At 42.2% G+C, this 72,089-nt stretch overlaps 2 protein-coding genes and 1 pseudogene across 4 annotated transcripts in view; 1 reads left to right on the top strand and 2 right to left on the bottom strand.

Moving 5' to 3' along the window:
• Window positions 1-391: 391 nt before the first annotated feature.
• Window positions 392-13,712, bottom strand: Zscan18 (zinc finger and SCAN domain containing 18). Its single transcript, NM_001427176.1, is given in 9 exon segments — window positions 392-2,033; window positions 3,128-3,217; window positions 4,040-4,118; window positions 4,382-4,488; window positions 6,401-6,550; window positions 7,091-7,838; window positions 7,893-8,054; window positions 8,109-8,760; window positions 13,612-13,712. Coding segments are annotated over 8 exon segments (2,442 nt in total). The 5' UTR covers window positions 8,661-8,760; window positions 13,612-13,712; the 3' UTR covers window positions 392-1,479.
• A 4,552-nt stretch (window positions 13,713-18,264) lies between these two features.
• Window positions 18,265-18,759, top strand: LOC148007238 (cytochrome c pseudogene; annotated as a pseudogene).
• Window positions 18,760-60,526: 41,767 nt separating this feature from the next.
• Zfp329 (zinc finger protein 329) overlaps window positions 60,527-72,089 on the bottom strand; it is an 18,962-nt gene continuing 7,399 nt past the window's right edge. For 2 of the 3 annotated variants that reach the window (XM_087554398.1, XM_087554391.1), the window contains exon 2: window positions 63,119-69,204. In XM_087554398.1, the coding sequence (XP_087410524.1) occupies window positions 67,565-69,196 (1,632 nt within the window). In that variant the 5' untranslated portion in view covers window positions 69,197-69,204 and the 3' untranslated portion in view covers window positions 63,119-67,564. 3 annotated transcript variants of the gene reach the window in all.

Below are 72,089 nucleotides of genomic sequence, written 5' to 3' on the forward strand. Positions count from 1 at the left end.
TTTCTAAGGCAGTGGTTCTCAACCTTCCTAATGCTGTGACGCTTTAATACGCTTCATGTTGTGGTGACCCCTCCCCATCATAAAATTATGCCATTGTTACTTCATAACCGTAATCTTGCTACTGTTATGAATCAAAATGTAGATATCTGATATGCAGGATACCTTATTTGTGGCCCCCCACTGCTCTGAGGCTTTATGATTGGAAGTGATTTGTATCTTCTCCCAGGTAAAGGGGAAGAGGCTTCTCCATGTGTTCCAAAAATCCCATAGAAAGAAAGCTACAGCAGGGATGGTGTCCGGATCCCAGACTCACTCACTGTAATGAGGAAAATGCCCCATCACCAGCACTCAAGGAAGCTGCTACACAATCACAAAACAATGAGCTATAATATGAATGAAGAAATAAATACTTTATTATGGTAAGCCTCTGATTTGGGGGTTACACAAATTGCCTGCTCAAACACTGACAGAAAAAGACACCCTTTCTGTATCTGCGGAGCAATTACATTTATGGTCAGGCAATAGAAACAATGTTGTAATCTGAAGTTAAAAGCAAAACCACAAGATCACCTATGTAGGCCACATTTGGTTCTCTCAGCTCAGATACAGATCATTTCTTCAACCTGTATGCTTGTACCCCTTAACAAATATATTTAATGTGGTTGCCAGCTCTCAGATACTCAGCTGAGAAGTTTCACAAAACAATACTTGCTTTTACTACATGATGCATTCTGACCTTTCATTCTACTTCATTGTTTTGTAGTATCAGTGGCCATCCACTGACCGGACTTCACAACTCACAAATGGGCTCAAACCCAGTCTGAAATCAGCATATTTTGTGATCTTTGCAAGCCACTCCACATATGTGACTTGAACTAAGAAACAGCATTTGCTCTTAAGGATTCAGAAGTAAACCTGACATCACATACTTACAAAAAGGCCAAAATAGATGGCAAGAATTATATGTGAACAAACAAGGAGCTCGAGAAGCAACTGAGGCAAGAAGGGCTCAAGAAAGCGCCAACAGATCACATACTTTAAGGCAACTCAACACTTTGTACAATGTCAAATGACCAGAGTATGAATGGTATTAAAGTACTGCAGAAATGGAGTCTTCCAACACATCTGATAGTTTACAGGATATAACATCAGACCAAAGTGTGTTTCTAAGATGATGAGCACGTTAGCATCCAGAGAATAAGCACAGATATGCCTGTAGAAATACAAGAATCCACTACTACACGAATCTTAGGATCACTCAGGTTACAACTGTCATGTTATGGGACAGTCATAGCAGAGTTGCTTTGCCTTACACCTCAAGTTGTATAAGGAAAACCACCCACACACTAGAAGCTGCCAATCTTCCCATCAGTGAGTTTTGCTTGTGGCAGAGAAGGGCTCTAGGTGTGGCTTTCTTTTGTTGTTTTGTATGTGATTCTTGGGGTGCTTGACCACAACTAAGCTGAACTGTAAGGGTTCCTAGTAGCCCTGGCTCACATAGCATGTCTCACTGCCATGACTCTTGTGATGCTCCATAAGGTTCGAGATCCATGCAAAGGCCTCTCCACATTCACTGCATGTATAGGGCTTCCCTTGAGATGCATTAAATTCATCAGTTGCAGAGCATCCCCCAGCAGAAATTCCTGGGTCCTTCCCAGATGGTTCATCACCATCCACATGAAGCACCTTCCCTGCATCAAATGGTAGCTGATAGCTGCTGGTGCTGGAAAGACACTCAGGGTCCTCTTCATCCTCATCATCTGGATGGGGCCTCTTTGTCCCAGTGCCTTGATGTGGCCTATCCTTGTCCTGGGCTGACTGCTGGATGACTGATTGCCTCTGGGGACTGGTAGGGCTTGAATCCTCAACCTCATCCTCAGCATCCAAAGCCTTCTGAGGTTGCTGTTTCTCCTCCAGGGTAGTATCTATCAAAGGGCTAACAGGAACATCCCCTGAAAGACTCTCCATCAGTGTCTCCCCCAAAGAGACTTCTTCACACACATTTCCTTTGCTTTCCTGCTGCCCGGTGCTGTCTGAAACAAAGTGAAAATGTAAGCAGTCCTATTTCCCAGGCTCTAAGACATAAACTGACTTGAGCAGAAATCAAGAAAAATATAGTAAATTGTGAGGACCAAAGGGCTGAGCTCAGGGGAAGGGGGATCAGCTAAGAGCTCTTGGTATGCACAGCCTAACCCTCTTTACAACTCAGACATCATACAGTAGCCGACTGCAGTATCATGAACCTCACAAGACCCATGACCTGTTCTTCCCTCTCCTAATCTGCATGACCTCCTTTCTTTGACACTCAGAATGTCTGCTGAGCTCAATGCTGACCGTCACAGAGTGTTTTGTAGGTTAAAGTGACCATGTATATTCTGGTCAGAAATTCAGATGGCAAGGAGGAGCCTCCTTCCTGCTGTGGTAGATTAAGATCTGAAACCATCTTCCTGATCGAAGTGACTTGGCAATGGAGGATGCAAAGAACTGTGAGATGGTCCAGGGGACATGTCTTTCACTGGTAAGAACCAAATGAGTCTTGGCAAGCTACCCAGTTTTACCCATGGTGCTCAATGAACCACTATAGTCTCTGGCTTGGCCTTGCAGCAATAGCATGCACACAAAACATGCAGGGGTGTAGTATGTGCTTTTACCCTCCAGGATTCTCCCCATAAAACCCAGAGGCATCTGTGAGAAAGCCAAAACCAGCCCTTTAGAGAGGCAATCAGAAAAAATGAGGTCCACAGCCTCAACTCCACTGAGAGCCAGTGTCATTGGGCAGTGTGTGGGGAGACCACTGAGACATCTGTGCCCTAGATAGGCCTCTGAATGAATATGGCTTTTTGTATGGCCCTCGGATCCACCAAAAAGGAGTAGAAAGGCTACAGAGTTGAGCTTAGTCAACTGACAGATGAATTAAGTGTGTGTAGTCTTTTGGGTGACATGCTTTATGCTGTAAGAAATAATGAAATGGCATTTTCCCCCACACAGTAGATAGGAAAGTGATTAAAGTCAAAGCTAGAATCTTTGCTGAGCTTAATGTAAGTGTGAGGGGCCCCGCCCACCTTAAAAGAGAAGTGTACCCTTTATGCACCCACCAGGCCCATATGACCATGTAACTCAACCTCACCTGGGAGGCTGCTCCCTGGCAGTTCTTCCACCACACAAGATTTCTCTGTCTCCAGCATGGAAGATGGACCAGCCTGGGAAAACTGACACCCTGAGATTTAGAAAGAGGAAAAAAAGTAAAGGAGGGACAGACAAAACAAAAGCTAAGAGGCTCTGTGTCCTATTGGGTCTCTGGGACACAGATTGCAACTACCTTCCCTGCATCAGGACAATTCCTGTCTGAACACAACCATCAAAGCTGTCCTGTAGTCTGAGCCCCTGAAAAGCTGAGGCTTCTAAAGAAGGCAGCAGAGGCAAAGAGGAAGATCTTATGTGAGGCTGGAGGCTACCTATGGAACAGCTAGAAAATAGGGAATGTCCAGAGTGGAGCAAAGTTGAATACTGAGCCCTAAATGGACTCAGCAGCAGGGCAATCTCCAGTTGCAATAAAACTAAAATATAGAATTAGAACATGCATAAATAAATAAATAAATAAATAAATAAATAAATAAATAAATAACCAACTAACCAACCAACCTCAGAAGTCTAGATATAAGCATCCCTACAAATAAAGATTCCAGAATAAGAACTTCAGTGAAAGACCATTCCCAAGACCCAGCATTGCACAAACAAGGTGAGAGTGCTAAAGGCTTGCGGTCAGGGAGCCTTTCCAAGTCCAGATTTTGCAGTTCTCATAGGCCAGGGCTGCAAACAGAAAGCCCCAGATGGAACTCAAAAGTGTAGACCAGGATAGATGGAGAACTTGGCAAACAAATCCTAATTCAAAGACATTTAAAACATATTCAGCTTCAAACACTTAAATCACCCTTGGTGTCCCAACTACAGTTCCTGGGACAGGGTCAGAATCCTCCATGCCAACAGTTCTGGAAGAGGATGCAGGGTGGAACGTGAGCCAGTGGGAGGTGGGTCTCACCCCACAGGAGCAGTTTGCTGTAACTGGTCAGGTTATCCTCTGTGGGATCCAGGTGGTCCCATTCCGACTGTAGAGGCTCCTGTGGAAATGATAATGAACTCTAAAACAGCAGCTCTGAGCCACCCCAAACTGCACTAAGGCAATGCCCTTCCTTGCATTCTACCCTTGAATTTCCTCAAAAGCAGCTTTCTCAGCCACAGCACTATAGACATTGGGCCCATTATCCTTTGCTGTCCCAGAGTATTAATTTTGAGAGGAAAAAAAATAAAGTCAACAGCCAATAGGGAAAGACCATGTGAGCTGTGACAAGATCAGCCTCCCAGGTCCAAGAGCTACACCCACCTTCAGCTCAACAGTGGCAGAGTTGGCCTTTTCACTCTTTTCTCCCTCTGTATGCTCTTGATCCAAATGCACAGATTCCAGCGTAGGCCAGGCTGGAAGGAGGGGAGCTGAGGAAACAAGTTATCAGTGGCCTACATAACTCCAAATTAAGTATACCCCACACCTTCCCACACAGGCCCCAGGACAAATGTAGAAAGAACTCTTCCTGCACAAACGGGTTCCAAAGCTCAATGAACACTGCATTTGTCTGCAACTGACAGAGCAGGGTGGACACAAAAATAAAAAACCATAAAGACATTCAAGCTCCTCAGTAGCCTAGAAATGCCAATTCAGATCAGGAAGGAAGGAACTTCCCAACTTCCTTTTTTATCCCAACTAGACTGGTAGAAATGTTAAACAGCAAACAGAGCAAGTGGGCACCCTCCTGTGCTGGCTTGTAGTATAGTCAGGGAATGTTAAAGTGTATGTGCCCTCAGGCCAGTGGCTGTCAGGAAACCATGCCATACAAGCTAGAGTGCCATAGTAAGGCTAGGATACTGTAGCCTGTTTTAAAAAGCAAAATAGAAAGACTGAGTACACAGAATGCTAAGTAGCTGAGGAGCCAAAACTTTGACCACAGCTGCCCTATTTGAATAACAAATGAGAGGGCACAAGTGCACCATGGTCCCACAGACCTTCTGTACACAATGTGATGTACAGAAAGACATGAAAGGACATGATCCATGTAATGGTTTGAATATGCTTGACCCAGGGAGTGGTACTATTAGGAGGTATGGCCTTGTTGGAAAAAGTGTGTCACTGTGGGTGTGAGCTTTAAGACCCTCATTCTAGCTCCCTAGAAGCCAGTCTTCTAGCAGCCTTCAGATAAAGATATAGAACTCTCAGCCCCTCCTACACCATGTCTATCTGGACACTGCCATGCTCCTGCCTTCATTTTTTTTTCTTTTTTTTTTTTTTCCGGAGCTGGGGACCGAACCCAGAGCCTTGCACTTGCTAGGCAAGCGCTCTACCACTGAGCTAAATCCCCAACCCCTCCCGCCTTCATGATAATGGACTGAACCTCTGAACCTGTAACCCAGCCCCAACTAAATATTGTTCTCATAAGAGTTGCCTTGGCAAATACATAGGCGAATGCCAGCAGCAAACCACTGAACTGAGAACGGACCCCCGTTGAAGGAATCAGAGAAAGGACTGAAAGAGCTTGAAGGGGCTTGAGACCCCATATGAACAACAAGGCCAACAACCAGAGCTTCCAGGGACTAAGCCACTACCCAAAGACTATACATGGACTGACCCTGGGCTCCAACCTCATAGGTAGCAATAAATAGCCCAGTAAGAGCACCAGTGGAAGGGGAAGCCCTTGGTCCTGCCAAGACTGAACCCCCAGTGAACGTGATTGTTGGGGGGAGGGCAGTAATGGGGGGAAGGATGGGGAGGGGAAGCCCGTATAGAAGAGGAGGGGGAGGGGTTATGGGATGTTGGCCCAGAAACCGGGAAGGGGAATAATAATCGAAATGTAAATAAGAAATACTCAAGTTAATAAAGATTAAAAAAAAAAAGAAATACCCAATTTAATAAAGATGGAGAAAAAAAAAAGAGTTGTCTTGGTCATAGTGTCTGTTCACAGCAATAAAACCCTAACTAAGGCACTCTAGGATAGAGGTAGGGAGAAAAAAAAAATTGGCAGTACAGAGTGAGGTTTTGAGTGACAGCCCCATGCTGCTAATGGGCAGCTTCCTATGCTGGCACTGAATTATATCCACAATGAAATTATTTCTTAGATGATAACCATGTAGGACTGACAAATTTTGTTAAGGCAAATTGAGAAAAAAATGCATATCTAACATACACAAGAATCTACAGAAATAAGTCCCAACTGCAGTTCAGACATACATGCCTTGCTATCTGACTTCCCCCTGGCTTTTACACTGCCTCCACCACATCGTCCCTTTCCCACCACAGACCCCATGCACCGCCTCAGCGAAGGCCAGTCAAGGCAAGAGGACCATTGCTACTTACAAGTATCTCGGCATACCAGGATCTCCCTGGGTCTTAAGTTTCTGCTGGGACTTAGCAACCCACATGGTAGCAGCAGGGGCTCAGGACACCTCTCATAGTCTCCCTCGCTGAATGACGATGATGACCCACCCGGGGAACACAACATCATTCCTGTGTACAATCAAGGCAATAGTGATTCCAATAGGTTGAGACACAGCAAATCCACAATGAGCCAGATATGGACCGACCCAAGGTATGACCCGAGCCCCTAGGCTCCAACAGACCACCACCACCCATCTCTCAGGCCCCACCCTTAGACATGGAGATAACCTCCAGCTTCTAATCCACCCAGAATATTTACCTAGTTTTTAAGACCCTGGTACCTGCCTCTGATTGCCCTTCATTTCTCCTCCTTTCTAACATCTGGAAAGCAAATGTGAGGGCAGAAACCCAAGGCAGTGTCCTAGTCCATGAGGCAGGCCTAATAGAGATGCCACTGGGCACAGAGGTGGGGGCTCAGATCCCCGGTGACTGAGGAGCTCCCTTACCAGCTCAGGGATGGTTGTTTCTGTGTCCCTTAACACATGGGGTGACTACACTCTCAGGAAAGCCACGGCTGGGGTCTGAACGCTATGTTGCAGATGCCAATCCTCCCAGGACCTCCTGCCCGTCTCCTCTAAGGTATGCTTTCCTCTGGGGCGGCATCCTCACCTGACTCCTCCAGGATGTCAGAGATACCCTCCACCAGGGAGGCAGCTTTCTTGCAATTCTCAGGATACTGGGCTACCACCCAGGGACGGACCCTGTCTGGCAAGATGCCCAGGAACTGCTCCAGAACCAGCAGCTCCAGGATCTGCTCTTTGGAGCAGGCCTCCGGCCTCAGCCACTGACGGCATAGCTCATGAAGCCTGGCCAAAGTCTGGTGAGGCCCAGCTGCCTCCTGGTAGACAAACTCCCGGAAGCGCAGGCGGGAGAACTCAAGGTCAGCAGCAGATCTCTCAGTGATGGTTTCTGTTTCCTTCCGCTGATGAGGCTTTTCCTGTTGGCTGAGCTCCTCCTGTTCACTGAACCCTACCTGCTGAATGAAGTCCTCCTGTAGAATCAGTTCCTTTTGGATGGGCTCATCCTGATGAATGGGCCCCACTTGATGAATGAGTTCATGTTGGATAGAAGCATCCTGCTGAATGGGCTCGCCCTGCTGAATGAATTCTTCCTTTTGGATGAACTTATTCTGCTGAATGAACTCCTCCTGCTGAACCAGTTCTTGTTCGATGGGCTCATCCTGATAGATGAGTTCCTTCTGGATGAAAGCATTCTGCTCAATGCTCTCCTCCTGCTCAATGGGCTCCTCCTGTTGGATGGGCTTTTCCTGCTCAATGGGTTCCTCCTGCTGGATGAGTTCTTCCTGTTGGATGGGTTTATGCTGCTCAATGGGTCCCTCCTGCTGGATGAGTTCTTCCTGTTGGATGGATTTATGCTCCTCAATGGATCCCTCCTGCTGGATGAGTTCTTCCTGTTGGATGGGCTTTTCCTGCTCAATGGGTCCCTCCTGCTGGATGAGTTCTTCCTGTTGGATGGATTTATTCTGCTCAATGGGTCCCTCCTGCTGGATGAGTTCTTCCTGTTGGATGGGCTTTTCCTGCTCAATGGGTCCCTCCTGCTGGATGAGTTCTTCCTGTTGGATGGATTTATTCTGCTCAATGGGTCCCTCCTGCTGGATGAGTTCTTCCTGTTGGATGGGTTTATGCTGCTCAATGGGCTCTGTCTGCTGCATGGGTTCATCCTGCTGCATGGGTTCTTCCCACTGGCTGGGCTCATCCTGCTGCATGGGTTCTTCCTGCTGCATAGGTACATCCTTCTCGTCAGGTTCTTCCCTCTGGCTGGGTTCCTGCAGTTGGACAGACTCTTCCTCTTGATTGGGCTCATCCCGCCGACTAGGTTCTTGCTGCTCACTGAGTTCTTCCCCCTGGTTGGGAGGATCATCCTGCTCACTGAATTCTTCCCCCTGGTTGGGAGGATCATCCTGCTCACTGAATTCTTCCCCCTGGTTGGGAGGATCATCCTGCTCACTGAATTCTTCCCCCTGGTTGGGCTCATCCCTCTGACTAGGTTCCAGCAGCTTGATGGGTTCCTCTTTCTGGATGAGTTCATCCTGCCTCCTGCATTCCTCCTGCTGGCTAGGTTCTTCCTGCTGGGCTGTATCTTCTGACCGCAGAGTAGATGGTTCTGGTTGGGGTGGGGAGCTTCTAGGGGAGGCTAATACCCTCTCCAAAGGCAGCATCTTCCCAGGCTGCCACAGAAATATAACTGTGTCTAGCCAAGAACTCAGCAAAGATGGCAAGTATAACAGGGTAACCAAGAGAAGTCAGCAGTACCAGAACCTGAGGAAAAACAAAGGACATCAACAAAAGGATGCCCACATAGTGAGACCCCAGCCATGGCATACTCTGGGAAAAGAGAATGAATGGGGGTGTCTGAGTATAACCATGAACCCAAAATACCCAGGACTTATGCAGAATTATTGCTAAGCAATCTTCTTGCCATCATCAGTAGAATTCCACCTTTTTACATGTATAGATAAAAATTAAAAATCAGCAGGAGCAACTTTATGTAAGATATTATTAATAGGATTTCTTTTAAGCCATGGATGAGATAAATATGAAAATTACCAGGAGAGTTTCCATTATAAACCTAGATGAATATACCATACAATATCAGTAAATTCATTCTTACTATATATACTGTATATATGATATAGGTCATATCACACCAAATCTGATTTATCCCCAAAATACAACATCATTTTAACATCTAAATATGTATTATTGGGACTTTAGTTCCTCAAAACAAGAATGATCTCAGTGCAGCATTGTTCTTCTCATTAAAAGTACTATATCTCAGGGCTAGAGAGACGGCTCAGCAGTTAGGAGCACTGACTACTCTTCCAGAAGTCCTGAGTTCAATTCCCAGAAACCACATGGTAACTCACAACCATCTGTAATGGGATCCGATGTCCTCTTCTGGGGTGTCTGAATTCAGCAACAGTGTACTCACTTACATGAAATAAATAAATCTTTAAAAAAAGAAAACCTACTATATCTTAGAGCTGGAGTTAAGAACACTTGTTGCTCTGGCAGAGTACCCAGATTCAACTTCCAGCACCTACATGGTGGCTCACAACCCTCTATAACTATAGTTCCAGAGCATCTGATGATCTCTCTGACCTCTGAAGGCATCAGGCATGTATGTATCACATACATGAAGGCAAAACACTACCATACATAAAATAAACCCCCAAAAACCACCCAAACCGAATATAACATTGTCCTTGCAGAACCATTCAAAGGAACTGTTTTGTTTTTTTTTCCTTCTAAAAATAATTGAGGAATTCAAAATAAAATCTGTCCATGACAACAGCTAACACCATCAAAAATATCATCCACTGTCTCCCTACCTAACCCCAGCTTACCCTATAGGCACCTTTCTAGTTTTTAACAGGGCTGGACTCTGAAGTGGTCCCTCAGGGTCCATATTCTCTGCATGCTCTCTCTCACACACATCTCTCATGCTACTTTATTTCTGTACATTGCTTGTCTCCCACACTGAAACCTTAGCCCTAGGAGAGCAGGGTTATTTACAGACAGGTCACTAGGCCCAGCAGTTCTGGCTTCTGTATTTGTTCACTGTACCTTTTATGAAATGTACTTATTTATTAAAGGGCATGCTATGTATGTCTAGTAGTCAATATAGCATCTCATACCCATCTATCTGGGGTCATTTAGGACCTATTTGAAGAATAAATAAAAGAACAGAATAGCCCAGCTACAGGGACAGACTCACCCCTATGACCTACAATGGGAGTACCCATTCCTTTTTTGCATCTGCACTGAGGATCCTTAGACCACCCACTGGTGCTTGGCTTTTTTTTTTTTTAATGATTTCTTTATCTCTGATGGGGGTAAACTGCCTGTTTTCCTTACAGCTGTCAGGTAAGAGCCCTACCTGCCTCTATCTTGTCATCATTTGTCCCTATCTTCATCATCCTGACATTACTGTTTTAAACCTGTGTTTCAACCACTTAATGTTCTAATGATTCTTCCTATCAAATTCAACTGTTTTAAAAACAAATTTCCAGTTTCCAAAATCTACTTTACTTTGGGCTTTCTTCACTACCTCAAGTTTAAAAATGCATTCTCTCATTCATGCTACTAGGACAAAGATAGCAATATAAGGCCTTCAATAACAGTTTAAGCCCTTGAGGTTTTCTTGACTACTCTCCTTTGGCCTATAGCAAGGCAGCCAGAGTCCTGACATGTTTCTATACTACTTCCTTTCAGCTAGCCTCCATTCTAGGCTCTTTTCTTTACCCACATTCTACCGCTGATTCTCCTGGAGTATCTTTTGATATGGAGTGGAATGTCAGTCCCAGTGAGACTGACACAGCCACCAGGCTCTGGATATAGAACTCTATGTAACAAATGAATTTTCGTTCTTCACACATCAGGCACATTCATCCTACACAGAACTTGTGTCCACAAAGTTAACTGTGAACTTGCTCAGATGTCCACACACACAGGTTTATCAAACCAGGCCCTCTTGGGAGCTTGTGTCATCTTCGGAGTCTCACGAGCCTCTAAGGGTAGAGAAAGAACAAACCCAAGGCAGTAGGTGGGGAGAACATTCACAGACTGGGTGAGTGCTGGGCTTAGGATTCTGCCTACAAACTGACATAGCTGCCCCATCTTTCTTGTTCCAGATTCCTCATGAGGTTCCTCTAAGTGGTCCTCCCCACACCCACTTCACCACTAAGGGTCATCACATAACCATCACCTCTGCTTCTTTTCAGGTGGCACAGCAGCCCTCAGTCAACTGTTTGGGATCCATCTCCTCCTCTACTTGCCCTGCTCTGAACACAGAAGAGGTATGGGGCCCAGCAACACAAAGGACTGAGTAGAACCACAGAGAAGCCAACAGCCTAATCAGTGGAGAACCCTGTCACCCCCACGTATAGGGAGGAACCATATGTCCGCATTTCCTTTGTCTGAAAAGAAAACTCCTATAGCAACAGGAGGCAACAGGCTGACCTGAACAGCCAGAGCCCCCTTCATAATGAACCTCTGGGAGTCAGGACCAGGGGACTGAGACCACCTTGAGAATCTCAAAGACCTCTACCCTTGAGCATGCTTTACTTGCTCTACCTGGCCCAAGACCTGGTTACACTGCTACGAGGACTTATTGGGCAGAAGACCTAGTAAGACCAAACAGCCTGAATGAAGTCACATTCCCAGTACAAATAAGACAGAGATTGTGGCATACCATGATGGAGAATGACCCCACCACTTCCTGGCTTCCCAAAGGTTCCCTTGGATGGGTTTTCCTGGACTCCAGTCCACAGACTTCAAGAGACAAAGAAGTATGGGTCAAGCAGGTGTTGAGGGCTGTATTCAAGGCCTGAAATGCTGAAGCTGAGAAAACGGTGTGTGGGTAGACAGCTGAGCTAGGGGAATCCCAAAGAATCCTCATTGCAGCTCTTGCCTTAGCAGGAAACAAATCCACCTTCTCAGGCCTTGTAAACCTTTTCTAACCACTAGGATCTGATGATAATGAACACTAATCTCACTGGGACATCAGAAATTCATCACATGGTCTCCCCTGTACTCACAGAGAATAATATAAATTACAAAAAAATCTAAATGTACATTTAAAAGAATGCAAAAGCACACACAACGGAACATTATTAAAATAGTTGCTTTCTGTGGTCTCCGTCAAGAATATACTCTATATTTTCATATGGGGTGACACAGAGTCAAACAGATATCCTAAAGAAACTGACCTGAGTTGCCCAAAAGGAAGAAAAAGAAAAAAAAAACCTCAAAATCACAGATCCAAACATCAAGTGACACAAAGGTTCACTGCGATATTGGGCCCTGATCTGGCTCCAGAGCAGGAAAAAGAACCTCCACAGGACATTGCCAGAATGTGAAAGGAAGATCTTGTAACATCCACTGTGGCCTCTGGGAGGCTGGCTGAGATACAAACCAACATCAGGGAGCGAAGGATTGAGCATGGAAGCAGTGGAGGAATAAAAAAGAAAAGACAAGGAAATGGGACAACACTAACAGGTAGACTCTGGACACAAGGTAGGAAGGATTTCTACAACCTTGGAATTGTTCTGTATAAAAGCCAATCCACAGTGGTCCACAACACCCCTCATCTGCCCCTTCATGGGTAGCGCTGAGAAAACTAATGTTCTCTCCCAGCACTCCAGGTCAGGACAGCACCTAAAACACCATTTTCACCCCTCTTCCGTGAAAAGGGTCCCCTACACAGAGGCTCAAAAGTGTTCTCTACCCCAATAACAGAGTAGACCCCTGTACTCTAAAGCCCTTGTTACCCCTCAGTCCAGTGGAATCTCTCCTAGAACCCTCCCCCACTCTCCTATTCTCCCAACCCCATGGACCTACGTATAACCTCAACCCTGCCTCTCCGGGGCACAAAGACAGGGCTCCCCAAACCCTCCCTGACCTTTATACACTCATCTTTCCCCCTCTATGGTCTTCCCATCTCTCCCAAAACCTGCACCCACCTTTGCCTAATGCCCTCCTCTCTTCCACTGCTGCAGCCTCCCAACCGGTGGACCCTATCCCAATCTGCATCTAAGATGCAGTAGCACTGGGCCTTCACCCATTCAGGATCTCTTAACCTCTCTCCCGGTCCGCTGCACAGATTGAAACCACACCCCAAGACCATTAGCACATCCCAGATATCCCTTTCCGACACAATACTAGCTAGCGTACTGCGTTACCGAGCCACAATCCCACACGTGGTACTCCCCCACGCCACATGTTAGAGCCACACCCCCGATCCTGCCCCATCCCACGCCACACTCACACGATGCCCGCCCCACGCGCTGCACCTAGCGTCGCCACAGTCGCCTACAACGCTCCAGGGCCACAGCCCCAGCCAAAAGCCTTAAGGCCTCCCTCACTGCTGGACACGTGAGAGCCATCAGTCCTGCAAATTCAAGCGCTGCCCAAGGCCACATCTCCACGCAAGAGCCTTTAACTCCCCTCCTGGGCACAGCACCTGAGGCCACACTACCACGGTGGGACCCCCGGGGTCTCTGCTCCTGGCCCAGCCCTCACAAGGCAGGCCCATCCCTCTGCCCGACCCTGTGCACCAGCCGAATACCTACGGCCCCGCGTAGAAGGCTGCTGGTCGGCCCGACCCACCTGCTGCGCAGCGTTGCCCCACGGGCTCCCGCAGCCTCGAACACCGAGCGGCGATGGCGGCCCACTGCACTACGCGTGCGCGGCCAGAAGCACCGTAAACTGCGAACCCCAAGCGAGCTGCGGGGCTGTTCGCCAGACCTGGGCGGGGCGAAGCTGCTATGACCGCACCGCCAGTCAATCAGAGAAGACTGGCTCCGCTTCGCCTCCACGTGCACTCGCGTCACTTCCGATGCCATGGCAACGGAGTAAACAAGCGATCGTGCGGCCTCTCCCTCTCCCCCTCTCCCTCTCTCCCTCTCTCCCTCTCCTCCCTCTCTCCCTCTCCTCCCTCTCTCCCTCTCCTCCCTCTCCTCCCTCTCCTCCCTCTCCTCCCTCTCTCCCTCTCCTCCCTCTCTCCCTCTCTCTCTTCCAAAAAAGAGCCTAGGACCACCAGAACCTGAGAGGCGGAGACAAAGACTGGATTATATACAGACTTTAGAAACAAGAACTCACAGGCACCTTGAGACCCGAAGACAGTGAAGACCTAGTCTAGAAGTCCAGAGATGAGACAGAGAAACTGAGGAGATGGAAACCTACAGACACAAAAAATGGGGACCCAGCATAAATGGAGACTCAAGACCATGAACAAGTGCGCAGATCCACCGTGGGCAAACAGGGCTAAAAACCCACTGTAGAGAAACACCCTGAGGCAAGGCTCCAGAGATAGACAGGGACGAAGGCACTGACTGAACAGTCTGGCTGAAAACAGTTAAAAGTTTCAGAGAGTAAACTGGTCAAACACCTTACCAAATCTTTGGTAGATTTGATTGAGCAACAAGACAAAAAGGGGAAAGAGGAGGACGACCCTGCAGAGATGGGAAGGCGGCTGCTTTCCACAGCAGAGCCTTTGAAAGTCATTTTGGTTGTCTAGCTTTGTTTTTAAAATGTGTAGCTGACTTACTTACCATCAAAAACGTTTTTATTCCTTATTTATACAAACAAAAAAACACTTTATTCTGTTCCGATAATTTTAACTGATACCACAATCATAACAGTTTCACTACTCCTTTTTTAACAATCACACCCTACCACCACCTCTGACCCCTGATGTGTGGTCCCTCAGTGCAGATTTGTCCCTGTGGATTTCATATAAATATAACCCTATAGTACGGTGCCTTTTGAGATACTTTTTCACTGTACGTAATTCCTTTGGAATCCATTAGTGTGCGTTTGTTCCTTGTTACTGCTTAAAATTCGATAATATACAAGTTTACACATTCACCAGTTGGACTTTAGGCCTGCTTCCAAATTTTTGATATTTAATAGATGCTATGAAAATTCATGTTCAAGTTTTTGTGTGAACATTACTCATGACACAGTTATGTCATAAAGTAAGTATATGCTTAATGTTAAAAACTAAACCAATGAAAAAACTCCCATACCCTTTTCTAGAGCTGTGCCATTTTACAGGCCCGCCAACCAGTGTATGTATGAAATCATTTTTTTCACAGTCTTGCCAGCATTTTGGTGGTTGTCAGTCTTTTAGGCATTCTAAGTATACTGATTGTATTGTGGTTTAGTTTCCATTTCCCTAATGACCAGTAATGTTGAGCCTATTTCCATGGTTATTTGGCATCTGTGTATCCTCTTAAGTATCAGTTGATTTGTTTCACCCATTTTCATTTTTTTTTGTTGTTGTTGTTGTTGTTGTTGTTTTTTGTTTGAGCCAGGGTTTCTCTAACACTGGCTGTCCTGGAACTCACTCTGTAGAGCAGGCTGGCCTCAGACTCACAGAGATCTGCCTATCTCTGCTTCCTCAGTGCTGCGACTAAAGGCATGTGACACTACCACCCAGCCCATTTTCTAGTTTTAAATGAAGGCTGAGTTTAAAGAGATCTTTATTTATTTTTACCTGTAAGCTGCCAGATACAGTTTGCAAATTCATTCTCTCAGTATACCACTCAGAAGGAGTGCAATTGAACAGGCCAAGGACTTGATCTCATTTTAGACGCCAGCTGCAGGATACCACACAGTGTTGGGCTGATGGTGCCCGCCATTCCATCACCCAATTTCCTAGAACAGCTCAAAGAACATAGGAACACACTTTGCCTCTGTTTACCAGTTTACTATGAAATATCCTGGAAACAATAAGGAACAGAGCAATAAAAGCGGTATGGTGGGTAATGTTTGAGGGGGAGAGTGGGTAAGTAAGATGGTGGTTAAGGAGAACTATGAGTATGGAAGATGAGGGACCACTCTCTCAGCGCACACACACACTTACCAAGCCAACAAGGTTTTTGGAGGATGTTTTGTTTTGTTTTGTTTTAGCTGAAGATGCTTCAGTTTTCATCTGTTAATTCCCTGGTGACAAGGCCCTTTACCGATGGAATCTAGGGATCCTATCATTTGTCAATATAAAGTGTGGTTGAAAGGGGTTCCTTATGAATAAATAACACTTACCAAAAAATTGTTAGCTCTGTGCCAGCAACCAGGGACAAAACAAAAATGTATTTTATACCACAGATGTAAACTTCTCTAGCATCATTTGTTGAGGTTAGCCTATCTCTGTTAAATAGCCTTCTGCATTTAAAAAATCTCTGTTGGGAGTATCTTTGTGGGTCTATTCCTGCCTCTGTTCTGCTCCATCACCACACTTTTCTGATCATTACGGCTGCAGAATAAGAACACTAGGGAGCGTTCATTCTCTCATTTTTTTTTCAAAGTAGTTTTAGAGAAGCCTTTTGCTTTACCACAAGAGTTTGTCTACATGCACAAAAAAAATAGTTGGTGGGGGCCAGACATTGTAACACATGCCTGCTACCCCAGACTTCGGACCTGGGGCAGCATTTTGAGTTCAGAGCCAGCGAGGGTTACAAACAGAGACTGCTTCAAACACCCTCACAACCAACCAGCCATGCAAAAAAACAAAACTACCTTTCTGAAAATTTAAAGAGACTTGTACTATGACTCTTCTTTCTGCCTAGTTACAGTGATTTGGAGTTTCTAGTGTGATACTCAGTAGCGAAGGGAACAAGAGACATCCTTGCCCTGTCTGCCATTAGATAGAAACAAATCTTCAACGTCAATTGTGCTAACCATCTATGTCCTTTCTAAGTAAATAAAGTTCCCCTTTACTCCTAATTTCATAAAGGGCTTTGTTAAATGCTTTCTGTGTGAAACAATAAAACCTGTGAGTGGGATAGATTGTTATTGTTGGTATTCTGTCTAAGCTCCACCTCCCACAGCTACCTGGGAACAGCCAGGTATATTCTGCCCCACAGTTGCCTAGCAACAGCTAGCTGTGCTTGACTATATAAGGGGCTGCTTGCTCCCTCCTCTCTCTTACCCCCTCTTACTCTTTGTTCTTCTCTGTTCTTACCCCCTTCCCTGTTCCCACAAGCCCATGGCTGGCCGCCTTTCCTCTCTTCTTGTACATTTCTCTCATTAAACCTCTTCACGTGGAACCATGTTGTCTGGGTGTGTTATGTCTGGCATGGGCTGAGATTTAAACCCTAACAGTGATAGCCTTTAAATCCTGAGCCAGTCGTGCACCATTAGACTGAAGTCCTCTGTTAGTCTGCATTGCTCTCCTCAGATGCAAGCTTTTGTTTGATATTTTTGAGAAGGTTGGAAGTAACTTTGTGGGTCTATTCCTGCCTCCATTCTGTTCCATTATGCTTATGCTTTACCACATAACCTTTAGAATAAGTATGTCTAAGTTCACATACACACACACACACACACACACACACACACACACACACACACACACACGCTTGATGTGTGTATAATCATTAGGCATATTAGTTTGCCGTTCTTTTGTACTATCTTTGTTATTAGTACCCAGGTAGTAATGGCTTCACAGTGAATTGAGAGGGTTTTGCTCTATGGATGGGGTTAGTACCTTTATAAAAACAGACTGTGAGAGCTTACTGGCTCCCTTCACACTGCTATGAGGACACAGCAAGAAGGCACTGTTTTTAAGGAATAGGCTGCCAAAGTATTATGGCTGAACCTACTGAACCTTATTCTTCTTCTTCTTGGACTTCCCAGCCTCCAGAATTATAATTTATATTGTTTATAAATTACCCAGACTAAAGCCTTTTGGTTAAAACAGACTGCAGATTAAGAATAGACTTTATCCTCAATGTCTGCTTGATCTCTACTGGTACCTCTTTTCATTCCTGATGTTGGCAATTTGTATTTCGGTCCCATTATAAGGCCATCAATTTTATATTTCAGTTACATACTGACAATTAAGAACATAAAATTACAAAGGAGTAAAAACCATCCAATGGAAAAAACGATAGAATTTTCAAAAAATGGTGCTGATTCAACTTGAGGTCAACATGTAGAAGAATGCAAATTGATCCATTCTTATCATCCTGTACAAAGCTTAAGTCCAAGTGGATCAAGGACTTCCACATCAAACCAGATACAATCAAACTAATAGGAGAAAAAGAGGGGGAAAGTCTCAATCACGTGGGCACTGGGGAAACTTCCTGAACAGAACACCAATGGCTTATGGTCTAAGATCAAGAATCGACAAATGGGACCTCATAAAACTACAAAGCTAGAACAAGTGTGGTTGCACTGACACTGGTACATAGGCACGGGCCAGCATGTCCTTGGGCTAGAGAGCAGGACATATGCCTAAAAGTCTGAGTGTTCGTGGTGTTGACCAGCCCAGACCGAATTTAAAATGGGTGATGTTGAAAAAGGCAAGAAGATTTTTGTTGAGAAGTGTGCCCAGTGCCACACTGTGGGGAATGGAGGCAAGGATGAAACTAGACTAAACCTCCAGGGTCTGTTTGGGCAGAAGACTGACCAGGCTGCTGGATTCTCTTACAAAGATGCTAACTAGAACAAAGGCATCACCTTGGGAGAGGATACCCTGATGGAGTATTTGGAAAATTCCAAAAAGTACATCCCTGGAACAAAAAAATGACCTTCTCTAGAATTAAGAAGAAAGGAGAAAGGGCAGACATAATAGCTTATCTTAAAATGGCTACTAGTGAGTAATTCCACTGCCTTATTTATTACACAACAAATGTCTCATGGCTTTTAATGTATACCATAATTTAATTCATACACCAAATTCAGATCATGAATGGCTAACAATGTTTTAGTTGGACAGCCCTGATTTAAGTAAAATTGACTTGTCATAAAGTGGATATGATCTTTAAAGTAACACTTCCAGTTGTATACATGCTATCACTGCTCTCCCTTTCTCAAGAAAAGATTGGACTTAATTAGTAATGCTTTACTTTCCATAAAATGGGGATGTTGGCTCAAACCTATTGAATAGTTTTTTACTTAGATTTATATAACTGGGCATATGAATATGTTTAAACACTGGGAAAATTCTATCACTGTTTCAGAAACAAGATGACTCACCTGTGTTTCAATTTGTGTTCACTGGCCTCTTACAGGCAATTATAAACACCAGGAAGGAACTATTCTTGAGAGTGGTATTTTAATTAGAATTTCCTACATCAATGATGCTGCCTTTCACTACTGAAAGGCATTTACTGTGCTGTATGTATGATAGCAAATAAAAAAGAGTATTTAACACTTAAAAAAACTGCAAAGCTTCTGTAAGGCAAAGGACACTGTCATTAGGACAAAACGGCAACCAAGAGATTGGGAAAAGATCTTTACCCATCCTACATCCGATAGAGGGCTTATATCTGTCCCGCGCTATTGTCTCGCCAGCAAGAACACGCACGGACACCAGGATCCTTCTGCAGCAAAGCATTTATTACATCTTGAAAAAGAGAGAGCGAGCCCCAGAATGGCGCTGCTAATATACACCCTAATGTGGCGTGTCCACGCCTGATTGGTTGTTTACCAATGATCTCATCAGGCACGCCCCGGAGTGGGCAAAGACCTGGCACGAAGGCACTCTTGCACATGCGCACAGTTAACTTCCTGAAAGGGAGTCGGCTGGCGTGGCGAAGGCTGGCGCCATCTTGTAATGGCGGAGGCTATCCTGGCCTTCCACATGGGCGCAGTGGAAGCCAGCGCCATCTAGCAGTGGCGAATATTATTGCGGCCCTCTACATCTCCCCCTATTTATTTATTTTATAACAAATCAATTATTTTATAACAAATCATGATCACCCTATCACGTGCAATGAGGAAACCTCAGCGATGTGCAAGGGCTGATCAAAGGATCACTGAGTCTCTCTCATCCCAGTGCAATGGATCCACAGATCCATGGGGTGTAAGAGCAGAGAACAGATACCGAGAGAGAGTCTCTCTCCTCCCAGTGCAATGGATCCACAGATCCATGGGGTGCAAGAGCAGAGAACTCAGATACCGACTAATTCCTGAGCAAGATAACCAAAATCCAGGGGAGGCCCCTTGTACAATGGCCACAAGTGCTTGAGTGATAACGGCCTTGTCACGTTTCTGTTGAGATCTGAGTTTGCAAACCAACCAAGTATGAACACTGATCCACAGCATAGGGCTGCACCAGACAGAGCCACTCTCAATAATTAGTGGGCACCTCATTTGGTCCTCCTCAGCTGTTACCATCAAGGGCCGTAGTCAAGCCGCTCCTATAATAAAATTTAGAATTCCCAATTGTTAGTAACTACTCCAGAAAGTTCACCCACTGTACTTGTCTAACAATAGATTGGGGGAGGATAACTCCAGACACTGCAGACACAATGTCTGCAGCAGTAATGGCTGCTACAATAGCAGCGAAAGTGTCAAGGTCTTTTCCAGGACAGTTCAGGATCAGTCATTTTTCTCTGGAACAACCAGCAGACAATGGAACCATTTCTGAGATCTGTATAACCAGGACAGAGTTCCCCAGTCCACTGTAGCTTTACACAGGTAGCATTCCTGTAAAGCTACAGTCTATAAAATGACCAGTTAAGGCAGCAAGAGTCACCAGGGAAAATGAAGGGGGCAGCAACGGCTAGAGTCCAGTCTTCTCCAGCAAGAAGCAGTGTACAGAGGGTCAGAGAGCAGGCCATAGTGGGACGGGACACACGCAGCGGTAACACTGACTGCAGCAACGGCAAAATCTCTGTGATGACAAAGGATGAAGGGGAATCTTCTATCTTCCTCTCAGGGCAGAGGAATGACTCCAGGGACCCGAACCAGGAGAGCTGAATCTTTATGCAACCAGGATCAGCAAGTCTCAGCAACCACTCAGGCAGCAGGCACACTCTTGTAGCATCCTGTAGAAAAAACACAAACATTCCCTCTTCCCCATATAAAATATCTGGACAGGATCATGTCAATAAGTGGATCTCTCTATTTCACCTAGGCAGAAGTATGCCTAGTTGTAGGGTGCCATAAACTTTGGCATCCAAAATTTTAAAATTGAAATAAAAGGAGCATTATTTAGCATACAGGGATAACTCCCCCTTTTTATTTATTAAGCTATAGTAAAGATATTATTTATTAAGGTAAGTCCTCGAGGATTAAATTGAGGACACTGAGCACTTGTATTTATAAATTGACTTGTATACCAAATTATTGTCTCCAGCATTTTTGTTTTGGATATATAAAGAATGAGATTTTTTGACTAATTGTTCCTATGTAAGGCCTATAATCTGTCTGGTATCTTGTCCTCCCTTGCTAAAGAGCCCAGGCAATCCAGTTTGAGTTCTTAAATGTCCTATAAAGGAACAGTACTTAGTGCTCTTAACCACTAAGCCATTTCTCTAGCACCTCACAAACTTTATTTACCTAAACATAAGCATTAATTAGAAATGTCGAATCTTGTAAATATTGTCTAGATTCAGTCTTACTAGAAATCCCTGAGCTGGCAGGGTGAGGCTGGGAAATGAAAACAAGCAAATGGAGTCTTCCTCTTTTCATGAGGGTGTGTTATCAACTCCATTACCATTTTTAAAGAGCTGGATCTATGGTTTTGTTTAGTTGTCTGAGCCAGAGCACTGAAAGGATAGTGAGTTGTCAGACAATTTACACTGAAATCACTCACTGATTTTAAGTAAAAAAAAAACCTGTCTCTAATAAAGCATTAAGTAATTGAAATCAATTGTAAACCACAAGCCACACATTGGCTATCAGTATGTGAATTGAAAGTTTGATTTAAAAACAGTGGCTAAACTACAGAATTTAATAATCTGTGTTGAAGCAATAGAAACTCAAGAGAATAAACAAGTGATCCAATCATACATGTAGCCTTTTCATTAGATGAACCACCTATAAATACAGTAAGCGCATTTCCTATGCGGTTGTATGCACAAATATACAGGAAGTACAAAAGCATGTAAAGAGTAAAATTATCAATTTCGTCTGAAAAATTTGTATATGTAATAGGCCAAATATCAGTATTTTGTAGTAACCAATTAACTGTTGTTTGGAATAAGATATGTTTTACCAGGTCTCTATTCAAAATACTTCCATGACTCCAGTCCACAACTCTGTACTAACACAGCTGAAGCTTTATCTCCAATGTGCATAACAAAGACCTAAGTCCTCTGGTAGGGTGAGGTACTTGACCAATTAACATATCCTTAGAAGCTTAAAATTAGCTTCAAATATTCTTATCTGGAGTAGTGTAACAGCTATTCCCCAAATATAAAAGCTCATTTTGAGAGCAAAGGTTTGTAGTAAAAATTTCCATATACATTGAAAGATTTAAGTTCTAACTTCTTACACTGAAGAAGCAACAAAATTACATAATATAAGGCTATTAGCCACTTTTAATGATATCACTCTATGGGCTCTCTAAAACTGTAAGCAAGCTCACGAAATGAAAACTCAAAATCAATCCTCTAAATCTATCTTGAAATGGCAGTTGGAGTTGAAAAGCTCTCAGGGAGAACTTTCCCTCGGGATGGAGACCCTCCAACTCCAAAGACCAGACCGAGACACCACAGGATGCAATCAGCAAGAGGATTTGGTTTATTGTCGGGATACACAGGCACAGGCACCTGCGGGCGCTTCAGTCACTCGGGGGACTGGCGCGCCCCACGGAACCAAGGATGGGCTTTTTATAGGATTTGGGGGAGCAGAAGCAAGCATACAGAAGCAGATGCATGGTTACAGGGATATAATTGGTGGATTCTAATATGGCAAGGGTTTAGCCCGGGGGCAAGTTTCCTAGCTACCTTCCTGAAACATAACGGCTGACTCGGCCCCCCACCAGGGTGTGGGACCTCTCCCGGGGCTTTTTTTTCATTGTCAGGTGCTCAACCGAAGTCGTCCTGTTGCCAGGCCTTCAACCAAACACATCCTGCTTGGCAGCCGCTGTGTACTCAGTGTTCTAACCTTTCCCTGAACCAGTCATCTTAAGTACAGCCTTGCAAAATGGCGTTACTGCTGCTAAGCTGGGGTCTTTCAGAGTAAGTAAACTGGCTGTAATGTTCTCACAAGTTCCAAAACCTCCTCAATCCTTCGTAAATCTTGTAACAATCTCTACCTGTTTGATTTTTCCTTAATTAAAAATAAGTTTGAGTTAGTCAATGTAATACTGGCAATCCTAAATCACAATCCTTAAGTTCTCTTTGTAACACCAGAGCGCAACCACAAGGTCACCTGAGTTCTGAGTACGTGACTAGGCAGCTGTCCTTAGGGCAGTGGAAATTAGCATCAAAATACAGATAGCTTTAGGGCAAACCACAACTTTGGAAAGCAAAACTCGCTAGGCAGCTGTTCTTGGGGCAGCAGAATTAGCATTAAAATACAGATACAAAGTTTGACTGCCAATTCTTATATATGAACGCACGATGGTGTAGTCTCCAGTACCTCAACAAGGAGACATTGTCCTAAATTCTTTTAGAAGCCTGGTTTCTAGGATAAGAATTCCATAAAAATATTATCTCAATTTAGATCTGTTTCCCTAGGTTGGCTCATGCCACATGTTGTCTAGAAATGACTCCATCCAAATTACCAGCTTTATGTCAACTTTCTGTTGCTAATATTATACCTTTTTAACCATATCCAACAACTTGAAAGCCAATAGTCCATATCCAAGGCAAGTAGAGCATATTTACACATTTAAAACCAATCAGAAACAAATTGAAGTGGCTACACATATCCTTAATATTTAGACCAAACACCATTTTTACCTTTTTAGCTATGATTTTAAGAGAAGCACCTTGTCACCTGTTGAGTCAAATAATAAGTCAGGGATTTCTCTAAGAGAAACAGCTCTCAACTCTTGTACCAAAGAAGCTGAGAAGCTGCTGGCGCCTTTAAGATCAGCTCGTGCAGACGCTTAGCCTCTGGGCAGCTTCTCCAGTTAACCTAAACTCCTGGCTGCAGGTGTAGGCCTCTAAAGGCCTGATTGAAACTGTTTTTTATTCATTTGTTCCTTTTTGAAACGAGTTAAAACCAAGTCAAGGTGTGAACGACCAGCAGATAAAGTTTTGACCATTTTTTCTTTTGAACATGAAACATAAAACATTTAAACAACAAGAAACAAGAACCACAGACATAAACTGACAGACATGGGGACATCCTGGTGCACCAGAGACAGACAATAGACAAAGAGGGAAAAAACCAGATGGTGTTCACGGTGACTATCCACTCGAGTGGAGTCGATATGGGCGATGGATTGTCTCAATTCCTGGACTAGTCCATCAACATGTTGAAACCCAATTCCTGTAACATACTGAGATATATTATCTGAGCAGCATGACTGACATTCACCAATGGTATGGAAGTGAAACACAGTCCTGAGTATTTCCACTCACAACCCAATTACATTAGCTCCATCAAGCTGTGCATGGGCATTGAGATGTCCTTTTGTTTGATTCTCCTGAATAAATTTTCAGGCGGTCTGCCTCTATCAAGTCTAATTAGTATGACTCTGCAAAGCTTATAGAGCCTGATCACACCTTTTACCAGCACAAAGACAAAATTTTTCTCCCAAAATACTGTGTTCCTTTTATCTCCTTTTCTTTTCTTTTTTTCTTTCGAGACCTTTTCTCCCTCCGACATACTTTCTTGTTGCTCTGCAAGGACCCTCTGACCTGTCCTAACGGCTGTAACAGCTTCCCACACAAAGAAAAAAATAAACAAAATTACCAGCCTTGCCCACAAAGGATCCATAACTTTTGGTTTCTTCACAGTGGCTCTCCAGCTAGGCCCATATCTTTCTTCTTCATAGCGAGCTGCCTCATCTTCTAAATCCTCTTCCTCAGAGGGGCTAAGCTCGTCTGTTTCTGAACTATCAAGCCCCAAAGCCTCTAACTCCTTTACCGGATAAAGGCTTTTCCTTTTCGGGGCTTTCTCCTCCTTTCCCTGTTTCTCTCCCGGGGCGTCCTTTCCCCTATCTCTCACTTCCTCAGATCTAAAGTCCTCGGAAGGGCCTTTTTTCTTATGTGCACCTTTCCTTCTTAAAGCTTTCACCTTGCTCTGTTTCTGACATGCTGTATCAAGACCAAACATGCCTCTCAGAGCTTACCTCTCGACCTGCAGTTCTGGACTCTCTCCGCGAGCGGAGGCTCTCCTCGGCGCCGGCGATGGTGAGGCGTTTTTTCCGGGTTTCGGCACCAAATATCCCGCGCTATTGTCTCACCAGCAAGAACACACGCGGACACCAGGATCCTTCTGCAGCAAAGCGTTTATTACATCTTGAAAAAGAGAGAGCGAGCCCCAGAATGGCGCTGCTAATATACACCCTAATGTGGCGTGTCCACACCTGATTGGTTGTTTACCCATGATCTCATGAGGCACGCCCCGGAGTGGGCAAAGACCTGGCACGAAGGCACTCTTGCACATGCGCACAGTTAACTTCCTGAAAGGGAGTCGGCTGGCGCAGTGAAGGCTGGCGCCATCTTGTAATGGCGGAGGCTATCTTGGCCTTCCACATGGGGCGCAGTGGAAGCCAGCGCCATCTAGCGGTGGCGAATGTTATTGCGGCCCTCTACATATATCCAAAGAACTCAAGAAGTTAGACTCCAGAGAGCCAAATAACACTATTAAAAAATGGGGAAAAGATCTTTACTCATCCTACATCCGATAGAGGGCTTATATCCAAAATATACAAAGAACTGAAGAAGTTAGACTCCAGAGACCCAAATAACACTATTAAAAAATGGGGTACAGAGCTAAACAAAGGATTCAGAGCTAAGGAATATTGAATGGCTGAGAAATACCTAAAGAAATGCTCAACACTCTCTCTCTCTCTCTCTCTCTCTCTCTCTCTCTCTCTCTCTTCCTCTCTTCTTCTCCTGGCTTGACACGATAAAAAAAAAAAGAAAGAAATGCTCAACACCCTGAAGTCATCAGGAAAATGCAAATCAAAACAGCACTGAGGTTCTGCCTCACACCAGTGAGAATGGTTAAGATAAAAAACTCAGGTGACAACAGATGCTGGCAAGGAAGAGGAACACTCCTCCATTATTGGTGGGACTGCAAACTGATGCAACAACTCTGGAAATCGATCTAGAGGTTCCTCAGAAAATTGGACATTGAACTACCTGAGGACCCAGCTATTCCTCTCCTGGACATGTACTCCAACATACAACAAAGACACGTGCTCCACTATGTTCATAGCAGCCTTATTTATAATAGCCAGAAGCTGAAAAGAACCCAGATGCCCTTCAACAAATGAATGAATACAGAAAATATGGTACATCTACACAATGGAATACTACTCAGCTATCAAAGACAATGACTTCATAAAATTCATAGGCAAACGGATTGAACTAGAAAATATCATCCTGAGTGAGGTAACCCAATCACAGAAAAACACATATGGTATGCACTCGTTGATAAGTAGATATTAGCCCAAAAGCTTGAATCACCCAAGATACAATATACAGACCACAGGAAGCTCAAGAAGGATGACCAAAGTGAGGGTGCTTCACTCCTTCTTAAACGGGGAAGAAAAATATTCATAGGAGGGAATATAGAGGCAGAGTTTGGAGCAACAACTGAAGGAATGGCCATTCAGAGCCTGCCCACATGTACCATATATATATGTATGTGTGTGTGTGTGTGTGTGTGTGTGTGTCTGTGTCTGTGTCTGTGTCTGTGTGTCTGTGTGTCTGTGTGTCTGTGTGTCTGTGTGTCTGTGTGTGTGTATGTATATGTATGTATACATACATACATGCATACAGTCACCAAGACTAGATAAGATTGATGAAGCTGACAGGAACTGAATACAGATGAATCCTGAGAGACACAGCCAGAACATGTCAAATACAGAGGTGAATGCTAGCAGAAAACCACTGAACTGAGAATGGGACCCCCATTGGAGGAATTAAAGGATTGAAAGAGCTGAAGGGATTGCAACCCCATAAGAACAACAATGCCAACCGACCAGAGCTCCCAGGGACTAAACCACTACCCAAAGACTATACATAGACTGACCCGTGACTCCAACTGCATATGTAGTAGAGGATGGCCTTGTTGGGCACCAACAGAAGGAGAAGCCCTTGGTCCTGACAAGTTTAGACCCCCAGTATAGGGGAATGTTGGGGGCGTGGGGTGGGAAGGAGGTGAATGGGGAAGGGAACACCCTTATTAGAGAAGAGGAAGGGGATGGGATAGGGGGCTAATGTCCAGGAAACCGGGAAAGGGAATAACATTTGAAAGATAAATTTAAAAAATCAAAAAAAAAGAAAATCAAAAATAAATAATTTTTTAAAAAGAACATAAAATTACAAATTAGAATCTAAGAACTATCTTATTTGAAAATTAATGCAAACTTCCTAATCTTTATATGTATCTACGCAAGTATTTGTAAAAAGTAATGAGAGCAGGAATTCTATAATATTTACATTAGGATTTATATAGCAGGGCCAGGCTTTGCTACCGGGATGTTCCATATATATCATTCAATTTTTACAGCATCCTTATGAAGTATGTAACTGTAAAACAGAATACATGGAAAGTCCTTAGGACTGTTTTTGCTTTAGTAAGAGCATGAGAATGACAGAAAAGAGTTTTCTTTATAGATTTTTGAATACTTAGCAACAAATTTCATGTGATGTGTTAAGGCAAAGTTTTGTAAACACTATTCTTTATTATAATTAAAGTATATGTAACAGTGAGACAGAGCAATAGAATAGTCTAGGATAAAATATTCATCAGAATGTTGTTTAGAATAAACACAGAGTTACAGTCCTAGAGAAAAGAATAATTATTCAATAAACTGGGTTTTTTTTTGAAAAGTATGTTAAAGAAAAAGGAAAAATTCAGCATCTCAAAACAAATATTGAAATATTAAAACTTCAGAATGGTCCAAGATTTGAGTGTATAAAATGAAACTTAGAGTAAAAGAGGTGGGGGCTGGAGAGATGGCTCAGTGGTTAAGAGCACTGACTGCTCTTCCAGAGGTCCTGAGTTCAATTCCCAGCAACCACATGGTAACTCACAACCATCTGTAATGGAATCTGATGGCCTTTTCTGATGTGTCTGAAGAGAGCTACAGTGCACTCATATACAGATGATAAATAAATTTGGGCTGAAGAGATGGCTCAGCCATTAAAGGCTAAACTCACAACCAAAAATATAAGAGAAAAGAGAAATTTTAAATCATTTTCTTCTTTATTAACTTCACTTATTTACATTTCAATTCTTATTCCCTTTCCCCGTTTCTGGGCCAACATCCCCCTAACCCCTCCCACTCCGCTTCTATATGGGTGTTCCCCTCCCCATCCTCCCCCACCCTTAATACAACACTCCCCCCAACAATCACGTTCACTGGGGGTTCAGTCTTGGCAGGGCCAAGGGCTTCCCCTTCCACTGGTGCTCTTCCTAGGATATTCATTGTTACCTATGGGGTCAGAGTCCAGGGTCAGTCCATGTATAGTCTTTAGGTAGTGGCTTAGTCCCTGGAGGCTCTGCTTGCTTGGCATTGTTGTACATATGGGGTCTCGAGCCCCTTCAAGCTCTTCCAGTTCTTTCTCTGATTCCTTCAACGGGGGTCCTGTTCTCAGTTCAGTGGTTTGCTGCTGGTATTCGCCTATGTATTTGCTGTATTCTGGCTGTGTCTCTCAGGACAGATCTCCATTCGGTTCTGTCGCCCTGCACTGCTTTGCTTCATCCATCTTGTCTAATTGGGTGGCTGTATATGTATGGGCCACCTGTGGGGCAGGTTCTGAATGGGTGTTCCTTCTGCCTCTGTTTTAATCTTTGCCTCTCTATTCCCTGCCAAGGATATTCTGTTCCCCTTGTAAAGAAGGAGTGAAGCATTCACATTTTGATCATCCGTCTTGAGTTTCATGTATTCTGTGCATCTAGGGTAATTCAAGCATTTGGGCTAATAGCCACTTATCAATGAGTGCATACCATGTGTGTTTTTCTGTGATTGGGTTACCTCACTCAGGATGATATTTTCTAGATCCATCCATTTGCCTATGAATTTCATAAAGTCATTGTTTTTGATAGCTGAGTAATATCCCATTGTGTAGCTGTACCACATTTTCTGTATCCATTCCTCTGTTGAAGGGCATCTGGGTTCTTTCCAGCTTCTGGCTATTATAAATAAGGCTGCTATGAACATAGTGGAGCATGTGTCTTTGTTGTATGTTGAAGCATCTTTTGGGCTTATGCCCAGGACAGGTATAGCTGGGTCTTCAGGTAGTAGAATGTCCAATTTTCTAAGGAACCTCCAGATTGATTTCCAGAGTGGTTGTACCAGTTTGCAATCCCACAAGCAATGGAGGAGTGTTGATCTTTCTCTACATCCTCGCCAGCATTTGCTGTCACCTGAGTTTTTGACCTTACCATTCTCACTGGTGTGAGGTGAAATCTCAGGGTTGTTTTGATTTGCATTTCCCTTATGACTAAAGATGTTGAACGTTTCTTTAGGTGTTTCTCAGCCATTTGGCATTCCTGAGCTGTGAATTCTTTGTTTAGCTCTGAACGGCATTTTTAATAGGGTTATTTATCTCCCTGCGGTCTAACTTCTTGAGTTCTGCGTATATTTTGGATATAAGCCCTCTATCAGTTGTAGGGTTGGTAAAGATCTTTTCCCAATCTGTTAGTTGCTGTTTTGTCCTAACCAGAGTGTACTTTGCCTTACAGAAGCTTTGCAGTTTTATGAGATACCATTTGTCGATTGTTGATCTTAGAGCATAAGTCATTGGTGTTTTGTTCAGGAAATTTTCTCCAGTGTCCATGTGTTCGAGATGCTTCCCCCACTTTTTCTTTTATTAGTTTGAGTGTATCTGGTTTGATGTGGAGGTCCTTGATCCACTTGGACTTAAGCTTTGTACAGGGTGATAAGCATGGATCAATCTGCATTCTTCTACATGTTGACCTCCAGTTGAACCAGCACCATTTGCTGAAAACGCTATCTTTTTTCCATTAAATAGTTTTGGCTCCTTTTTCAAAAATCAAGTGCCCATAGGTGTGTGGGTTCATTTCTGGGTCTTCAGTTCTATTCCATTGGTCTATCTGTTTGTCTCTGTACGAATACCATGCAATTTTTATCACTATTGCTCTGTAATACTGCTTGAGTTCAAGGATAGTGATTCCCCCAGAAGTCCTTTTATTGTTGAAGAGAGTTTTAGCTATCCTGGGTTTTTTGTTATTCCAGATGAATTTATAAATTGTTCTGTCTAACTCTTTGAAGAAATGGATTGGTATTTTGATGGGGATTGCATTGAATCTGTAGATCGCTTTTGGTAAAATGCCCATTTTTCCTATATTAATCCTGCCAATCCATGAGCATGGGAGATCTTTCCGTCTTCTGAGGTCTTCTTCAATTTCTTTCTTCAGAGTCTTGAAGTTCTTATTGTACAGATCTTTTACTTGCTTGGTTAAAGTCACACCGAGGTATTTAATATTACTTGGTACTATTATGAAGGGTGTCATTTCCCTAATTTCTTTCTCGGCTTGTTTCTCTTTTGTGTAGAGGAAGGCTACTGATTTATTTGAGTTAATTTTATACCCAGCCACTTTGCTGAAGTTGTTTATCCGCTTTAGTGGTTCTCTGGTGGAACTTTTGGGATCACTTAAATATACTATCATATCATCTGCAAATAGTGATATTTTGACTTCTTCTTTTCCAATTTGTATCCCCTTGATCTCCTTTTGTTGTCTGATTGCTCTGGCTAGAACTTCAAGAACTATATTGAATAAGTAGGGAGAGAGTGGGCAGCCTTGTCTAGTCCCTGATTTTAGTGGGATTGCTTCAAGTTTCTCTCCATTTAGTTTAATGTTAGCAACTGGTTTTTTACTGTGACTTTTACTATGTCTAGGTATGGGCCTTGAATTCCTATTCTTTCCAGGACTTTTATCATGAAGGGATGTTGAATTTTGTCAAATGCTTTCTCAGCATCTAATGAAATGATCATGTGGTTTTGTTCTTTCAGTTTGTTTATATAATGGATCACATTGATGGTTTTCCATATATTAAACCATCCCTGCATGCCTGGGATGAGGCTACTTGATCATGATGGATGATTGTCTTGATGTGCTCTTGGATTCGGTTTGCCAGAACTTCATTAAGCATTTTTGCGTCGTTATTCATAAGGGAAATTGGTCTGAAGTTCTCTTTCTTTGTTGGGTCTATGTGTGGTTTAGGTATAAGAGTAATTGTGGCTTCATAGATGGATTTGGTAGTGCCCCATCTGTTTCAATTTGGGGAATAGTTTGGATAGTATAGGTCTGAGGTCTTCTATGAAGGTCTGATAGAATTCTGCACTAAACTCGACTGGACCTAGGTTCTTTTTGGTTGGGAGACCTTTAATGACGGCTTCTATTTTGTCAGGAGTTATGGAGTTGTTTAAATGGTTTATCTGTTCCTGATTTAACTTCGATACCTGGTATCTGTCTAGGAAATTGTCCATTTCCTGCAGATTTTCAAGTTTTGTTGAATATAGGCTTTTATACTAGGATCTGATGATTTTTTGAATTTCCTCTGATTCTGTAGTTATGTCTCCCTTTTCATTTCTGATTTTGTTAATTTGGACACACTCTCTGTGTCCTCTCATTAGTCTGGCTAAGGGTTTATCTATCTTGTTGATTTTCTCAAAGAACCAACTTTTGTTCTGTTGATTCTTTCTATTGTCCTTTTTGTTTCTACTTGGTTGTTTTCAGCTCTGAGTTTGATTATTTCCTGCCTTCTACTCCTCCTGGGTCTACTTGCCTCTTTTAGTTCTAGAGCTTTTAGGTGTGCTGTCAAGCTGCTGATATATGCTCCTCTCTCCTGTTTCTTTCTGCAGGCACTCAGAGCTATGAGTTTTCCTCTTAGCACAGCTTTCATTGTGTCCCATAAGTTTGGGTATGTTGTACCTTCTTTTTCATTAAATTCTAAGAAGTCTTTAATTTCTTTCTTTATTTCTTCCTTGACGAGGTTATCGTTGAGTAGAGCATTGTTCAACTTCCATGTATATGTGGGCGTTCTTCCCTTATTATTATTAAAGACCAGCTTTAGCCCGTGGTGGTCTGATAAGACGTATGGGATTATTTCTATCTTTCTGTATCTGTAAAGGCCTGTTTTCTGACCAATTATATGGTCAATTTTGGAGAAAGTACCATGAGTTGGTGAGAAGAATGTATATCCTTTTGCCTTAGGATAGAATATTCTATAAATATCTGTTAAGTCCATTTTGTTCCTGATTTCTCTTAATCTGTCTATGTCTCTGTTTAATTTCTGTTTCCATGACCTGTCCATTGATGAGAGTGGGGTGTTGAAATCTCCTAGTATTATTGTGTGAGGTTCAATGTGTGTTTTGAGCTTTAATAAGGTTTCTTTTATGTATGTAGGTGCCCGTGTATTTGAAGCATAGATATTTAGGATTGAGAGTTCATCTTGGTGGATTTTTCCTTTAATGAATACGAAGTGTCCTTCCTTATCTTTTTTGATGACTTTTAGTTGAAAATTGATTTTATTTGATATTAGAATGGCTACTCCAGCTTGCTTCTTCCGACCATTTGCTTGGAAAGTTGTTTTCCAGCCTTTCACTCTGAGGTAGTGTCTGTCTTTGTCTCTGAGGTGTGTTTCCTGTAGGCAGCAGAATGCAGGGTCTTTCATTGCGTATCCAGTTTGTTAATCTATGTCTTTTTATTGGGGAGTTGAGACCATTGATTTTGAGAGATATTAAGGAATAGTGATTATTGCTTCCTGTTATATTCATATTTGGATGTGAGGTTATGTTTGTGTGCTTTTCTTCTCTTTGTTTTGTTGCCAAGACGATTAGTTTCTTGCTTTTTCAAGGGTGTAGCTTGCCTCCTTACATTGGGCTTTACCATTTATTATCCTTTGTAGTGCTGGATTTGTAGAAAGATATTGTGTAAATTTGGTTTTGTCATGGAATATCTTGGTTTCTCCACCTATGTTCTTTGAGAGAGTTTGGCGGATACAGTAACCTGGGCTGGCAATTGTGTTCTCTTAGGGTCTGTATGACATCTGTCCAGGATCTTCTGGCTTTCATATTCTCTTGTGAGAAGTCTGGTGTGATTCTGATAGGTCTGCATTTATATGTTACTTGATCTTTTTCCCTTACTGCTTTTAGTATTCTTTATTTTGTGTATTTGGTGTTTTGACTATTATGTGACGGGAGGAGTTTCTTTTCTGGTCCAATCTATTTGCAGTTCTGTAGGCTTCTTGTATGTTTATGGGCATCTCTTTCTTTAGGTTAGGGAAGTTTTCTTCTATGATTTTGTTGAAGATATTTACTGGTCCTTTGAGCTGGGAGTCTTCACTCTCTTCTATACCTATTATCCTTAGGTTTCATCTTCTCATTGAGTCCTGGATTTCCTGTATGTTTTGGACCAGTAGCTTTTTCCATTTTACATTATCTTTGACAAATGTGTTATTTATATCTATGCAATCTTCTGTTCCTGAGATTCTCTCTTCTATCTCTTGTATTCTGTTGGTGATGCTTGTATCTACGGCTCCTTGTCTCTTCCTCTGGTTTTCTATTTTGAGGGTTGTTTCCCTGTGTTCTTTCTTCATAGCTTCTATTTCCATTTTTAATTCCTTCAACTGTTTGATTGTGTTTTCCTCCAATTCTTTCAGGGATTTTTGTGATTCCTCTCTATAGGCTTCTACTTGTTTATGTTTTCCTGTGTTTCTCTAAGGGAGTTCTTCGTGTCTTTCTTGAAGTTCTCCAGCATCATGATCAAATATGATTTTAAATCTAGATCTTGCTTTTCTGGTGTGTTTGGATATTCAGTGTTTGCTTTGGTGGGAGAATTGGGCTCCAATGATGCCATGTAGTCTTGGTTTCTGTTGCTTGGGTTCCTGCACTTGCCTCTCGCCATTAGATTGTCTGTGGTGTTACTTTGTTCTGCTATTTCTGACAGTGGTTAGACTGTCCTATAGGCCTGTGTGTCAGGAGTGCTGTAGACCTGATTTCCTGTTTTCTTTCAGCCAGTTATGGGAACAGAGTGTTCTGCTTTCGGGCGTGTACTCTTTCATGTCTAGTGGTGTTCAGCTGTTCCTGTGGACCTGTGTCCTGAGTCCACCAGGCAGGTCACTTGGAGCAGAAATGTTGGTCTTACCTGTGGTCCCGAGGCTCAAATTTGCTCGTGGGGTGTTGCTTATGAGCTTTCCGAGAGGGCAGCAACCAGGAGGGCCTGTGCTGCCTTTTCCGGGAGCCCCCGTGCACCATGGTCTCAGATGGTGTTAGGTGTTTTCCTCTGGATTCAGAAATGTGGGCAGAGTGTAGTCTCTGCTGGCTTCCCAGGCGTGTCTGCCTCTCTGAAGGTTTAGCTCTCCCTCCCACGGGATTTGGGTGCAGAGAACTGTTGATCTGGTCCCTTCAGGTCCCAGCAGTGTCTGGAGCACTGAAATTTTAAATCTTAATATGGGCTTTGCTTAATTTTCATTTGAGAGATATCATAATCTGCCACACCAACCCCAGTAGATTCTGTGTGACAAGTTCCACAGACTGAGGAGAAGACTTCAAAAGAAGTAGGGCTCCTGGAACTGGTTGTGGAACTTTTGGCCAGAGAAAAATATTGAACCGTGGCTCTCATGGCAATGTCTGTTCTATCTTTTACTATTTCTCTTTCTTATTCATGAGATGTTTCTGATAGCCTAGACTGAGACTTTATGACATTATTTCCAGGGAAGTAGGTGTTTTACTTCACAAATCATTTACAAAGTCACATAATAGTGGTAAGACAGAAAAAAACTTTTCCAACAATAAATGATTTTGTATGGCTATGCGTTTGTAGTTGAAGTTGGACTTTGGCATATTGGTTTTTAAAAAAGCATTAAGAGAAGAATTACAAATAGTTTTAAATTATACTTTGAAGATTCATAAAAGGTGGGAACTAGATGTTAGATAATGGTTGCCCACAAAAATTTATTAACTTGTTTATGAATTAGACATTACTAATTAAGTGCCCATAAAGATCTTATGAACCTGCTCTTGAAAGTATGCCATCCACATCAAATGATTTTTTTGCTTTATTGTGTCAAGTGATAATGATGTTACCTGTTTCATCTGCGATTGCCTCATTGAACACACTTTTTAGAAGTTGTAATACTTGAATGGTTTTGTATTTTCTTGTGCCAAATGAATATGATCATTGTTCTATTGGACTGCTTCACTGAACACCTCTTTTCAGAGCTGTAATACCTGTTTCTTTAAGCATAAAAACCCTTGTTTGAGAGCTGTAGAATACACTGAGATTCAAGCTGCCTCGGTGTTTGTTTCAGTTTGTCACCACCAAATCCTTACCCACCTAGTCTTCGAGGACCCTTGCCCCAGGGACCCCCACACCCAGCTGGAATGGTCCGTGGCAATAATCCAAACACTGGCAAATGACATTTTTAAGGGATCTGTCTTAGAAAAGATACTTAAGGGTTGGCCGAGCTAAGCGTGCCAAGAATCTGGTCTAGGGCTCTCACTTTGTGTTCCAGGAACAAAGTCAGAGAGGCAAAGAAAGGAGTAGTTCCAGGTTCCGGGTTCCGGGTTCTGGGTTCTGGGTTCTGGGTTCCGGGTTCCGGGTTCCAGCTCCACACTGAATGAGGATAAGGATTTTCGTTTCCATGTTGGCAGAACCTGTCCAGAGCACTGTAAGTGCCAAGCCTGCTCAGATGACATCTGTCTTCTTTTACAGACCCAAATAAAAAAAATCAAAAAATTAAAATCAAAATGAAAATTAATCAACAGATACATTTAGAAGCAAATGTTTGCTTTTGCAGAGTGCTGGGTATGTGCATTCTAGCTACTTGTGGAACAGAGGCAGGAAGAAGGATCTGAAGGTTGAGTCCAGTCTAGCAACACCACAAGGCTTTGCCTTAAAATAAAATCCATCTGAATTTTAAAAACTAATTTTCTTAGCACAGACAAAATAAAGATAAACTGAAATAAAAATACAAATTCGTGTAAAATATTCTTTCCTGATAGACAAGGCAGAAATAAGGCAAAGTGCCACATTCCATATGTCAGATTGAGAAACTCTATAATAGCATTCACAATGGACAAGTTGAAGTTTCAGTCCCAGTGGTGCTATCGAGAGATGGCTCTTAGGACATGTACCTGTTCACCTACTTAAGAATTTGACAAAATAGTCTTGCTTTCAATGCACGGCCTGACTTCTTTATGCGTTCATATGTACACAGGTACAGTTGCTCACCAGCTATTTAGTGCCAGTGGTTTGAGACCAGTGCTGGTTTAAAGAGCTTTGTTTCCCAGCTCCCTCGTACAAGGTAACACAGCAACAAAGTTCCCTGACTGGAATTTACTCAAGTACTTCCATGGCAAGGTTAGCACAGGGCCACAGGAGACCCAGGAAAGCCAGCTGTATTGGGTACAAGAGGCCCAGAAAGTTCCACTGTTTCTGCCACCCACAGCTGTGCCTTCCTGAGACCCACAGGTCCTTACAGTTGGCTGGCTCTGGCTAAGCCAAGCTGCAACCCTAAAGAAAAAGCAGGCGCCAGCATCTTGGATGACTTGGACCTGACACTGTGCTATTTCACTGTGTGTATTTTCAGCAGTCTTGCTCCAGTGGCATTCAATGGGGGTGGCAGTGTGATACCATGCAATTCTGGTTGGGCCAAGTTGGCAGTGCTTTCTGTGAGTTCTAGGGGAAAGAAAAGGTAGTCCCTACTTTTTTGGTTTGCTTTGGTTTTGGTTTGTGGTTTGTGGTTGTTTGCTTCGTTGGTTGATTTGGTGGTGCTGTTGTTGTTGTTGTTGTTGTTGTTGTTGTTGTTGTGTTTTGTTTGTTTTTTTCTGTTTCTTGTCTTAAATATTTCCCAAAGCAGCAAACTCAGGCATTACCTTGTAAAGATAATTTCCTGTATTAAGCACATTTCTCAAGCATTGAGCTACCATGCAGCTCTCAGATCAGCCAAGTTCATCCTTTCTGTTCGGTATCTGTTTGTTATATTTTCTTCCATTTTAGATAACTTGTTTATTTTCGTTTTGTGTGCATTTGGTGTTTTTGCCTGTATGTTTGTCTGTGTGAAGATGTTGGGTGTTGATGTTAGAGAGAGTTGTGAGCTCTGGAAGAGCTGCCAGTTCTCTCTCAGCCATCCCTCCAGCCCCTTTGCACCTGTTTCTATAAGAACTTGGCTGACTGTCCCTCTGGTACAGCCCTTCTCTGCTGCACTGCAGTGTTGACACACTCAGTCATCCTTCGTCCTACTGCACTTTCTTCCTCTGTTCTGGTAAGACTCATCTCTGGTGTCTCCTAGCCTCTGTTTCCCCTTCAGTCACCCTTCTCTCTAAGAAGTTAGGTTTTGGATTTCAATTTGAAGACTTGGAGAATTTAGAAGTGCTGCCTGCCTCTGATCCTCCTTCTTGGCCATCCTTTCTCCACAGCTTCCACTGATCCTGAAATCTCACTCACACAAATTAGTCCATGTGTTCATCGCTATAGTCTGGATATAAAATGTTGACTCATGTGTTGAAGGTTCCCAGACAATGGTGCTACCAAGAGGAGGCTGGATCGAGAGTACAGACATCACTAATGGGTAACTAACTCCCTGAGTGGGTCACTGGGGGTTGGGAAGGAGTGTCTTTATGTACCCTGACTGCAACCTCTCTGCCTTCTGCTCATGAGTGAGGATTCTCCTTTGCTACAAGTTCCCAAGCTGTAATATTCCATTTCACCTCGGGGCCAAGGGAATGAAGCCAGCAGATCTTGGGCTGAAACCCGTAAAATTTTCAGACAATGTAAACTTTTCTGATTTGAGTTGATTCCCTCATGTATTTCGTAGGAGGAATGGAAAGTTGTGGTATCTAAGTATATATTCAGGTTCACCTGCATGTGTATAAAATGTCAAATACTGCAGCACTTACAGGACCAAATAATATTACTGTATGTAGTATTACCCTATATTCCTGCTCAGAAGAAAGAACTACTATGAAACCATTAAAATGAACTAGATACAAGGGGCAGAGAGCCTGTTGGAGCAGAACACAGAATGTAATAACCTGAGCCCCAAATCAGAACTGCCGTCCAGTAAAAGTCTCACAACAGAGTATCAAAATTTGCCTCTCTCACTTGTCCTTAATAAGTCTAATTTGGCTCTTGTCACTTCTTGTCCAAGTTTCCTTATTCTACTTGGAGATGGGGCAATTGTCTCACAAACCACTGGCTCAAGGCGGCTTTGCTGACCATTGGATCATCCATCATGCTGGCTCCCCCAAACTCACCAAGAGCCAAGAAAGATTCTGTCCCTCTCCAAGGACTCACATCACTTGGAGGTCTCACCAGAGACATGACCAGAGGGGTACAGGATGGAGATATTTGGCTCCAGAGGAATCAGAAACTCATGCATGGTAAACAGAGGCTTTCCCTTGTGAATAGAAAATGCACCTATAGGGGTCAGAATCTGACTTCAGGAGTTCAGCCCATTATCTGCACTCTCCTGAAGCTTAAAGGTAGGTAACAGCTCTGCCTCTAAGGAGACAGTCACTGAGGGACCTCAAACACCTCAGTCGTTAAGTTCCACACCCAGAATGCTGGGTGACCTCCATCTTCTTTGCAACTGACAAAGCATGTTACCTCTCAATGGCCCACTTCCAAAAAGGTATCTCAGAGGCATGGTCATGTGAGTTTGGAACACTGGCTTCATCCTGGGGAACCCGATATTGAATCAAACTGGGGTTCCCGGACCCACAGACATCGGCTCACAGACTTCACCATAGGTCCTATACCACCTCTGCATCAATACTTACCTCAAGAAAGAGTAAGTGTTGGCATCCTCTACCTGGGGACATTGACTGCGGTTGATTTAGCCTGTGGATGTCCCACTGTATCTGATAAACCTCCTGGACCCTTCCTGTGGTGGGTTTCTGCCTTATTCCATGGTCTATAGAAAGTGGGATAATAGCTTCCTAGGTAACTTTCCTCACATTGCAGCAACGGGTGTAAGATTGACACGATTCAAGGCCTCTGGCTCAACATCTCAACTGGCCCTCAGCTCAGCCAGCTCAACCCTTCCACAGGCCTGCTGTTATGCTATCACTCCACTGCCCACTGCACAATCAAGCTGACAGCCACTTTCTCTCTTCTGGATTTGGGAAAATTAAACTCGATGGCTTTACAATAGAAAATGGATGAAAGTAGCTCCTAATTTCTATCGTGGGCCTCTATATCCATCTTCCCAACCACTAGCCTTCTCTGTTGTCCACAGGCAGCAGAAAGTAGATTAACTGTTTCTGCTAGGGATTCCTCTCTGGAAGAAAGAATTAAGACAGGAGATAAAACTCCCCTCAGAAACTAAGGGCCTTCAAGGCATCCTAGGAGGATGGGAGAACTGTGAAATCAGGTAGAGGTCCTTATTGGCTAATCCCAGGCTTTGACTGCTGTTGATACCATGATGGATAAGAATTGGGCCTTGTCGCGCCCACCTCGGCCAGCAAGGAAGACGCAACACGGTCGGATTCTTCTCAACAGCCTTTATTGCAGGACCACCTCATTGCTGATACAGGGACCTCGAGCGGCAAAGGCTTATATACACAACAGGCTGTGGTCGTGCTACTTGTCCTTCAGGGATTGGCGGAGCACGAATCACCCTATGCTACTTGTCCTCCAGGGATTGGCATAGCCCGAATCACCCCACTAGCATGGTACCGCCCCCGCCAGATTGACGCCAGGGGCAAACCCGCCCATGCACAGTACTGTTATTTAACACAGGAGGGCGCCCGGATGTCGGCGCCATCTTTGTTTTACCACGCCGCTCCCTACAGGGCCTCATGCTCCTTGTCGTCCCAACCTCCCTGAAGGATATACACCCAATGGTCAATCAACCGCTTGCTTTGTTCATCCACACAAATCTGTTATCATCATCTACCTGCTGATGAACCACCTGGAGTTTCTAATACTTTTCCCCTCTAATCTTTAAGCTCTGCCCACCTAGGAAGCCTCCAGCCTGTGAGCATCAGCTTTTTCCCAATCCTGACCATGTACACCACTGTAGGAAGAAAAGCTTTGTCTTTGAACTACCGGTAATAAGTCTAGAATCAGTAGGTGAGTGGGAGGGCCACCTGCTTCCCTTTGCTTTCAGTCACAGGAGAGTGACAGGAGCTACTCGCTCCAATATCGTCCCTAATAAAAGCAATCAACATCAATACTAAAACTATCACCACTAGTAACAGTAAGCTCAGAAATCGCAGGGCAAGGCATGTGAGAACCATAGATTCAGGCTGGACACTGCATGGCCCTGGAACAACACATACTTCACCATGGTTCTGTTAAGGCAGGACTTAGCTACACTTTGTAAGGAACTGAAGCCCAGAGAGTAAATCCACTTTAGTTCACTACTACATGAGCAATCCCATGAATAAAATCAGATCTAACTGAAGTCAAAAGATGTGCCTTCATTCATCTTACCAAAACTTACATAGACACAGTTCAACGTTTCCATATAACTTTAACAATTTCTTTAAGTTGAGATTGCAGTTCTTGCACAAGCCTTCTAAAAATAGGCATTTCCTGTTTAAATGATCATCTATTTACCATTTTTCATACATAAAAAGTTTTAAATGCCCGCATGGATGAAAAGTGTATGTGTGTGCATGCACAACACTGATCACAGTAGAAACTCCGTTAGGTCAGATATTTTCTTCTGTCTAAGCAGCTTGTTAAACTAGGCATGATTGTCTGTAATCTCAGCACTCATAGGCTGAGACAGGAGGATCAAGATTCAAGGCCTGCCTTCAAAAAAGAAACAATTTTCTTTTTTTAATTTATTTTAAGATTTTATTTATTCATTTTATATATGACGAGTACACTGTCACTGTCTTCAGACACACCAGAAGAGTGCATCGGATCTTGTTACAGATGGTTGTGAGCCACCATGTGGTTGCTGGGATTTGAACTCATGACCTCTGGAAGAGCAGTCAGTGCTCTTAACCGCTGAGCCATCTCTCCAGCCCCAGGAAACAATTTTCTTAACTGGCTGTTAAGAACCTATGCATTTGGGGGCTGGAATGATGGCTCAGTGGTTAAGAGCACTAACTGTTGTTCTCAAGGTCCTGAGTTCAATTCCCAGCGACCACATGGTGGCTCACAACCATCTGTAATGAGATCTGATGCACTTTTCTGGTGTGTCTGAAGATAGTTACAGTGTACTCACATATGAAATAAATAAATCTTTTTTTAAAAAATTATTAGAACCTATGCACTCCTCTATGCAGTGTCCCTCTAATAAATGAACATTTTTGCTTTCCAACACAATCTTAGGATTGCATCTGCATGCCATTCCTAAGAAAATGACAAGTAGTCACCGTAAGAGTTGGATGGACTCTACTACATAGGGGCAAACAGACTTACCATCTTTTGTTCCAATAGATCCACCATTGTTGTTACCATTTCAGTAACAACCCTCTTATTCAGTTCTTCCTCGAGAGCCCACCATTTCATCAGGTGACTGATAGGGAGATGTGTGCTGTATGTGCTATTAAGAGAAAATACTTCTGCCTTAAACGGTGATGTTACTGGAAGGTCAAAATGTGAAAGGACGCACCAAAAAGTATGTGAAATGTAGTTCAGCCCTCAGAGGACTAACTGCCAGATGCAGGTGCCCCATTATAGCTTATAATGGCATTACACCCCAAGAGACCTAATGCTCCAGTTGAAAATATAAATAAAAACTATATTTTAGGTAGGAATGGTGGTTCATTCTTAAACTGGGGACAGTCTGAGAAAGACAACTACTGTGAATTTGAGACCAGCAAGGTGACATACTGAGTTCCAGGTTAGCTAAGACAACAGTCTATTTCAATAAATCCAAATAAAGGCTGCTGAGCTGGGTCAGCATAGATAAAGCAATCTGCTACCAAGACAGACAACCAGAGACTCCAGAACCCACATGGCAGAAGGAAAGAACTAATTCTTACAAGTTGTCATCTGACATCCTGATGGGTACAACAGCTTGTGCACACACAAACCAAATACATGTCACAAGAAAATGAGTCAAGTGGGTAAATAAGCAATGCCCTTAAGGGGTTGAGCATGCGCAGTAAGAGCAGAGCATGTGCCTAGCATCCCACAAGCACCTACACAAACAATGCATTTAAAACATATGCTAAAACCATTATAGCTTAGCCCAGCCTATCTGACACAGGCCTAGAATGTTTATGTGAGCCTCCAGGTGGGCAAAACCATCAAACACAAACCTGGCAATAATAAGTGTTCAACCACTTACGGTAATACATGTAAATACGTATGTAAATACGTAAAACACAGACTGTCTGAAATGCTTTCACACCTTAGTACCACCGAAGCATTGTACATCAAACCACGGTAAACCAGGGACTATTACCTGAGTGTTGACTTTTACTGGGACAAATGTGATAGAAAAGAGTTCTGTACAACTCCTTCCCTGATGTACTACAGTTGTGCTGTTTAATGTAGTAGCCACTTTGGTGAAATAACACTGAATCTGAAATACAGCAAGTACCCCAGCATGAATACCACTGCTTAAGGAGCATAAAGGTAAAATAAATGTTACTGATAATGTCACTCATTTCTCACTTAGTGCATGTGTCTATATGGGCACTATAGTACACATGTGAGTACCAACTTCCCAAACTTGATCCTCTCTTTCCACCTTATGTGTCCCAAGAATCAAACTCAGGTCATCAAACCTAGGGACAGGCACCTTACCTGCTGAGCCAAATCACTGCCCTCCATATCCTCTTTCTCCTTTCCTTTCTTTCCCTCATGTAAATATTAGAGAACTTACATATGTGTTACATATGTGGTTAATGCTTTCTTTCCATCAAATAAAGCAATGATGGAAGAACAGCTCTCTCCCCAGAGAGAGCTCTTTCCACACTGTATAGGGTGTTTTCTGTTTCTAGTGTGAGAGTTTTTAATATTTACTTTTACTTACTTCAAATGCATGTGCACACTGTGTGTGTGTGTGTGTGTGTGTGTGTGTGTGTGTGTGTGTGTGTGTGTGTACTTGAGTGTTGACAGATGTTGGAAGAGAGTTGGATCCCCTGGAGATGGAGCCAAAAGTGATTGTGAATGTGGGTACTGGGAACCAAACTCAGAGCCTCTGGAAAAGAAGCAAGCACTCTTAACCACTGTGTCATCACCCCAACCCACTGAGTTTTCTTCAAACACAAAGAATGCATCGTAAGAGGGTTTCCACATTATCACAGTGTAGATTAATTCTAAGTGCATCCTTTGAACAGAAGCTTCCCAGCAGATATTACTGACCCTGGCATTGATTGGATTGACTGAGTTCACTAATGGAGTAAAAAGAGCCAGAGTTCCAATACAAGGGCCCTCATGCTCATTCGACTCCTCAGTGGTGCTGAGGATTGAATTGAGAGCTTCACAAATGCTAGGAAAGCCCTCCCTGCCACTGAACTACAAGTGCATCCTTAAAATAGCTTACGAATAAACATTTACATATAAGAAATGTAGTAAGAAATAAAGTCGTCCTCTTCTCTTCAATCCTGTCACCAGCATTCAAAGTTGTCCTGGTCTTAGATGCAGTGAAGAGTATAGGGTGAGTTGCTACATTTTCAAACAACTATGCCTGAGTATAAATTCTAACTAAAGAGATTCTGATAATCACTGCCACCCATGTTCACTGAGTCCCCTAGAAATTGCTCCAGTGTGATAGCTTTGTGTCTAACCAGAGAAAGTGGTGCACTAGAAATGTCTCCTGTTGGACACCCTAGCAAAAGACTTCATGCATATGTGACTCCTGCTGCTTGGTCAGGGAGGGGCTGTTCCTGAAGGCTTTGCCACAGTGGTTAAAATTCCACAAGGCTTCTCAAAAGGAGCAGTATGAATCCTCTGGTCCCTAGCAGAGGCACTCTTTGTACATGTGGAGCTTCTTTCTGTTAAGGATTTTGGTTGCTTTTGTCTTTCTTTTTCTTAACATGCAATGAAGTGACCACTACAGTTGAAGGATTTTTCCAACTCTATACACTTGCCAGTCTCTCTCCAGTGTGAATTCTATGTTTTTCTTTAAGCATTATTTATTTATTTCACGTATGTGAGTACATTGTCACTGTCTTCAGACACAGCAGAAGAGGGCATCAGATCCCATTACAGATGGTTGTGAACCACCATGTGGTTGCTGGGATTTGAACTCAGGACCTCCTGAATTGCAGTCAGTGCTCTTAACCACTGAGCCATCTCCCCAGCCCAAATTCTATGTTTAATAAGATATGAGCCACCAACGAAAGCCTTTCCACACTCCATGCGTACATACAGCTTTTGTCTTGTGTGAATTCTCAGATGCACAATAAGGCAGGAGACTCCAGAGGAAGATTTTCACACATTACATCTGCATGGCTGTTCTCTAGTATGAGTCCTATGGTGAAAAGTGAAGAGACAATGAAGGCTGATGGACTTCCCAGAATGGACGCATTCATAGGAAGCATCTCCCACATGGATCCTTTCATGCTTCACGAAAGCACAGATAGCACTGAAGGAATTCCATATTTCATGTAATTTAAAGGTTTTCCACATTTACCATGACTTAAATGACTCTTCTCCCACATGAATTCTTTGATGTACAATCAGGTTATAATTGTTGAAGAAGAATTCCCCAGCAATAGGCCTCTTTTTCCTGAGACTCCTCTGATGCCCAGTGAAATGAGATTGCTGACTGAAGGAGGGTCCGTGTTCACTGCAAGCGTAGCATTCATTTCCACGGTCATTTCTGTTTTCCAGGGTTTATGCTCTCCAATCAGAGTCCACCTCACCTCTTTCTCTGCATCATTGCCTTTGTGACAACTGCACCCTATAGACAGAGATACACAGAATCATTGCAGGAGGTACGGGTTTATTTCTGTCCATCTTTAGAGCCTTTCTGTCCATGTCTGAAACATCTGTATAACTGAAACATCTGTGTAAGGCTTGCTGATGACACACTTTTCTTAAAGGAACCCTCCAACATGAACTGAGGGCTGAGCAGACTTACACAGCCCCAGGTCTGTAAAAACTACTTCCATTCACATGACCTCTGAGTCTTCTTTGATGGATGACCTCCTACTCAAATGCCATTCTGGGTGTACATGGTACATTTCTACCTGGCCCTAATATTCCTGGATTTCTATTAATGCAGATAAAAAGGAATTAACCAACCCTGATGAATCTTCCTGTTAAGTAGTTCTTGAAAAACATCTTTTGAGTTGATGCTTCCTTCCATTGGACTTTTCTTTCCCAAGCTTGGGACGAAGGGAATAATATTTGAATCCTTCCAGGTGGGAGGGAAAAAAAGAGGGGAAAAAGCTAGATTTTAAAATGGTGCCATATAAATACTTAAACATGCCAGGCAAATATCTACTAACCTGACTCTGTTCATTCTATACCCAATTCCCATGTAGGCTCACACCTAAGAGAAATGTATATCCCAAATCACAGCAACACTGCTCCCAACATGTCCAAACGGTCCCGAACTGGATGAATTGTGAATAAATTCTTGATTTACATACATTAACAAAAACAAATAACTGGTTCGGTGTGGTGGCATATGCCTCCAATCCTAGCCCTGAGAAGGTTGAGGTCTTTAGTCATTAAAGGCCAGCCTAGTCTATCTGTAAGTTAAAATGACTAACTACAGGTTATATTAGCAAACCCCTCAAACCCATTTTTTGAAAAAGGGAGACCCAAAAATACACAGTATGTTTACTTTGTAAAAAAATTCTGAAAATTCGAGGGCGAAGTCTAAGTGCCTCGCCCCTTGCTGATCGGGCATTGCAGTGGGGGTTGGGGGGTGTCGACCAGGCTAGCGGACCCAGGCCTCAGGGCTGCTGCTGGCTAATTGCACCAGACCACAGGCCGCTACAAGGACTGTCCTGTGCAGCCCGAATTCCAGCCTCACTGAGCCAGGCACACCAAGAGCCTTCCACCAAAGAAGCCCCTCCAAGCACTGACCATGTGGAGTAACCGGAGTGGTCATGGTCATTGTCATCCTCATCGCCATAGCTGCCCTGGGGGCCTTAATCCTGAGCTGCTGGTGCTACTTGTGTCTGCAGCACATCAGCCAGTCAGAGGATGAGAAGAGCATCGTGGGTGATGGCGAGACAAAGGAGCCCTTTCTACTGGTGCAGTACTCTGCCAAGGGGCCATGTGTGGAAAGAAAGTCCAAGTTGATGACCGCCAGCAGCCCAGAAGTGCATGGCTGCGCTGGGCTGCGAAGGCCATGGTTCTGTTTGCAGCCAACCCAGAAGCACTGAGAGTGCAGAAGCAGACATGTTGCTATGTGAGAGGGGTTGACACTTGCTGGCATGGTCTCCTCGGACTTTGTCATCGCGTGCACTGACTCCAGGTCCCAGTTCTTCTGGCCTTCCCCCTCAGCCTCCTGGTGGACTGTCCATTGCAAGCAGTGGGCAGGCCTGACCCTGCTGAGGTCTCTTAGCGCTTTTCTTACTTGAATGTTTTAGCTGAGCCTGTTCTTGATGGAGTTACTACTGTAACGCTGAACTAACCAAACTGTGAACTGTAAATTGGCCCAGAAGCACGTGTTTCAGCCTTTTTGCCATTTTTTTTTTAAATATCAGATGGAGCCCGTGGACTGGCTTGATAATGACTGTACTCAATCAAGTGAGCTGAGGTATGACCGTTAGGCCCCAGTTGCCCTTGGCAGAGTGCACTGAAGTCTTAGAAATGCATATGGAAAGCAGGTGAAAGGTGAAACTGGGGTGCTGGGGTAATTTCAACTTGCTTAGCAATGGAGGAAAACCACACCCCTCCCTTTCTTTGACCTCAGCGTTGTTACATAGCAGTGTGTGTAGATTGCAAGGAAGCTGTTGTACTTGCTTGGAAGCCTATGAGCTCACCATGTGAGTCCTTAGGGTTGCCAGGCAGCTTAGCCGAGCAGTCTCTTGCCCTTTGGTTTTGAGCATGCCCAGTACACCCCTTCAACAGGCTTTGCAGAAAACTGCTCTTGTCCTCTGGAAACACCAGAGCCTGTGGTGGCTGCTTGAAGTCTGAAACCCAGTTGGCCCAAGAAGGCAAAGTTTTGTTTTTGTATTTAATATTTTTTGCTCTAGAATGGGGGTTAGGTGTAGGGGTGACTTTCTCCCCTCCACATACACCTTTTCAGAAGTGGACTTCCTTTCTTTTCTAATGGGTATTGGGATTCACTTTGATCCTTGGGGCTTTGTAGACAGAACTCCCTGACCCAGTTTTAAGGCACTATGTGTCATAGGAGGTCATTTCTAGTGTGCACATGAGCATTTACAACAGAGTCACCAGGAGTTCAAGTTCAGGGCCCAGTTCTCACAGGTAAGGGAGCCAGCGCATGCTTCCAGGATAATTCTGATGTCTATAACCTTGCCTAAATGTTAATGCCATCACCAGAATAAGCATTCTAAACTATTATGAGTAAATCTGACTATGCTGGCGCCCTTGGTGATGAATAGCCAGTTAGCCCTGGCAGCAGAAAGCTTCAGGCTAGTCTGGAGACAGCTTTAAAAAGCATGTAAAACTAATCCATTTTCTGGAACCCCAAGGGAAAAGCTGTAGAGAATACTTCTTTTTAGCAGTGTATACCAATATGGGGACAGGGGAGGCAGATGTTAAGAAACAGTCTAAGGTGAGGAGGGACAGCTAATAAGGCCATTTCTGAAGGTAGGAATGAAACAGCTCAGGAGGGCTGTTCTGGTAGAAACAGCTGAAGAAAGACTCTTGGACACCGGTGAGATAGCTAAGTCACACAAGTGGTAGCCAAGGATGGACTGGCAGAGGCTGGGAAGACTGGCTTGACTGTGTTAGACCTGGGAGCAATGACTCTGTGGGTCTAGAAGGGGAAGAGAAGGTATCAAAAGACCTCTCTGGAGTTGGCTGAGGCTGAGGGGTCTGACTCATTCCCACATACACCTTCTATCTCTACTTCTGGCCAGAAGCCTAAACACTGCTGACCCTTTTCTCCACCGTCCACTGACCAAGGCCGTCTTGGATCTGCGCCAAAGTTAGAGCCTATTCATCACTGGATGATGCAGGCCGCAGTTTGTACTATGCCAATGAAGTCTGTTTTTCAGACAGACACCACATTCTTATCATTTACACTTTGGGGGTAGCTTCCTATCACCTCCCTGTGCCCCCATTGCCAGGGAGTCTTTCAAGTTTGAGTCGGTTCATCCAGAGGGGGATGAGTAAGTTCAGGCACTGTAGGACACTGGTGAGGTCACAGGGAGGAGAATTAACACCTATAGAACTATTGAACAACCACTCAAGTCTTCCCTGTCCTTGGTTATCACTAGCTACACCTTTTTAAGTGTGCACCAGAGCCATGCACTCCAATGGTTGATAAGTTCTGACTTCTCTTCAGATTCTTTCCCAGTAGTGTAACTGTTGTTCAGGTCTTCTGATGAGTAAGAAACTAGCCTTTCATCCTGGGGACCAGGCAGGAACTCACAGGCTACCATGCCACTGAAGCAAGGACTGACTTTCCTAGATATATGTTCAAACAGACCATGCTACTGATGTGTCTCAAAACTACCAGCTTGTGCAATAAGTGGAAGGATGACATTCCTGATCAATAAATGCTGAATGGCATTCAAGTTCACTTTGTAGACCACTGAGAAAATCTTTATTTATAATAAATTTCAATAAAGTTTGCATAATTATAAAATATTCTGAAAATTCACTATGTACATTATATAGGAAACCTCTGGGGAAAATTGTGTGAGTACATACACACACACACACACACACACACACACACACACACTCACTCACTCACACACCAGCAAAATAATCATCCACAGATTTTGTTTTGTTTTCGGATATGGACCTGTAGGATAGGGAAACATGAAAGATAGGAAAGATAGAGCCATTTGTAGGGAATAAAAATGACTCTAGGGATTTTAATTAAAGTAAACAATAAATAATATTCACCAAAGAAGTCTGACCTCCTAGAAGTGGAACAGACAAGACTTTTAAGGAGTCTCCTGCCCCCAAGCACCAAGTTAACAGAATCCTTGGTCTACTGCACATCTGGAACATAGAAACTACTATTCTAGTCATCCCTGGAGCCACATGATCACTTCCCGCGCATCCTACCCCTAGCAAACAACAGCTAATAACATCTCACAATTGTTTCTGGGAAAGCTCTATCAGCTGGGAAACAGTTCCCCAGTGACATTATATTGCTGGAGACTTTGGGGGTCCAGCTTGGGGTTTAATAATAAAGACATGGAGACATCCTTATAGTATAAACCTGTTGGCCTTTTTTGCCTGGGGGAAGTCCCTCAGCTAGTCATCTATTCAACCAACTCCAAGTCCCCAGCCACAGGTCTCCCCTTCCTGGCTCTCTCTGTTTTGCCTCCCTGATCTGCTAAGGTTCTCCCCAGCACCAGCCTCCAGGTCTTTATTCATCCAAAGCCTCTCCCTTCTGATAAAGAAAAAGATTTATTAGGGAGAGATTCCACAGCTTACTCACTCTGAACTAATCAGCAGCAGAAATACCACTATTGCTGCCTTCTGGTCAGATTGAGGAGTGCATGACCTTCCCCAGGCAGCTTCGTTTTTTTATCAGGACAATCTTAAAGAATCATTTTTGGGGTCAGGTGAGAAAGTGACAAACATGTATATAGAAAGGAGGTCTTATAGACTATAGTAGTGGCAATACCATATATCCTGCCAGCATTGGTGCCACCCAGCAAAGCAATTAACAATTGAGAAAACAGGGGCACATCTTGATAACCAGTTGATACAATACGTGTTGGGGTAGGTTACCCCAACCTCATCACGATCATAACTGGACCCTGGCTCCACCTGTACTGAAAGGAACCCTGCAGTGCACTAAAGATCTCCCGTGATCAACCACAGCTGTTAGAGGACTCTCAAGCAAGTACAGAGACTCATGGTTCCTGGGGACCATCTCTTGTTTGTCCTCAGTTCTCTCGGTTCCACACATGCAGCACAACAATATCCTTGGCCCCCAGACTCCCGTGACCACCTCCTCTGGGAAGCACATCTGTCCACACCTGCCCACAATCGCATGACATCTTTTCCTATCACACTTGACTTGGAGTCAAATCTCATTTTGACTGCGCTTGTTGCTGAAGTATCTATCTTCCCCTGAGGCCAAGGGTGCCCAAATGATATATTCAAACTATGCAGCCCTTAAGGTCTGAAAGTGGAATGTCTCCAGCTAATTCTTGTGTTGAGTTTGCTCCCCAGCTGGTGGTGCTAGCTTCAGAGTTGGTAGAAAGTTTGGGAGCTGGGAGGGGAGGATTGGGAATGGATGACTGAAGTGCTTTTGAAGGCTGTCTTGTCCCTAGTCCTTTATCTCTACTCCTCCCTCCTTTTCCTCTCCTACATCCTCTCTTCTCTTCTCTTCTTTTCCCTTCTCTTCCCTTCTCTTCCCCTCTCCTCTCCCCTCCCCTCCCCGTCTCTTCTTCTTCTTCTTCTTCTTCTTCTTCTTCTTCTTCTTCTTCTTCTTCTTCTTCTTCTTCTTCTTCTTCTTCTTCTTCCTCTTCTTCTTCTTCTTCTTCTTCTCTCTCTCTCTCTCTCTCTCTCTCTCTCTCTCTCTCTCTCTCTCTCCCCACTTCCTTCTTCCCCCTCTCTCCTCTTGGATGCCAAAAAGATAAACACTTACACCATGATGTTCTGCTCCATGACACCAGCCAATAAGGAACTATAACTTCTGCAAATATAAGCCAAAATACATCTTTCCTCCCTTACATTTATTTTCTCAGCTATTTCTCAAGGAACAGAAGTCTAACACAGCAAATAATACGCCAGCCAGAGTATTGGGTTGTAAGGGTCCGAAAATCGCTGAAGGAAGACCGCAGACCCAGATAGCATGGCATTTATTCTACATTTATTCTACATTTATTCTACAGAAAGAACCAACATTCAGGGGCAGGGGCTGTCAACCATTCTTTGAAATGCCAACCCCAGACAGACGTGTGCAGGCCTTCTTATAGGGAACTTGGAGAACTTTCTAGAAGGATTAGATAATCTAAAATTTCATTGGTGGGTGCTAGGGAGCCTTGGGTGATCAATGGTCTGCATTCCTATGTCATGAACATTTAACCATAGGATGAGATAGGGCTGGCTGCCCAGCACAGATGGCCCACTCTGAGATAAGGTATTTCCCCATTTTTGTGATTATCCCTAGACTGTTCTTTGGGATGGGGTTTTATGATCTTGTTCTAGATTTTATGATCTGTCCCTAGAACTAATGTCTTATGGCCTAGTTTCTGGAACTTACAGTCTATTCCTAGAGCAGGTACCTTAACACCTTTTTTCAAAATCAGGCCTGGTCCTTAAATGGAAACAAATAGGATCCGTAAATGAAGACAAATGTGGTTTGTGTTGTCCTTTCAGGGTTTAACTTGTAATGTTTATTAAGATATTAAGGATTCCTTGTTACACATTTATAACAAGAATAAACACTGACCCAATGTACAGTGTTTCACAACCCCAATGGCCACACTTGCAAAATGTAGAACAGTTAACCTCAAAAAGGAACACTTCTAACACAAAAGAATCTATCCTAAATGTATCCCTTTTATTAAGTACACCTACTTCCTTCCAAATCCAGGGTTGCACCTTTAATCCCTCCTCAGTCTCTTAAAGATTCTAATTCCTGTAGAGTGAAAATGACCTTCAATGAAAGCCACTCATAGGAAGTGTGCCATCTTGCCTCTAGTATTTGTATTCTACCCCTGGCTCCTTTTAGGGCTTCCAGCCCATACTCATTGCCACTTTTTTTGTATAGTCTATGTCAATCAGTTCAGAGGTTCAAGAGAAGTACCAAATGTCCCTTTGCCCTGTGCTGATTTCATTATTCTTAGTTTTAAAAAAACCAAGTCTGCTCTTCCATGTAAACCAGCATTGGCAGAGCAGCGTTAAATGGTTGGTGGACTTGGAAGCAGTACCCTCAAGATTAACTGCCACACTCCTTTCATCAAGGGAACAACTGCCTTCCCTAACACTTTGATTTTACTTTCGCATAACTAGGCATCATTCAGGAAAACAAAAATCTAGAAATGTCTTTTGACCTTTAGCCTGTCCAAGTCAGCAATGAGATGGCAATAATGCAAATACCCTAGAGTGACTGTCTACTTCTCAAAGTACTTTCTGGATACCTGCATCTCCCCAGGGGAAAGTAGTCCCCAGCATCACAAAGCAATACCACTGTACATCTCTGCAGTATTCTCTCTATTAGTGCTGACACTGCTGGAGCCTAGAATAAAGTGAATGCAGCCATATTTTCTCACTATCATTGGTGGTTTCTGATTTCCTCCTAGAAGCTCTGTTACATCCCATACAACTGAAACGGTCTTCTAGAAAGGACGGTCTCAGAATCTCCTTGGAACAAGTGAAAGAAATATGTCTACTCACATGTAGCTCAGCAATATAGGATTTCACGCATATAGTATCTAGACAATGGTCCAACTGAACTAAGAAGGGAGTGAGAATCTCCAAGATTTCTTTTGGCCCTAACAGAGACAATGATCCTATGCAAGTGAACATCTACTTCAACAGCTAGTCAAGCGAATTAGGTTGATCACACCAATGGAGATCATTTCTTTGAAATGTGCAGCATTCTTCTCTCATCTATATTCTACAGTTGTGTGAATTATATCCAACTCTTAACATGGCAAAGCATTCTTTACTTGCTCTCCCTGACTTCTCACAATCCAGAACTAAACATTTCTTTAAGTATGGTTGCTTATAATAGAAATATGATCATTTGCAGGGGTTCTACATGAATTAGTTTTAATTTCTCAAGATGCAGCTCAACAAATTGATCATGTAATCAAGCCAATACTGTAGTTGTATTTAATAAGTCTACCATCAAAGAACTAGGACTGAACTTCATCTATGACATCGACATCCACAAAGCCCTGCGGGGATAGCCTGAAACCTATTCTGCACTTTACAGACTGGTGGGGAGGAATGACTCTCTAGCAAGTGGGAAACTTAGCAGATTTAAGGAGTCTGAGAAGAAGGGAATTTGTCCAAGGGCTTACTGTGAAAAGATGTCCACATTCACTGTAGATGAAGTCTTTGTGGATTTTCCTGCTTCATATAGAAAAGCAAATCAGAACAATCGTCTCTGCAGGACCAAGGTCAAAGAGCACACTGCCCCAGACTTTATTAAATCTCTAGGGACTACCAAGTCACTGAGGAATCCAAAGCACTGTAACCACAGCAGAGTTTACTTTATGCATTCTATCTGGAGGCAGCCAGAGTCAAATATCTAAGAAACACAAAACAGCGACTGTGCAAAAAAGGGAAGAAAACTGGTGGTTTCTACACTTCTCCTATGCTATTCCATTTCAAGAGAAGAGATTCAGCCTGGTTTCTAAAGTGCCCCATCAAGGAGAAGTTTATTTCCAGTTGTATCTGAGATGCTTCTTTGAAGTCTCCTGAGGCCTCACTACCTGCCCAAACAAACTGCTCGTCTCTTCTCCTCTCCCTTCACACCTCAATTTCTCATGCCCTAGTGTACCAGACTTACTCAGCACAGACTTCACTTCAGCCCCCTATTCAGCTCCTCTGATTGCAGACTTACATCTTTAACTGTCTGTCTAGTCCTTCTTGACCCCTGGAAATAAGCAAGGCAGTACACACCTCCCCATCCCAGTAAACATCTACTCAACAGGAAAGACCAGAAACCTATGCATTATCCTCCATTCTGCTTTTTGTCTCCAAGGTCACAACTAATCTGTCAGCTCTGACCTTCAAATATGCCTAGAATGTCTCACCTCTTCTACTGCTGTGGTCTAAACTATAACTATTCTTCCATTTTAAATGTGCATATGAACATGATACATTCAAGCAATAAATTCAACTTACCAAGTCCTTAAATACATTTCCATTAACCTTCACATGTGTGCACACTGATGAGCCACAGAAATTCATGATGTAAAGTGTGTCTATCTCTCACCAGTTAACCACTATTCTGATCTCTCTTACCAAGGGTTGCTTTTCTAGGCTCTAAACTCCACATGAGCAAGACCATACATGCTCTTGTGCTGAGCTTGTGTGGACCAACAGTAGCTCTTCAGAGTCATGTGTGTATACCAAACACGTACACAATCAATATCAACCCATCCTAAATTCTTCCAAAGGAAGAAAGACTATACTACAAAACAAGTATTGAATTAAAATCAATGCCAAAAAAGGAATGTGCTTCAAGGGGGAAAAATACAAAGTAATACTTCTTATGAATTTTGACACAAAAATACTGAATAACATACAACTAAACTGAAAAGATTCTATACCACAGCCAAATAGGACTCATTCTTGCAATTCAAAGACTCAAACATAAATAACTCATCAATGTAACAAACCACATTGACAAAACAAAAGAAGAAAAAATACAGCTATCCTGATGATGTAGACAAAGTAATGGACTAAATCAATGCCCTTTCTTTTTTTTTTTTTTCAAAGTTCACCAAAACAATTTTATTTCCAGTGTTTAATTGGGTATGCACAGAGGCATGACACAGGTTTGAATAAAGTCCTCATGCAGAATTATATTCTTCTCAGTAAGAAGCCAGTTCCATCCAGGATCCACTATCTACACACCTATGTTACAACATTTATATCAAATCTGGTATCTGAAGAAAAGATACACATAGAATATGTTCATTTAAGTTATTACGTATTTTACAGAAAGATTAAAAATTCAAGTCACACAAAACTCAAAAACTGTATTAAAAGTTCGAATATAAAACTCAGATCCGCCTGGAATGACTAAGGAATGGGAGTTCTGTATCCACCTGTGTTAACTGGTAAATGTAAGGGAATCTGTTACGGATAAAATGCATTCATTTATTCAATGTACGTTATCTAATTTTAACAATATGGCACCCTAAAAATCAAATGTACTTTTGTCATGAGGCACTTTTGTTAGTGAGGAACCAAAAGAACAACTGGGCTGCGGGAGGCAGCAACTTTCTTCAGTAATTTGGGGAATATACTATGTAGTGAGTTGCGACAAATACCCTGCTTACTTGTAGCCAACTATCCGATATACTTTTAAATATATGTGTGTGTTCTCCTGGCTGCAGTGATGCACTGTAAAGCTATTCCACAGTGCAAAATGGTGAATCCAGCCCAAACCAAGGCTGCATAATAACAATTCTGGTACAAGAAAAATATTTACAGAGTTACTGGACTGTGTAACAGTAGTTTTTTCTTGCTAGAGTGGACAGACCCAGCTTAAAGGCAGGGAGGAGACTCTGTTTTAGTGTTATGCCCTTTCATGATATAAACACATCAATGAAAATTTTAATTCAGTATATAAAAACACTATATAGTCAAGGAATGGAAGAAATTAGCTCAACATAAAGGCCATATTAAAAAATAGCCATAGTCAATGGTAAAGGACAGAAAGTTTTTCCTTTAAGGCCAGAAACAAGGATGTCCACCCTTACCACTTCTCTTAAGATCTAGCCAGAAGGACTATGCAAGTATAAAAGGCATCATTGGGAAAAAAAAGAAATTACATTAGATAACCCCAGACTTACATCAACATTCAATTCTTCAATTTTACAATGCTGCAAAAGCAGTAACACATTCAAGAGAAATTATTCTGAATTTGTCTCTAGGCTAGGGACAAATACTCTTCTGTGATGCTCAAGTAGAATGGGGTACTAAGGCCCTGAGTCAGTAGCAGATGAGTAGAAAACACTGATGCTAGTGCATGGAATTTATATATAGAAAAGTAAATGATGTTTCTGAAAAGAATTAAGAAAGATACAAATACATGGGAAGCCACTTCATGTTCAAGAACTGTAAGACTGTGTGTGTGTGTGTGTGTGTGTGTGTGTGTGTGTGTGTGTGTGTATTCACTTGTGTATATATTAACATGTTTTGGATATGTTTATTTATATATTATTAATTCATCTGTATATATCATTTGGAAATAAGGTTTTTTAAATAGCTTTTTAAATATATATATAAGCTATCTTCAGACACACCAGAAATGGGCATTGAATTCCATTACAGATGGTTGTGAGCCACCATGTGGTTGCTGGGAACTGAATTCAGGACCTCTGGAAGAGCAGCCAGTGCTCTTAACCCCTAGGACATCTATGTGTCCTACCATCTTATGTCATCTTAATGCCATTAAGATGTAAGTACTACCCAATGTATTCTACATGTTCACTGTAACCTCTACCAAAATCCCAGAAATATTCCTTAAGAAAATAGAAACACTTACCTTAAAATTCAAATGGCATCTCAGGGAATTCTGAATCACCAAAACAATCTTGAAAAAATAAATTGGAGGTTTTAGATTTGTTGACTGCAAAGCTTCAAGAAAGACAGACCTTAGATCAATAGACCAGAATACAGAGCTTGTATATAATCTCTGCATGTATGTTAAATGACTCAACAAGACCAGTCCATGGGAAAGAACTGCCCTTTTCAGATGATGTGAGAAAAAGCCGAATATTCAAAAGCAAAGGAATGAAGTTGACCCCTTGTAAGGATCTACTCAAAATGGGTCACAGTATTATAAAGGTTCTAGAAAAAGCTGGGCATGGTACACTGTTAAGCATATATCCTATGAAAATTAAAATTTAAGAGACAAAAACCTGTTCTACACATTAAGGACCCTCCATTTTTACTAGTTTAAAAACCCAGCAACTAGAAAGTGGAGGGCATTGTAAGCTATAGAGAGACGGCTGTCTCAAAAAATTTTTCTTGTGAATCTATAATTATTTCAAAACTGTGGAAACACAATGATGTGTAAAAACCTCCTGACTATAGAAAAATAAATATCCTATGTTTGGTTATTTGGAAACCCGCAAAACCAAAACAGAGATGGGTACCAAACAATAGTTAGAAATTACTGCTCATTTGCTCAGGTGTATAAATAGTGTGAGGAGTTGTGCAGAACAATGTTCTTTCCCTTAAAGTACAAGTAAAGAAATATTTAGAGATAAAGCATCCTACTTAAAAGCTTATTTCCAAATGGTATACACAAATAAATTAGTTATATATATGACTAAACATAGATGTAAATGCAGTCATTTTCATATATATATATGAACATACATAGTCTTATAAATATGTATATAATACACACAAAAAATACATATAAACCCATTACATATACAGGCCAAACTCACAAATACAGGTATAAAACATGCACATAACATATATTATCAACACATAATATATAACTGTTACATATTACAATGTATTAACTGCTAAATTTACACAATGGACAATGGATGTTCACTATTCTTTTTCAATTTTGTTACATTTCAGAAATTTGCCTAAATACAAAGTAGATGGGAAAGATGTAAGTGCTTCTGGGAGCCTTCTCAGAAGGTATCTAGTAGATGGTTACAAATGAGCTCATGGAAGAAAGATAACTCCAACTGGAGCCTTAAGAAATCCACCAGTTTACCTAACCTGGAAAAACTATTAACTTGAAAAATCTTACAGACATGTTTTGAAGCAGCAGAGAGCAGGAACACCAAGAATTTCAGCCTCTTAGAAGTGAGACTAGGGTACAGCTGAGTGTTCAAACCTCAGGCTATGCTGGCCAAATATGGAATATGTTGGGCTTCCAGCTGCTACCTGCAGGCTGACAAGTGATCCATGGTCAAGGCTATTTGATCTCTTTACTACATAAGCCAAATAAGCTTCCAGAAGTTCCAAGCAAACTTAAAAAAAAGAGCATTTACTCAATACTTTACTTTTAAAACTTATTACAGTCATTAAGGGCTATTGTTAAACCTGAGATTCTCAAGGAGAAAAGACCAAGTGTAAAACTCACCAATTAAAGGAAGCTATATTTAGGGGTGCACTCCAGACTGGTCAGCACCCCAGACTAATCAACAAGCTATCTCACCCTAAGTTGGGATTTGGGAGAGCAGCCCTTGCTGGCCTCTTGAAGTCCCTCTTATAGGAGAGATAAGGTGTTTTCAGCAATGAGAGGGTTGGCTGTTACACATTGTTAAAGAATACAAGGAAAATGGAAGGGGCAAAGGCAAGGATATAGATCAAGTGAATGGGGTTATAAGCAGTTTACATCAGACCTAGGAAGCAGGATCTTACTCGGAATTACAAAAGAAACCTTATTTTAGCAAGAATGTAACACAGAGCAAACAGGGAGTTTTATTCCTTAACTAGGATATAGATTAACAGAAACTTCTTAATTATAAATAGAAACCTTATTTTGCAAGGATGTAACACAGGACAAACAGAAACTTCTTAATTACAATTAGAAACCTTTATTTGTCAGGAAGTGACATAGGACAAACATGAAATTCTGTTTAAATGTCTTAACTGTTAATACCTCTGAATTCTTAGCCTGCTAGGTATCTCTTTCCTGTTTTGACCTCCCACTAACTTGCCAGATACATTGTTGTTCTTTGGATCTCACAGTATATCAATGGTAAAAGCACTTGCTTAACAAAGGTGAGGCCCAGTGTTCAACCCCCAATACTGCAAAAATACAATAATAAAAACAAAACACCACCTCACTGTAAAATGATGTAATATGTACTCATTGCAGGAAATGTGGAAAATATATGAAATGTTAACAAAAATCATCCATAATGTCAGTATCAAGTCGTAAGTACATTAAATTCTGATCCCCTGCATAGAGGGTTATTAACAATTTGGAGTCAAGCTGCTTATTCAACTTAGATGAGCATGATTAACATCATAGTATAAGTTGCTACATCACTAACATCTTTTGCTTAGCATTAAAAAAATGGAGAATTGTCTTTAGAAACTGATTCAGATGATTCAAAAGTACTATGATGAAATAAAATTAAATGAAGGTTATGTGATGGATGAACAACCTTTATTTTGCAATGGCACAAAATGAAATTCAAAAGTACCATCAAAGGAGTTCATCTCTAGTAAATACAATTTCATCACACATTAACTCAAGTTACACATCTATACAGCTCGCTATGTAATTGTGCTCGCTTCAAATACATAAATATATATATAAAACATGCAGATGCAAAAAGATTGCATACTCAAACATATACACGTATGAACATACATATAAATATGTATGTGATTCATGTATACACAAAATTCCATATAAACCCACAAATAAAATATGTATGTCATACACACAAATACATACTTAAGCATACACACAACAACATAATACATAACTGTTACATATTACATGTAGTAAATTTAGATGGGCAAGGGTTCAAACAAGTTGGAAAGTCATCAGGCAATAAAATCCTGTTTCACAAGGACAATGGCCAAGTGTTTCGTAAAGTACCGCTACGAATGGGAAAGAAAAAAATTAAAAACGTGTGTGTCCTAATGGTGTAAATTATAGTCCCAGTACTCAGAAGGCTGAGGAAGGAGAACTATGAGCTCAAGGCCAGCCTAAGCTACACAGACAGTTGCAGGCTAGTCTGTGCTATACAACAAGCCCATTTCAGAGCAAACAGAACCTGAAAACTTGCATGTTCACAACAGGGAAAGAAGCAAAGGAACAAGACAACTCAACATCTCCATAAGGTGACTGTTTAGACCCTGGACCAGAGACTAAGGTGCATATTTTACCTATCAAAGCAGACCTGGCCTCCAGGTTCTCCAAGCATCTTAGTCCCTACCTGGCATACCCTGCCACCAACCTTGAACTTTCCAGTCCAGGGGCTGGGCTGTCCCTCTCTCAGAGGCTCCTCCCTGTATAATATCCAGCAGGGAAAGAAGGAAGACCGGCTGAGAGACTTCACAGCCCCTAGGAAGAGAAACCAAACGAACACATGTGCAGGGAGGGGACGCTGTCTCTATGTTGAGGAATAGGGTAGAGGAAAGGCAGAAGAAGGACTGGTGGGCAGAAAGACACAGAGGAGAAAGCTTGGGAGTGGGTACAGAAAACAGCAGGCATTCCAGTCCCTAACCCTGAGATGGAGTGGAAGAAGAGCTGCGTCTGCATGTGGACTTGGAGGGAAAGCAGCGAGGTCCACGCTAGCGGAGGAGTGCGAACCTCATGGAGTCCGACCCATCCGCGTCCTGCGGGGTGAGAACACTCGTGACATTACGCGGGACAAAAAGCCACCAGCCCAGCCTCAGCTTCAGATCCCAAGATGCGCAGACACGCAGGTCCAGGACTCTGTTCCGCCTCTGCCGAAGTCGCGAGGAGGGGCGGGTGGACTACAAAGGACGAAGACCCAACCCAAGAACCAGGGAGACACCCACTCACCTCCAAGGGCACAACCCCCACGTGGGACGCTAAAGGTCTGCGTGTGTTCGCCCTAAGCACCGAGATGAGGTGTTCTTAAGACGCCTGACATCTCTAAAAGCTGAGTGTGGATATCCTGGAGAACCAGATCCAAGCCCCAAAAGAGCTTCCTTTTTTGCGGTCTTGAGCTCTGAGGCTTTTAGTCCCCGCAGACTGCTGAAGTTTAATGAAACGAAAAACTCCACCCACCTGTCCCAGACTGCGCGAACCACCTATGTGAGGTCATCCTTTTGCAATAGTACCTACCTACCCGTGTCGTCTCCCCACCCACCCTCCGCGGGATATGACCCAGGGAGACCAGGGAGTCCAGCTCCTTTCCATTTGTTATCCCTAAGGATTGCCTTTTTCCAGCCACGGATCCCTTCCTCAGCAATTAAATAACTGAAAAACAGGAAAAATCTCTAAGGTGACAGCAGCAAGGAAAGTGAACCACAAGAGCAGACAGAATCAGTCCATCAAGAATGGCTTTTATTAGGAAGTGAGGAAGAACACATTAAAAAAAAAACAAAAACAAAAAAAAAAAAAAACAAAAAAAAACAAAAAAAAAAAAACTCTGCAAAGCAACCCAGCTTCTCCTCCAAGGCAGTTTTTTCATCTTTTGATTCATCTTTTGAGGGGTTTTCCCCCAATTGTGGAGAGTTCGGTTTGAAGAAAAACAGGTCAGCTGACTGACCCACATCTCTTGAACTTGCTGAGCCAGTCCATCAGCGGGGATCCTACTGGCAGAGGAAAAAGCCCGCAAGGCCTTTGTTTAAGCTGCCAGACTTTTGTCTCAGGTAAGGAAGGTGAGGGAAAAGCTAGTCATATTATAACTTTACTATTTGTATTCCCTAGCCACCGCCCCTCTCCCTAGCTGCCTATCAGGAAGTGACTTCTAGTTCCTGACACTCATCTGCAGTACTTGGCACTTTGAAACAATGTCTCCTCCTGGTCTGCCCCTCAAACGCTGAATTACCAATGCCCACAGTACCCGAAAGCACTGCAGAAGGCGATCTGTTTATGGCTGTTTCCTCTTGATGGTCGCCAGCTTCACTTTTATGTACTGGTATAATTTTCCATGGTGCATAAAAGGAGGTTAGTACTGTTTCCAGAATTGTTAGAGGAAATGGCTGTGTCAGGCTTAATGGCTCACATTTGAAACATCTGCACTCTCAAACACCCTACTTGGGAGACCCAGGAAGAATTCTTGAGTTCTCTGCCAGCCTGGCAAACTGTGAGTTCCAGTCCCGCCTGAGATAGAGTTAGCATTCGAAGTTCCACCCCCACAATTACCTAGCGTAAGCTCCACCCCCACGGTTACCTGGCAACAGCCAGGTACGCTCCGCCCCACAGTTACCTGGCAACAGCCAAGTATGCCTGACACTGTAAAAGGGGCTGCTTCCTCCCTCCTCACGCTCTTGCTCTCTCTTGTTCCCCTCTTGCTCTTACCCTCTTCCCCCTCTGTCTCTTCTCTCCCCATTCCCTTCCCCACTTCTCTCCACGTGCCCATGGCCGGCCTCTACTCTACCTCTCTCTACTTTCTGCCCTTACTACCCTCTTAACTCCCCTCCCCATGCCCTGAATAAATTCTATTCTATACTATAGGTCGTGTGGCTGATCCCTCACTGGGAAGGGATGTCTCAGCAGGGATCCCCTGAGGTGCCCCCTTTCCCATACCTCACCACACCTCCATAGAACATAATCCCCCCTCTTTATCTTTTTATAAACACAGCATTGGTATCGAAACCCAGGACATATCCTCTCTTTATCATTTTATAAACACATCAGTAAAACCCAATCCCACCCAGCCTCTTTGTAACTAGAAATGGCTGTGACTACCCACGGTTTCTTGTCCAGGTAGTGACTAGAACTGTAATTGTTTCTGAGAATATATAGTCATATGAAAGACTTCCTCCTGAATCAAAAGCAAAATATATGTTTGTCAACAAGTTCCCTGTCAACACTTAAGATATTCATCCAGGGGGTTAGGGATTTAGCTCAGTGGTAGAGCGCTTGCCTAGGAAGAGCAAGGCCCTGGGTTCGGTCCCCAGCTCCGAAAAAAAGAACCAAAAAAAAAAAAAAGATATTCATCCAGATACAGTATCCTGGGATTTCTATAACGAATGAAATTCATTATGAAATTCGTAACGAAATTGGGCAGTGCCATGAATGAATTGGCTATTTGGATTCCTCATTCAAAATGGCACAGATCCAAAGTGTTTGACCACATTTTCAATGAGTTTTATCTTTGCAATGCTGGATCCTTAACATATTTAAGTAACATTTCTGTCTGCTCTATGAGCTACAACTGTTTTTTTTTTCTATTGCTTGCCATTTCGTTTACATAGTATGGATTTTCTTATGCACATGAATTCTTAAATTTACTATAACCTTTTCTCCGATATTCATTTCACTTTAAAAATGTTTGCCTATACCAAGATAACCAAAAAAAAAAAAAAAGTTTGATATTCTCAACTAGCAGCTTCAAGCTACCTTTCCACTTCATTTTGTCTGCAACAAGTTTGTCTATCAAACTACAGCCCCTGGGTAAATGCTACTCCAAATCTTATGGTTTTGGACAAAGAATACTTTATTTTAGTTTTGCTTTTTGGTTTTTTGAGACTGAGTCTCCCTATGTAGTCATGCTGACCTGGGACTTGCAGCAATCATCCTGTTACTGCTTCTAAGTGCTGAAATTTACACGTGAGCGCCACCAGGCCTGGCTTACTTTGCTACATGAAACTTGAATTTTCTGTAAGTTTCACAATTTTAAAGAATCAGAGTCCGTATGTAAAGTTTTATTGGACACATTCACACACACTCGCTTACCAATCCCTATAGCTACCTCCACATTACAGTCCTGTGGCTGAGAACCTGCAGCAGAGATGACATGGTGCACAGTTCAAACTATTGTCTTCCCCTTGCAGGAAAAAATGCTGATCCATGGGATAAGGGATAAGGTATAGATTTTCAACTTTATAAATTATTTTCCCCAGACCACAAGATAACACTTCACACCACTAGCACAAAAAAATAAATAAATGTTGGTAAGGTCATGAAGAAGTCAAAGTAGTCATATATTAGTCAAATGTAAAATGGACATCAGTTCCCCCAAAAAGCAAACAAAGATCCAGCGATTCCATTCCTAAGTATCTACCCAAGAGTACTGAAAATTTATTGGCACATGAGTTTGCATGTGTTCACCAGCATTATTCTTAGTATTATTATTATTATTAGCCAAAAAAGTAGAAGCTGAAATATCCATCAACCAATAAGCAAAATACAGTTTTAATCATATGGCAAAATATTTTTCAGCCACAAAAAGGACCTTGAACTTACAGCATGAACCTTGAAAACATTATACTAAATGAAGTTACAAAGGGCCACGTGTCTTATTTTTCCATTGATGTAGAATGCAAAGAATTGGCAAATACACAGTGAAAAGAGATTAGTGATTGCCAGGGTCAGAGAAATGGAGGATACTAATAGATACAAAGGGCTTTTCTATGAATAATGAAAAAGTCCTTAAATTACAGAATAGAAGTGAATGAACAACCTGGTGAGACTATCAAGAACCACTGAATAGTTCACTTAGTATTTAAAACTTGAACACTAGTCTATTTTATCAGAAATGACCACTAATGCTGAATACCTTTGGTTATCAAGCTTATACTTACATACTTGTTCTTTTCTTCAGCTAGGACTTCATTATGCATATTCTAAAACAATTTATCTTTTCAGAATCATAGATGTTTTCCTGTAAATGGACTTTCCGTTTCACAAAGTTTTGTTCTCCACACCTGCCTCTGCAATGAAGCCATTTCTTTCACTGCTGCTCATGAAGAAGTTCCATCTATGACTTAATTGCTCTTCCCTGTAATTCATATGGCGGAAGGTTTCTCCTCCCTAAATCTTAACCTCTTGTTGCAGGACATCACACCCCTAGAATGTCACACATGTAATTGCCTTTCATTCAGAAAGGAAATGATCAAGCTTTTTAAAACTGTCATCACGTCCACCCAATATAGACACCCCCATCCCCCTTCTCATCTTTATATTTCTCCCAGGCATCAACCACCATCTGATACATGCTGTGCATTTATTTTTTTTCTCCCCTGCTGAATTGTAAACAGCTGGTTCTGCTTTCTGCTACAGTACCAACCCTTACTGCATGTACTCTATACAGTTGCTAAAGTAAGAAAGACATGAAGTTGGACCAGCCTAGTGAACAATCTGCAGGCAGGCATACTTGAGCACCGATAATCTGAAAAATCAAAAGAATGTGGGTTAATAGTAACTAGTTAAGATACTGACCTTAATTATAAATGTTTCCAATCTCCATTTTAGACATGAAACCCTGCTCTGGCACTGCCACATTCTTGTGCTGTGGGCATGCTTTATGGTGCTGAAATATGCCTCCTTGGCCAACCAAGTAGAAGGGGATGGGATTAAAGTTACAGAAAAGTTATTCCATTGCTTCTGAGATTTATTTTCACAAATGGCTACTCACTCACAGAACTTATTTTATTATTATTTCTTATTGTCAGGGTCTCACTACATAGCCCCTAGCTGTACTGGAATTCACTCTGTAGACTAGGCTGGCCTCAAACTTAAGAGATCCATCTGCTTCTGCCTCCTCAGTTCTGGCATTAAAGGTGTACACCAGCACGCCCTTGAACATTCATAGTATTTAAATCTCTAAACTATTATTAGAATTCAGGGCTGTTAAAATGGTGAATGCACAGAGGTCAACAGAGCCAAAAGAAATCTATTTTTCCTATAAAATAAATTTTATAGGTATGGAGTAGAAAGGGTTGGTTTACTTAACTTGCTCGGTAAAAGGACACACTTCAGTAAGGAGTCTAAAAGGAACTATTGAGGGAAGCATATCACCTACAGATAATATAACAAATTACCACAAAAAACACGGCTTAAAACCATACATCAGTTATCGCAGTTTAGGACTTGAATCCACTCAATCTCAATAGACTAATAAGAACAGGGATAGTTCCTTTTGGGGAGACTTTGGGGAGAATTCATTTTCTTGCTTCTCTGGCTTTTAGAAGCCATTCATATTGTGGATTCTCCAGCCTTAAAATCAGAACAGTAAGTTAGGTGCTCCTTAAAGTCAGGAAAAGTAAAATAAATGTTTATTCTTTAAATATTCTACCTTCACATTCTCCATCTGATTCTAGCCCAAGTTCTCTACCTATTTAAGGGCTGTGTGATTAAATGGTACTCATCCTGATATTCCAGTATACTCTCTTGTCTTTTTCCCTAATCATTCTGGCCTACCACCAAAAATTGTCCAGGCTGCATTGCAAGTCATCTGGAACGCTCCCAGATCAAATCTCACCTTTCCCTCTTTAGCCAAAAGTGTCCATCTTCTATACAGTAGTTATTTTCATGACAGCAGTTTTTCCTGATCTGAGAAAACTAATTTTAGAAAAGAGCAAGGGGAAAGAATTCACACTCGTACAAACCCCATGTGGACTCACTAAAACTTCAGAGTGGATGCCTCTTCCTTGAGGTGCTTCCCTCAGGCCACAGCAGGCTTAGTGAAGATTTCCTGTTCCAGAATCTGAGATGTAGGATCAAGAAGCAGGGACACTACTAACACTAATGGTACATGCATGTTTTTCTTGAAAGTAGCAGACACCAAAGTGTTTGGCCTTAAGTGATACAGATAGTCCACTAGGTGTTTGCTAATGCCTTATTCAGACACATAACATTATAGAGACAATCTGTAAGTTACAAATGATTGTGTGCTCTGTATGTGCATGTGTGTGCATCCCAATCACAATATTCTTAATATTCTGAAATAACTGTTCCAAGGGCTACTTTTGTAGGATGTCTAACAATATCTTTGGCCTCTACCCACTAGGCACCAGTACCTTCCCATCATACAAGTGCTTAGAACCGAACCTAGGTCTCCTAGAAGAATAACAAGCACTCTCTACCACTATCTCTCCATCCCCATAATCTGATAACCATCCTGCTGTCAAGAGCATGCATACAGAAGACTAAGTTGTCTAAACTTCCTTACAAATCTACTCAACAGCCTTAATCATCTCAAAATAGACTTATGATTCTCTTTTCACAGGAATCAAAAGATAGAAGACAGGGTCAAGTCAAAATTTTCAGGAGGAATCAGAGGCCTTTGAAGCTTTCAACAAAACTGTCTAGCTTTCAGTCAGCTAACACTACCCTAAGCAAGGACATGCTAGGATTATTCTAGATTTCTCTGTAACTTTCTCTTCCCTATCCTTAGACTCTTATACCTCTCCCTCCACAATGCCATAATCTTTATATTCAAAATTCTAAAAGAAATTATTCTAGGCTTCGGGATGCTCTGATTCCAAAGAAGTGTCTGTCAATATACACCTGGAGACGCTTATGGCTTCCTGTAGCCATAATCTAGCCTTTATAGGATGTCTGACAGTATCTTTGGCCTCTATTCACTGGCGAAGATCCAAGAAAACTCCAATTTGTTTCCTTTAGCTTCGCTTTTATATACATTACCAAATTATTATATAAAAAAGTATAAATAAAAGGGAAAAAGAACACAATTGTAGTCTCCTAAGAAACCACTTAATACCATCATCCACTGCTAACCTACAGCCAAATATGAACATGTTTACATGATTGTAATAATAAATCTACTTTTATGCCTTCTTTTGCAATGATCTAAGTATTTTTAGGATGGCAATGAAACTTTTGGATTTTGCTTCAAAGGACCTGAATTCTACACAAATTAGTATCCAAAATGATCAACAATGGTGAAAGCAGGTGATAACTGAAATACAATTCAGTATTTTCTTGTTCAACACCTATAGCAATGGATCCTATTTCTTAGAAGCAGCCCTTTCCATCACGAAGAATATTTTAGTCTGAAGAGGGACAACTTCATCTCAATCACAAGCAACTCCTATATCCAGTTTCACCTCATTAAATGAGTCATCTGTGTTTTGGCAGCACCATAAAACAGAAGTGCATTCAAACAGCAAACCCAGCTACATCCTGTGGTGGTTTGTAGGGCACTGTGTGAGACATCCTACCACTATGCCTTTGTGGACAGTAAAAACTCCTGACAAAACTGTTGCTTCCAAATAACACTTACAAACTTTGACTCTAATAAGCATTTGCTTATAATAAGGTGATACTATTAAAAATGTCTCCTACTGGTTACCTACTGAATGAATTCACAGGTTCTTTCCAATTTCAGTATCCTGCTGTAAAGATAGAGGGATATCTCTAAGAAAATGCCTTCCTCACTTATTTCAGTGTATGAATTACATGTTTGGTATAGGCTGAATCATCCCTGAAGCCTTTACTACATTAATTACCATTCAATCCTCTCTTCAGGAGTTCCCTAATAACAGTATAATGCAATTATAGAATATGTCATACTCAATATTTTTATAAAGAATTCTTTTCTGTTAGCAAGGGAAGTCACATCTGAAGACAAATCCTTTGTTCACTCAAGAAGAGTATGGCACATGTCCACTATGTTTCCGTGGGCTGCTCTTCAAGGTGTGTTCTCTGATGTCGGGCAAGACACCAGCTCCTTCTAAATATTTTTCCACAGTGAGGACACTGGCTCGGACCCTCTCTGTTATGAAGTCTCTGATGTACTACCAGGTGAGTGTTCTGCCTGAAGGACTTTCCACACTTCAGACACTGGTACGGAGTCTCCTTAGTGTGAATCCTCTGGTGTTTGGTCAGACAGGAGCTATCCCTAAAAGCTTTACCACACTGATTACACTCATAAGGCCTTTCACCAGTATGAATTCTCTGGTGCCGGATAAGTCCAGCGATGTTCCTGAAGAGTTTACGACACTGGTTACAACCATAAGGCTTCTCACCAGTGTGAATCCTCTGATGCCTGATGAGATATGCACTCTCAATGAAAGTTTTTCCACACTCTTTACATTCATAGGGTTTCTCCCCAGAATGAATTTTCTGATGCACAATGAGGTGAGAGTTGCGATTGAAGGATTTTCCACACTCTACACATTCAAAAGGCTTCTCTCCAGTGTGTGTCCTCTCATGCTGAGTGAGGTATGAGCCATCTCGGAAAGCCTTTCCACACCGGCTACACTCATAGGGCTTCTCACCAGTGTGGATTCTGAGATGCACAGTAAGGTGAGAGATGTCAGTGAAGGGTTTCCCACATTCATTACATCTGTATGGTTTTTCCCCTGTATGAGTTCTTTGATGCAAAATCAGGGATGAATTTCTGTTGAAAGTTTTTCCACAATCTAGACATGCATAAGGCTTCTCACCTGTGTGAATCCTCTGGTGTTGTGTCAGAGCTGATCCATCACTGAAAGCTTTCCCACACTTACTGCATTTATAGGGTTTCTCTCCTGTGTGAATCCTTCGATGTACAATCAAGTTGTAGTTCTTGGAGAATGATTTTCCACAATCATTACAGGTATAAGGTTTCTCACCAGTGTGAGTTCGATGGTGTAAAACAAGAGAAGAGTTCCGTTTGAAGCATTTGCCACATTCAGCACATTTATAGGGTTTCTCAGTAGAATGATTTCTTTTTTCATTAAGAGATGAGCTCAAGGCCAAGATGTCCCCAAAGTCTTTACCTTTGTAAAATTTCTTGCTTCTTTTTTTAATTTTTTTATCACAAAGGGCAGTGGTAAAGTGGTTTATAGATTTAATACTTTCTGCGTATTTATAGGGTTTATCTCTCGTTTGGTTTCTTACAAGTTGAGTGACTTCCATGGAAGGATGGATGGCTTTTTCACAAGCATCATCATCACCAGTTCCCTTAAATGTATAATTCTGGGGGCAACTATGTAAGGTTTGGTCACAATCAAAAGTTTTAATATCTGAGTTAGGAACATGGAAGCTGTTTGTTGTAGGAACTCTCTGAGATGCTAGAAGGGCTGGGTTTGTACTCAAATGTTCCCCCAAATTATGATGGTCACAATTTGCTTCCTGAGCCTCTGTTTTCTCATCAATTAAAGGAGACTGCCTTGAATTTCTTTCCTGGTTCTCACAGTCCCAATTGTCGCCTAAAATGGGGAAGCAGGGACCCTCTCTTGTAAATCCTTCCATTTCTACCTCAAAGGAAACACTTTCTTCTTCAGGAACATTCTGAGCTATTATTTTCAGTCTCATGTTCCATACTGAAAAGAAAGAAAAAGACACATTAAGTAAACACAGATATATGTGGAAGAAAATGAAAAATGGTAATGGGGTGAGTATATTCCACTTGTTTTCTTTTTCAAATTGTTATCTGTAAAATACAGAGTTCAAATAAGGGTCAAGGACTGAAGCCAAGAACAGATTCAAAAGAAGTGGCATTACATTGTAATAGTCTCAGCGAACAGGTCAAAGAAATACTCTGTAAGGTACACGTGAGACAGAGGAGCCAGAAATCTCTGCTCACGCTGAAATACCATCTTGACCACTGCCTTCTTGTCCTCATCACCAATGCCCCTCATCAACTTCACAGTGTATTTACAAAAATATAGAATGAGGAGTTCTTGCCCCAAATCTATGATCAGAGTTCTGCTTTCAAGGATGAGAAGACAGCACAGGCTAACAAATCTGAAAGATTTGTATCTATGTTCTAAATCCATTAGAGACTATCCTGCAAAGTTGTTGTCAAAATTTGATCATGTCTAAGGCAAGGTCAAGGATAAAGAATGAAAAGTATTTGAAAAATGGCTCCAGGGCTCTTCACCACTGTTAATTTTTTTTCTTACTACCTTTCCTACTCTTTATACTTCATAATATTAAGACAATGGGGTCCAATGAGATGGCTCAATGGGTAAAGGCACTTGCCAAACTGAGAACCTGAGTTCAATCCCCAGTGAAAGGAAAGAACTAGCCCACAATGTTGTTCTCTGATTTCCACATGTGCCATGGCACATATGCCCAGGCTCTCAATCAACCCAATCAATGTGAGAAAAAATTAAAAGAAAGACAACTGACTCCCTTTAAAGTAAAATTAGACACTTAACTCAGCACTTGCATTTTAAGATGATAAAGTCTTTCACATAAAAACAACGATTAAAGTACAAAAGATGCTTTCATAGATAGGACTGACCTTAAGCAACAGAGCTTAAGAAGCAAAAGCCATACAGACAGACTAACAAATTCAACATCAACACTAAAATTTTCAATAAAACAAAATATAATAATAAATAATATACAAGTGGAAGGTAGAGCCAAAAACTAAATAATGATAAAGATTATCACCCAATATCAACAAAGAACGCATACAGAAATGCACAAAATGACCAAAAAATGCATTTTATCCTAATGAGAAAATAGAAACCCTGAAAACAACAATCTTCTCATTCTGTCAGTCATTCAATTACATCTTCTTGTCGTTTTGTGTTTTGTTTTCATTTGACTTGGTTTGGGTTTTGTTCTGTTTTAGTTTTTAAGACAGTCTCACTAGGTTGCTCAGGCTCATCTCAAACTTCCTGGGATCAAGTGGTCTCATAAACTATAACTCTAAAATCAAAATGGGGGAGTGGCCTTTGCTTATACTCCCAGCACTTGGAAAACTGAATCTAGATGACCAGGAACTAGTTAGGGGACCACCCTGTGTCACATAGTAAGTTTGAGGCAGCCTAGGCTACATGAGACCCTGTCACAAACAACCAAATATGCACAAACAAACAACCCAACACCAGATGCGTATGTGTGATATGAGTAAAATGAAAAAAGAAATCCGGAATTGTAAATCAGTGCTGTATATGCAGCACTTGGGAGGCAGAAGCAGGAGGATCACAAGTATGAGGCTAGTCTACTCTACATAGCAAGTCCTGGATTACCAAAGGTTACACAGTAAAGCCCTGTCTATAAATAAACTAATTAAATGAATAAATACAAGTATGATAACATACTTAAAGCTCAACTAGCATGCATGTTAGTTAAAACCTGCATTTATTCAATCCATATGGCTGGATAATTTGGTAGCAGCTGTTAAAACATGAAACTTTACTTTCCCTTCCATCATGAAAATAGAATCATGGTTATTACCTCAGAAACATAAGTCTTAATCAGGACAAGTGAATAATCAATACATACCTATGAAATAACCTTTTTTCTAATTTTTTATCTTATTTTATGTGTATAAGTATTTTTCCTGCATGTATGTCTGTGTACTACATGCATGTCTAGTGCCTGCAGAGGCCAGAACATGTGGATCCCTAGAACTGGAGTTACAGATGATTGTGAGCCCATGTAAGGACTGGGAATTGAACCCAGGTCCTCTGGAAGAGCAGCCATTGCTCTTAACCACTGAGCCATCATCTCTCCAACCCCTTACTGAAGGATCTTAAAATAAAATTAAAAAGAAAAAAAAAAGGAAGGAAAAACAGACCAGTAATAGCGAAGATGAAATTTAATACAACTGGTCATCATTACTCAATACCAAAGTAGAAAACCAAGAAAGAAGGAAAATTTCTTTCAAAGTACTGAAGAGAAAATCTACAGGTTCACCAAGATTTGGACATGAGAGTAAAATAAAAACAAATTCAGAAAAAGTAAAAACAGTTCTTCAAAGGACGGGGGACTAAAGTAAGGAGGAAAGGGAAAGAAAAAGAAATGATAAGTGGACACATCCATTCCAATGCTGAAACAAGAAAAACAAGAGTGCTGACCAGATGGGGTCACAGTGTAATACAATAGTAGTATTGTATGTCAAAACAATTGGAAGAAGAAATCAATATATACAAACAGAATGAAAGGCTTAATTCCTTTCAAAAATGGAAATTCAGAAAAACTGCTAGACAGAGACACGCAGCAAAAATGTTCAGGAGCCAGCCTTATAAGCCAGATGAAAAGCCATGTATGTTGAAAGCCAAATGTTTTCTAAGCATATGTGAAACATTCCCTTAACATGACCATAAACCAAGCCAAAGAACAAAGGCCGGACAACAGCAGAAGAGACCAGTCTACTGGATACAATGCGGTCAAGCTAACAACCAATCAACAGAAAAATGTCAAAGACAAAGCAAATAAAAATGAAAACAAAAGCAGTAGGTAAAACAAG

The sequence above is a fragment of the Rattus norvegicus genome, chromosome 1 (assembly GCF_021556685.1).
Source record: "Rattus norvegicus strain SHRSP/BbbUtx chromosome 1, alternate assembly SHRSP_T2T, whole genome shotgun sequence".
Lineage (NCBI taxonomy): Eukaryota > Metazoa > Chordata > Mammalia > Rodentia > Muridae > Rattus > Rattus norvegicus.